The sequence below is a fragment of the Gouania willdenowi genome, chromosome 8 (genome assembly GCF_900634775.1).
Source record: "Gouania willdenowi chromosome 8, fGouWil2.1, whole genome shotgun sequence".
Taxonomy (NCBI): Eukaryota; Metazoa; Chordata; class Actinopteri; order Blenniiformes; family Gobiesocidae; genus Gouania; species Gouania willdenowi.
Window position 1 is genome coordinate 7,418,512 of NC_041051.1, and position 72,089 is coordinate 7,490,600.

The following is a 72,089-nucleotide window of genomic DNA, read 5'->3' on the forward strand; positions in this document are numbered from 1 at the left end:
ACAGCATATGGGCATTTCCCGACCCGTTGCCATTGCTGTGGGCAGCTGAAACAAGTTTAGCCTCTGTTTACAGCCAAAAGAGCACAATATGGTAGGTTTGTGTTGGGTTAATGGTGCACTAATCGCCGCGATAGTTCAGTTAAAGGTGGAATCTTTAGTAAGGGTAGTCGGCAAGTCAGATCCGTAACTTCTGGATAAGGATTAGCTCAAACAGCTGGGTCGGTCGGGCTGGGGTGCGAAGCGGGGCTGGGCCGTGGTTACAGTCTATGGGAGTGGACGGATGACCCGACGTGTGCGGGGTTGCCTGTCCACCGTCCGCCACGCTGACCCTCGGCAAAGGGGGCCGATGACAGCGACAAGGCCAGGGAGTGGGGGGAGGGCTACCGACGCAGCGAGGAGGAGTGCGGAGGGAGAGAAGGGCGGCTGCTCCTCCAGCTGTGGTGCGAGCCCAGCCCCACTTTGCACCCCAGCCCTTAGAGCCAATGCTTATCCTGAAGTTACAGGTCAACTACTGTCTACATACATAATCAAAAGACAAGGGAGGCTGGCTCGACTGACTGTTTGTTAATTCTTGCGACAGTGCTGCGGCGCTTGTGGCCACTAGGGGCGCTTGCTTGAAAGCTACAGGTCTAGCATCCCTAGTGGCCAAAAGTTACACAGTGTGCCTTTAAATATTTTTAAAAAAAATTCTGATCTTAACTTTTTTCCATTCCTGTCCCCCCCCCCCCCCCCCCCCCCCCCCATTTTCATCTGTTACTAATTTGGGACGCCTGCAAGCTCCTCCCACTCAAAACACAGGTGGAGGCAGGACTGGAAAAAATAGTTAAGACTGAAAAAAAAAAAAGGAAAAAGATAAACAATAATACAAAAAAAATTTATAATTATGAAATTAATAATAATAATAATCAAGTCTAAAAAAAAAACCATTAATTAAAATTCATACATAAAATTACAATTACAAAAATTACATGTGTGATTTACTTCCACTACTGGCACTTTTTCTTTTTCTTTCCCAGTGACCCTAATTACACATTTTCAAAACTTAAAAGAAATATATGTTGGTTAATTTAAATAATTAATGATTTTTCAGATTTGTATTTTTTAATTTGATCCTATTAATAAAATTGTAATATTTACCATATATAAATATATAAAATGGTACTGACAGTTTTGTGTTGTAGTCAGTCAAATCTCTGACAGTCCAATGTAGTGTTTGGTTCTTGTTTTATCAGCCTGCCTTTCTCTCTCCACACCTCAGTAACTGTGACATTGTGTACCTGCCTGTCACAACAGGCCAGCAGCTGCAGAGGATAAAGTGGTGTAAACTGCACGGGGCAGGACCTCGATAGCTCTAAATCGGCCCCGTTCAGTGTGAAAGTGGGACAGACATCCAATCAAAATGAAGAAGCTCATCCGTCACAGATTTGTTCTCCTCCTCCTCGAGCCGAGTAGAGTGAGCTGACTCAGCTTGATCTAAGGCCTCTCAGGAAATATATAGTGCCGTCATGGCTGGTTGGCACATTTCAATGTGATAAATGTAACATGGTGGAGTTAATTTCAGATAAGAATCCCACTGTATTGATATTTAATAATAGTATTAAAGTGTTTACTTAATGTGTGGAAGGTTTTCCTTTCAGTGAGTTCACGTCATCTCATCAGACAGTTTTTAGAGTGCCCGATTATAATGGTAGAGGTTGATGTATCCAACTTTTTTGACATGTTAGAAAAAGCATCTGTTCAGACCATTCTCAGCGCAGACCATTCCCTTTTTTAATAAATGCTGTTTGGATGTGGTGTAAATCAGTGAAGTTGTTTATAAGAGTACAATAAAACCCTGAATGTTGAAAGATGCAAACAGAAGATTTAACGTGTTTTTGACTCTAAATGTCTTTATACTTTATAAACTCTGTGTGCCGTGTTGTTCTTAGACACAGACAGGGGGATTCAGCACATTTCACGGCGGTGTGAGATGTAACTGACTATTGATAAATCTCATTTTAGCTCATTTTAGTTCAAAGGCCAAATACGGAGCAGTATGATCTCAAGTGGGCCACAGATTTTATTCAGGAAAAATTATTTCAACATTATTGTGCCCGAGTTTGCACTTCTACATATACATAAAATACAAAATATGCAAGAAACCAACAATATCCAAGCAATAAGTGATAGATACCAGTCCCAACAAGATCTACACTTTAAATGTCCGAGGTTTTGTGAACAATTTCTATTTAATATAGGGAAATATTGTGCAATAATTTGAAGAAAATTAAAGGATTTTGAGTTTTTCAACATTTTAACATTAAAAATGACTGCAATCATGCGATATAACTAGTGTTGTGTTCAAGACCACACTATCCGAGACCAAGACTTGCCAGAGACCAGAATGCACCGAGACCAAGACAAGACCAAGACTTTCGGGAGCCGAGACCGAGTCAAGACCATAAACATTTTTTTTTTTTCAATTTAAAAAAATGTATAAATAAATAAAATTATGACAAGGTTCAACAGTTAAATAACATTCTCTCTTTAATTTTAGTTTATTTTAAATACATTTGACCGACAAAAAAGGGGCCTGCAAAAAAATTAACTAAAATATTAAAACCACTACTGCTACTGATAAATTCACAATTATTCTAAATATTTGAAAACAAGATTTTTATGTCAGCTGAATGTACAGCAAGTGTTTAAAAGCATTTCTGCCAAGAAATAATGATTCTCGATTCTGATTCTTTGAGTTGTGCAGGTCAAGTCACAGATTTCATAAGATAATTTTTTAGTTTGAAAAAGCCTTTACACAGGTTATTTTTATTAATTCACTTAGTTGATATAGTTTAATTTGGTTGCTGTAATGTACCTAGGATATTCAATTAACAAAGGTTTCCAGCTGTAACTGGAAAAGTCAAACTTTCTGAAATAAAACTACAAACAAGTTGTCAGCAGTGTAAAAACAAAGCTACAGGTAGATGTGAAACTAAATAAAACAAACTCAAACCCTGGAACAGTCATGTGACAAATTAATCAATAGTTATTGTTGAGAATTATTATCATTATTCTGGATACAGTGGAAACAGAAACTATAAAAAAATAGTTATATTGTGAACCTGTTTATATTGTGGGGAACATATTATATACATAAATGTAATTAGAGTCTAAAGCCACGAAAAAACACCACTTTAAAAAGATAATAGACTAATATAAGACCTCTTTACTGTTATTTGAGTCACTCTGGGCTTGTGCGATTTGCGTTGATGACGCGCTGGTGACGACATAATCCAAGATGGTGGCGGCCCGGACTACAGCCGACACTATGTAATAAAAGCCTTAAAAGACATGGATATAATGAAAAGAGTGGATGGACAGAGGCATAAACATGCAGACTTTCACGCGGACTTATTAAACACACACGAACTTATTAAACACACACGGACCTCGGTAAACGGAACAGGCGCAACCGGCCGGCTAGCACTAGGACCCAGAGGCGGAGTAAGTGCGTCCCCTGTCCTACATGTACAGGCTGTAATATCATCAGTTTATCATTTTACCAGTTATTAGAGCTACTGTCTTTACCAGGGAAATAATATTTATTCATAGTGATTGTTTTCTGGAGTTTCACTGGGATTTTTACCGGTGATTAGTTCATATCTCCCTTGCGCTCCGTGGTCCAAACTGACACCGTAGCCACACACACGTGTGTCACACACGTCACTCAGTCACATTAAGGAAGGTTGTGGTCATTATACGAGGTGGATAAAAGAATGAATAAAGGATTGTTTTATCCCGTTCTTCTCCGTGTTATCATCACACTATAAAAAAGTTTAAAAATAGCTGGAATTAGTGCTGGTCTCGAACGGTCTTGAGGGAAAATCCCGAGTCCGGACAGCCCGAGTCCGAGACAAGACAGAGTCAAAATGCTTCAGAGTCCGAGACGAGACCGAGAGCTTTAAAACTTGGTCTCGAGACCAAGACCGGTCTCGACTACCACAACCCGAGATATAACACAATGATTCATGTTTTCGCTGTAAGTTTGACTTTCTCCTGCTCGTGCTGGATTTGGCCCCTGGGCCATGAGTTTGACATATGTACTTTAGAGGTTTGAGAATTTTCCATTACTGCAGTAATGCAGTACAGTTCTGATGGCCCTTTGTGGACATTGAAGCCAAAAAGTTCAGACATTTGCAATGAAATAAATTCATTTATTTAATTGCAATAATAAAATATGCATTGCTGTTAAAAGATTGCACTTCTTGTAGTGTTAACCTTCAACAGCATGTGCAAACAAGGTAAAAAAAAAAAAAAAAAAAAAGTTCAGACATTTTAGATACCTAAAACTGTTTGTTTAGAGTGGGAAGATATTTTCGAGTTTTAGATGCACATTCACCAAATGATGTGGCCCAAACTGTTGAATAGCAAGTAAAAGTAAAAGTACAAGTTAAAGTAAAATAATATTCTGATGACTCACTCCAGATTTAAATACCAGCACACAAAAACTGAAGTATGATAAGGAGCAGCTGATCAGTGATGATGCATGAGATGCTAAAGCCAGTCTTCTATCAGTAGTCTTATTTACCCTTTGAATTGATTGAAGCAGGATAGAGCCTATAGCATTTTTTTTTTTTTTTTGCATTAACATTATTTTATTGAACAGAATGTGCATTAACATGTATCAAACAGAGCTAAATAAACAACAAACCTCTAACAGTGAATATTAAATCATTTCTTGACTAAAGACTCTATGAGTGCCATCATTCTCTCCTCCCTTTTTCTGCTTTCATTCTCTCTGGCCTCTCCCTCCCTGGCTCTGCTATCCATCCACTCTCTCCACTCTCGTTCTCTCCTCTCCATGCATCGTCTTTCCTCTTCCCGTCTTTCTCTCTCTTCTCTGCTCTCTTTTCTTTCTGCTCCTCTCACTCCTCCATCTCCCTCAAAAAGGCCAGTAGATCCACATCCTTCTTTTCTCTTCTTTTAGAGGAGAAACCACAGCTGCCACCACTGGTGATGAGGTTTGGCGTGGCTATACTTCATCACCTCGTCCATGGCATCAAACCACTTCCAAGTGGCAGCAGTTGTCTCTCCTCCCTCTGTGCTAACCTCTGTCCTTGGTGCCTTCAGTTCCTTGTATTTTTGTATGAGGTTTTCCCATTTCTTTTTGGCCCAACCCGCCTCCACTTTGCCCTCCAGGTGGTGGTCCTTGATGAATGTCTCAAAACCTTTCTGCGCCACGTTTCTACGTCCCTTGAACAGGTATTCATTCTGAGATCGCCATAAAATGAGGCGACATGTGTCCTCTTAAGTCCATTTGTATTTATTTCCCTCTAACTGCTGGCTTGGACCGGCAAGATCCACCATCTCTTCTTCTTCTTCTTCTTCTTCTTCTTCTTCTTCTTCTTCTTCTTCTTCTTCTTCTTCTTCTTCTTCTTCTTCTTCTTCTTCTTCTTCTCCTTCTTCTTCTTCTTCTTCTTCTTCTTCTTCTTCTTCTTCTTCTTCTTCGTCTTCGTCTTCTTCTTCCTCTTCTTCTTCTTCTTCTTCTTCTTCTTCTTCTTCTTCTTCTTTCATTTTGTGGCTATATAGCCTATAGCCTTTTAATTAAACATCAGTCTAAGTTAACTTTTTGTTGTTAAGTCATCAAAAATGAGTCAGCGACAATGAGTTTGTCATCTGTATTACACCTACTGCAACACGGCTAATAGCGCGTTCACAGCAAACGCGTCAAAAGCGTCAAAGCGGCAGGTGTACATTCACAATATATGGTGGACGCGCTTCTATGGAGCATCGAAGGTCCCACACCTCGTGTGCGAAGCTTTTCACGAGGCAGATGCTTTTGACGTGTGTCTGGCACCTCCAATGCGGCCAACCCTGGAGTTGGGATTGTTGAACTTTTGGGGCATATTGCGGCGTGTCGACCAATCTGAAGCGTTCCTCAACCATGACGTATTTAGAATAATAATTTTTAAAAAAACACTAACCGGAGACAAAGACAGATGGACAGGCACTCTTCTGCTGGAATAGAGCGCCTGTAGTTGATGTCCTGGTAGGAGATGCAAGAGCTGATGCTGGTCAACAGGTCGTCAAACTGGGCACGGGAGAGACAAAAGTAGCGATTCTTGTCCGAGCGCAGCTCTGGTGATTTCAGAAATGGCGCAAATAAAGCCAAGCCACTTTCTCGATAATGTAGAGCTGATTCACGGGGGTCGGAGGGGGCGTGTTCAGCAAGGAACTCCAAACTTTATTCTCCATTCAACCACACTTCTCTATAGCCCTCTGACATCACAGTGCACACACTGAGTCACACCAAAATACATCTGACCGGAAACACAGCCTTCTCAACACAATAATGTTCCTCACCACTTCACAGTCACTGGGTGAATTATGAATATAACTGATCGTCACAATATCATCCATTGTAGGAACACCACCGGCAAGAGAGAAGCCCCTCCCCTCAACGCACTGGATGCAAGTCCCGAGCATCTTCGACACTGGTGACAAGCGTCTGTATTCAATGAGCACAAGCGTCCAACAACGCACGTGAGGCATGATTTTGACGTCCAAAATGTGTTTGGTGTGAACGTACCATCACTGGGTGAATTATGAACTTTAATGATCGCCACAATATCATCCATTGTATGAACACCACCGGCAACAGAGAAGCCCCTCCCCTCGACGCGCGTCCCGAGCATCTTCGACGTTAGTGACAAGCGTCTGTATTCAATATTTAATGAGCACAAGCGTCCAACTACACACGTGAGGCACGGTTTTGACGCCCAAAATGCATTTGGTGTGAACATATCATAAGGGTCCACTTCTGTCTATGAGTGACTGATGAAAAAGAATTAAAGTATTATTATACTGTATGCATCACTCCAAAGGAGACCATTTAGGGAGCTGTGATGGCTGCTTCTCATTCCTACTTGTGTTTCTGTGTCTGACCTTCTGAGTGCTCTATGCCTCTACATTTAATGCTGCATTAGACTGAAACATCTTCATCGCTCGAGGAATTATGAGCCTCTTTGAAAAAAAAGAAAGGGCTTCTTCAGCTTTGGAATATACGCAGTATATAGATTACATAGATTACAGCAAACAGCATCACACACACAGCACTGTAACGCCATCAGCAGCAATAGTTATAGCTCTTGTTTTAAGAGTGGTCAAATTTAAATCTAGAGCAGAAAATACACGTTAATAAGAAAGTCAAGGACACCACAGAAGGATTTTTGTGTGATAATGTACTTTTTACAAACCCTAACCCTAAAAGTTTACAGGCTGGCAGTCCATGTTTTTTTCCCTCAAAATCACTGGTTAGTACAGGGGTGTCAAACTCATTTTAGTTGGGGGCCAAATACAAACCAGTGATCTCTGGTGGGCCACACATTATAATATAGATGGGAATAAAATGAGCAATTTCAACATTTTAGTGCCCTGGTTTGCATTTAATAATATACTAGCATTAAGTTCAAGGTTCTTGCAGGACCTTGAACTTAATGCTGATATCCGGAGTTTCTTAGAAATCTATGTTAATGTATGATTCTTTTTAAATGCGAAAAAAAACCTAAGTAGTCTTTTACTATGGTCTACTGCCGGTGGTCATTCATATACATTAATGTTTATAAGTCCCTACTTTGTCCTATAGACCCCTATACCAATGGAAATGATCACAGAGGGCACCCAGCCAATAGGCTTTGACTTCCTGGAGCGAGGACTGTCAATCAAAGTGAATGCGCGTGCTGTGTAAACTGTGCACGGAAACTAGGCTGAACGTCTCAAACAAGTATCACTCTGAGCAGCATACCGTCATGGAGGAGCGCTCCGAAACTCCAAAGTTACCCATTCCATGATTGCCAATTTATAAAGCTTCTACGAAAAGACAAAAGAAAAGTCCGGGTACAAAACTACAAAACGTCTTCGTGACCGCAACAGGATTTATCTCTGAGCTGCTTTTCAAAGGGGGAGGGACTTGCTGCTTTTAAAAGGATTCCGAACAGACCAGGATTTGGCGACATTTCTCATGGAAAGGTAATAAACATATTTTAATCAAAAGTTACAGCACTCTAATAATAAATGTTGTTATTGTAGTTAAGCAAATTTGTTATGTTTTGCAATGCGCGTGCATAAACATAGAGGCGTAGCTTCTGGTAGAAGAGGCAGGGGAGGAAGTGGAGCTGTTGAGGGCGGGACATTGAGACGTTCTCTGAGAAACTCCGGACAGCAGCTTTAAAGTTCTTTGATTCAGTAATCAATTTGGGCTGAATTGGATGCTGCAAAAGGCCAGATTTGGTCCCGGGGCCCTTGAGTTCCATGAATTCCATGTCAGATTTTTGTTTTTGTTTTGTTTTTTATCAATTGTCCCTATCAATGTTCAATAGGCCCACTGTACATCTTTAGTTTGATCAAATTAATTGTTTTTGAGATATGGACCATTTAGTGAAGGGGGTATGTGTCAATGTCCATGCGTCCTTATTTTTCTTCAATTTTCAGCTTCTAATATCTCAGGAACTACATCACATAGGAAACTGAAAATTGGTAAAGTAGCATTTTTACAGCTCCACCTACTCTCCCAGAATTAACAAAAAGATCTGCTATACTTCCTATCTGGTCAACATACCAGCTCCTCAAAATTGGAAATAAGTTTGTCAGGGTTTGGGTCTGGAACATGTTTGGGCCTTCAGTAAACAACTTAGCATCTGCCTCAGCTCCCTGTAATTGAATCACCTTTGAGCTACTGTATGTACATCACATCACTAATGATTAGTCACATATATACATTGGTTCTTGGGTGACAGTCTTGAAAGTTGATAAGTATAATTCGAACTAATAAGAAGTACTATTATCATAATTTATTGGAACAACACTAAATTTATTGGAAAATACTAAATGAAATAATTAAGAACAGCAGGAAAACATCTAATTTGCCCCATTTTTTGTCAATGACAATCAAATCATAGAAAATGAAAGGGAAACTGCAAATACCCTAAATGTTTTTTTTCACTAATGTTGGACCTACATGAGCTAACAAAATTCTAGAACCCAATGTCACACAAAGATTCAATTGTAACAGTTCTAGACAAAATCCAAACTCACTTTTCATAAGAGAGGTTGAGAAAAATGAAATATAGCAATTGACAAAAAAAATCAAGACTAAAAGGTCAACTGATTGTTTTAACATTGGTATGACAATAGTAAAAGAAATTATTCATTATGTGCAAAACCATTTACATACATTTGCAATCAGTCCTTTCTCACGGGCACCTTCCCAAGAGAAATGAAAACTGCAAAAGAAGTTCCAATTCATAAAAATGGAAATGAAAATATATTTGACAATTATAGACCTATCTTGCTTCTGCCACAATTCTCCAAGGTTTTGGAAAAGTTATTTGTAATTAGGCTTGATAATTTTGTTATGTGAACATCAATAATAGATTTTCGATCAAACCGATCAACTACAACTGCAATCATGGCTCTTGTGGAAGACATGGCTACAGTAATAGACAATAGTGAATATGCAGTGGCTGCTTTTATCGATCTTAGCAAGGCCTTTGACACCATAGACCATACAAGGCTTTTAAAAAAGATTGAAGGGTTTGGTGTCAGGGAACCTGTTTATGCCTGACTGAAAAGCTATCTTAGCAACAGGTACTAATATGTACATATACACAATGTCGACTCTGAAAAAAAAACTAGTCACACATGGGGTTCCACAAGTTTCTATATTGGGTCCCAAACTGTTTATCATGTATATTAAAGATGTGTGTGATGCTTTGGAAAACTTAAAAAGTTTATTATATGCGGCCTGTACTACTCAGGAAAGGACCTGAAACAAATCCTTGCTACAGTAGAAGACAAACACACAGTCTTTAAAAAATGGTTTGATTGAAACAAACTTTCAATGAATTTGAGTAAAACAAAATACGTTGTTTTTGGAAATAGAAAAATCGGTGATCATACAATTTTAAAAATGAATGATACAGAAATTGAATGAGTTTTTGAAAATACATTTTTAGGAGTTACCATTGATGGAAAACTTGAAAATGGAAATCACATATAAGTATATTGAAAACAAAATTAGCAAAAACCATTGCTGTACTTGGCAAAATGAAAACTGTACTTGACAATAAATTACTATATAACGCCCCCATTTTTTCTTATCTAAATTATGGCTTGGAAATATGGGTAAACGACTACAAATCCACTACTCATCCTATTTTCCGACTCTCAAAAAAAAGGCAATAATAAGAATTATCACTAAAGCAGATTTCTATGCACCAACAAACCCTATATTTGTTGAGCTAAATCTATTGAAAATCCATCTTGTTGACATTAACACATTAGTAATGCTATACAAGGCACATAATAATCTTCTCCCTCCACACATCCACGAGCTTTTTGAACAAAGGAAAAGTCAGTATAACCTCAGAAGAATTGGCATTTTCAAAAAAGTAAAAGCCAGAACAAATAAAAAAAGTTGATGTAATTCTGTAAGAGATGTTAATCTGTGGAAAGACTTGAAAGATCAATTAAAACAGTCTGGAACAGTCAAAGCTTTCAAAAATATGAATAAATCTACCATAATTAAAAAAAAATATAAGCTCAGGATGAATAAAGTAAGCAACTAATGAAAAGACCTTAATAGATTCAATTCAATTCAATTCAACTTTATTTGTATAGTGCAAATTACAACAAAGTTATCTCAATGTCCTTATCAAAATATAAAATTAATAATAAGAAAGAAAAAATCTGTAACAGTTGGAATTGAGTTAAATTATGACATGATTTAGTTTAAAAATAAAATAACATGAAACAAAAATACATAAACATGTATATTGGAATATTTAAATGAATGTTAAAACAACAATTCTAAATACATGTGTATTTCTCTTCTGTTTTACACTTGAAATTGTTTATCATAAATCGTTGTGTTTTGTCTCGTGGAAGTCTGTAAACAGGGTTAGTCATAATAAGTATTAACTTCAGCCTGAATGAAATGACCAAATAAACTACTACTACTACTACTACAAAAAAAAAAAAAAATCTTAAAAAATACTTTGACCCATAACTGCATGTATGAATGTAAGAAACTAATCCGATCTTTGTTTTAATTTATTGTATAAAAATGACTCTTTCATGGGATATAAAACTATTTTTTTCCATGCGACTTATTCGTTTTTATTTTGGACCCCAACTTTGGGTTATTTCACTGCTCGTGGATATTGAAAAGCCTTTACATGAAGTCATTGTAGCTTATCTCTGTGTCATATAATCATTTATTGTTTGTTGTGACTCTCAAATCCATTCTCAATAAGTCACAATCTACTAGTGTCTGACCTCCCAAATCTACTGTTTCACACAGATTTATGAGCCGACACATTGCTCCATAAACTATGAGATGAATCAATGCCATCCTGGTGATGAACAGTTGTAACAGATGCTGTTGTTTTAGAGAGGAATAAATAAAATGGTAAATTGATAAATAAATAAATGGATGAATAGATAAATAAACATATGAATAAATAAAATGATAAATAGATTAAAAAATCGATAAATAAATAAATGGATGAATAGATAAACAAACAAATGATTAAATACACGTATAAATCGATAAATAAATAAATACATAAATAAATGGAGGAAAAGATAAATAAATAGTTAAATAAATACAAAGACAAATATGTATAACAATATAAATGAATAACTTTATTTCAACAACAATCAAGTGTCACTCAGGCTTTTCGATCTGATATTGTACTTTTTCTCTCCTACCTTTTTTCTCCCTCTCCTCTTTGGTTTGACATTACCCAGATGATGTAACATCCCCATCACCCACTCACTGCCATCTAATGCTTGTAGATTGTGCAGCTGTGAGGTGTTTTGGTCCACAGTTACTGAGTAAATGAAAAGGTTGGAGGGTCACAGTGAGGAAGGCTGCACCAAAAGACACCATTATTACACACTTAGAGAAAAGTGGCTGCGCTCACAGAAGGACGTACCCTCTGGGAGAAAAAAGCAGGTTTGCTGCAAATGTATCCAGGTGGAATGTGATAATGAACATAAATGTTTTTCAGTGCGCTTTTAAGGATGTGTGAGAAGACTTGTAATTGAAGCTAAAGTATGATATTAGTCAGTTTCTGGGTTTGTGTGAGATATCAGACTGAACGTGTTGGCTTTTGTCCACAATCAGCACACAACGCCCCAGCTTTCTGTCACTCATCCTTTTGGAGGAATTCTACTAATATGAAGTGCATCTAAACAAGCCACTGTGTGAGTGTGAGCATAACTGGGCCATATTTTCCCTAATGTGTCAAGTAGTAGTTTATTAAAAGAAACAGGTATTTCACTCGTGTATTTTAGAGAAAACGGTGAAGAAGTAGTCGTTTTTATTGTGAATGTATTGTAAAATGTGGTTGTAATCGTCTATAATATCAAAATGTAAATCAAAGGTTTCACTAACTGTAGCTTTCAAGATACAGCCTCAAAACTTTAACCCTTTCAAACTTGTCAACATGAACCAACTGTTTTTATTTCCCTGAATCTGGATAATCTCTGGCATCCGGCAGTACTTTTGTCTTAAACCCTGACAGCTGAATGGCTAAATAAGTAGATCAACTAATTCAGATGCCAACTAATGAAGGGAAAAAGTCCCCCTGGGGAGTCACCATGAGGCACACAATACCTGAAACAAGTGAGCAGACTTCAAAAGAAAGATTTTTTACATTGATCAATCCAGATGAATGAACCACAGATGTTTTTAGTATGGCAATTAAATACTCAATAGCACCGTGAAAACATACAGGATGCAGTTTGATAAGATCTTCTTTGACGATGTAGATGAAAGCTGAATCAGCAAATTTAATAACCAGAAAAGCCTCAGAGTGAAATTCTGTAAACCAGAGAATTAAAAACACGCATTATAGATACAAGCAATAGCAGAATCTTTAACACTTTACTTGAAGTTTTCTACATGACATTACGCTGTCAATATCTGTCATTAGCATGAATGAGGTGTCATGAAGACTGTCATTAAGTGTTGTTCACTAAATGATGACACTTTTGGAGCTATGTTGGCCTTTTTTGGGTTAGGTCGAGGGATTTAGTGGGGTTAGGTAGCATTAAGGTTAAGGTTAGGGTTAGGGTTCAGAATCAGTGGGGGTGAGAGGATTCCAGCCGCTGGGGGACTCGGGCATGCAGCCTCTCCATGAACACCTTCCCTTGCCTCGGAGGGGAGGGGGCGCGAGTAGTGTGCCGGTGGAGGCATAGACAACATAAAACCTTTGCTTTCCCTCTGACAGTCAGATGATATGATGACCTTGGATGGTCTGGTTCAAAAGACAGAAAGTCCATGTGGTGATGGGAGAGGGGAGGGGGAGAGGAGCAGGGACGGAACATCAGATCTGTATACATCCAAGGTTGAGATTAAGACAACCTTGAGCAGGCTGTTCTCAGGGGGGCTGATGATGAGAAGATAGTTGTTTTCAACATTTGACTACCAGCACTATTGTCCCTGGTCATTCAATAATCCAATAATGTGGCCACTTCCTTTGACCCAAACTCTCCACTCCTCCTTAAAGTTCCATGGTGGATTCCATCTGAGAGTTCTGAGAGTTCGTCCCCCTCCATTGATGACTAGCGCTTCCAATAATGCTGCCAACGTGATCCAAAATTGCGATAAATCGGAAAAACACCGGTTCCAATCGGCAGAAGTCCTGTTATCATATTTACAATCTGGTCTGGTGGACGTCTTCCACATCCTCAGGATTTATGGGCTCTCCCATTGCCAGCTCTCCTTGTTGAGAAATTCGACCAATAGAGTAGAGATCATTTTTGGTCTATTGCATTGAGACACCAGCTGATCCAATTCCATAATTTAGGTAGGATAAATACAGACAGAGGCTCCTATTAGATCCACAAGACAGAGACAGCTGGGAGAGGTAGGGAGGGAAAATGGGAGCGAAGAGGAATGCGACTGCCTCCACAGAGTAGCAGAAAAGATAGAAAAAAAGGGTTAGGGTTAAGTAGGGTTAAGGTTAAGGTTAGGGTTAGGTAAAGGAATGTGTTTTCTCGATGAGAACCCCCCGGGGGGATTCAGGGACCCCCCCAGTTTGATAGGGAATCAAAGGCAGGCACGGACCGACGCTTGTTATTCGTGTTCCTCTCTTCCTTGTGCCACTCATCAAGAAGGTTTTGTTAGTTTGTATCAGTATAGTGCGGTGTCAGTGCAGTGTTGTAAATATGGGACAAGGAACAGCGTGGGGGGGGATGGTTGCACCCTGCCCATTCTGTGTCTGTTTGGACACCCTGTCATCAATTAATGTGTCAAGTGGTGTGGTATGGTATGAGGGTTCACAGAATTGTCAGCCGAAGGACAGAAGCAGGAGCCCGTTTGGGCTTCACCACAACTGGGTCTGTATGGACCTCGTCCCAGCCTACCCTCCAATACCTGTTATAAGAAATGGGGTGGAGGTGGAAGTGTATTGGTGCATTCTGCCTGATTTTTCTTGGTTAACCTTAATTTAGGTGTTGTTTGGGTTAGGTAGGGATAGACATGTTTAAAGGCACGGGCAACAGGAACCCCTTCCCCCTCCCTATAACAGTAGATTTAAAATAGTAAAATCAAAATAAAAGAAAAAAAATAAAACCAGGAATTAAATTTTAAAAGTAAAAGTAAATTTTTGTACCCTTATTTAACCAGGAAAGTCTCATTGAGATTAAGAATCTCTTTTTCAAGAGAATCCTGGAGGCAGTTAAAGCTGATATACGGAGTTTTTGAGAGGACGTCTCGATGTCCTGCCCTCAACAGCTTCACTTCCTCCCACTGCCTCTGCAATCTACCAGAGGCCATGCCTCTACTTTTTTGCAGGAGCATCACGGAACATAACAAGATCGCATGGGGTCGCATTGATATAGGTCTATGGGTCAGGTAAGAGCCAAAATCATATTTACCTGTTTGCTGTTGTGATGCGCGGCCTTGTTTCTGTGCACAGTTCTATATTCACTTTGATTGACAGTCTGAAAAACAGGAAGTAGAAGCCTATTGGCTGGATGCCCTTGATGATCATTTCCATTTGTATAGGGGTCTATAGGACGAAGGAGGGACTTTAAAACATTAATATATGAATGACCACCAGCAGTAGACCATAGTAAAAGACTAGTTAGGTATTTTTTTCACATTTCAAAAGAATCATACATAAACATAGATTTGTCAGAAACTCCGGATATCAAATTTAAGGATTAAGGGACTTGTCAAGGTCCCACAATGATTTCGAATCAGCAACCTTTCGGATACAAGCCAGCTTCCTTAGCAGCCACCACTGGGTTAGGGTGAGGGAAAATGGGTTAGGGTTAGGTTGGGTTAGGTAGCGTTAAGGTTAAGGTTAGGGAACAACACTTCACTCATTGAGTGCCATTTATGTCTATATACGTTATTTGGTTTAGAATTCACTTCTGAAAATGTGAATTGTGTTTTGCGGCTGGGGTTGCTCGGAAACAGTGTGACAAAGGTCGCCCGTGAATATCGAGCTTGTACCATGTAGGTGGCAGCAGTGCACCTTTGGATGAGAGATCACCAGTGATGGGCAGAGCTCAGAGGAAGAGGAAAAGAGTTTTACGCAACAGAAAATGGCGCTACGAGAGTTGATACTGAAGTTCCCACCAGCTCACAGCAGCGCACACTCAGAGCAGAGCTACTACTTGGACTATTGAGAGTGTTGCGATGGTGAGAGAAAACGATCAAAAAACGGGGCAAGCGGGAGGAGGAGGAAGTTGTGAGTGTGGAGAATGACGGGGGGAGAGACTTAGAGGAATGCCAAAATACAGTAAGAAATCCATTCAACTCTGACCTATATAACAAAAATAATAATCATTTTGCCATCAAAAGCCTGGTGTCAGTGTTATTTTTGTGTTGAAGTGTTACTAAAGCAAAAAAAAAAATGTTTCAAAGTCACTAATAAGCTTTTTTTCAGAAAAAGATGTTTTTCTCAGCTTTTTGTCACAAACTGGCAATTTGTGTGAAACTTGCCTCTATTCAACTGCTGATGATGGAAGAATGAAACAAGCTAGAAATGAAATTACAGTCTAATCTTTCAGAAGTTAGTTTAAGTTTTTAGATGTCAGATTGTCATAGGACAAAATATTCTGTGGGTCTTGAAAAATATGTGAAAATCATCTAAAACGCCTGCCAATATGGGGTTGGTTGCTCTGAAAATGCCTGGCAGTGAATGAGTTAATGACAGATGTCATGACACCTTATTCATGCTAATGACAGATGATGACAGCGTAATGTCAGCCTTTATGTACAAAACTTCAAGTGAAGTGTTACCATTTGTTTTTATCATGGCAATTAAATATTCAATAGCACCATGAAAACTTACAGGATGCAGTTTGATAAGATTGTCTTTGACGCTGAACAAAGTTGAATCCTCAAATTCAGTAACCAGCAAAACTATAGTGAAATTCTGTAAACCAGAGAATTAAAAACATGCGTTACAGATACGAGCAATATCTTTTTTGTCTTGTTAATGGATGGCCTCAGCTCGTCAAGGGCAATCAGTGAGGGAGAGAGAAGGGAAGTTGAAAGTAGGGCACTGTTATCTGGCCTCTTTTTACCAAGCACCTAACATCAGAGAAAGAGAAAGAAAGAGCTTTGAACAGGAGAACAGTACAGGAGGACACCAGCAGCGACGAGAAAACACCAGAATCAGCCTCACACACGCACACACACACACGAAGAAGCAACATGTTCAAAGAGCAAGCAACCAAGGTCAAGATCACGTCCGTGGTCATCGTCGTGGGCATGTCAGGGATGTTGGCGGCAGTGGTGACCGACCATTGGGCCGTCCTAAGCCCCAGGGTTGAGAAGCTCAACACCACCTGTGAGGCGGCCCACTTTGGCCTCTGGAGGCTGTGCAAGAAGAGCATCTTCATGGTGGAAGAGGACCCACAGGGCAAAGGCTGTGGCCCTATCAGCTTACCTGGAGGTAGGGGGCGTCTCAGTGTCATCATGGGGGAGGTTTTTAGTTGATCATAAGAATAATAGCAGAAAAAACCTTGGGTAAATGTTATTATTATTTTATCTGGACGTGATGAACAGACATCTGTGTTTCTTTTGTCACTTGCGGGTAAAGTAAGAAAAACCATGCTTGAGTGATGTTTAATGATTGGAAATATTCTTTTGCAGAAAGTCAGTATTGGTGTTTTTAAAAATATGGAAAAATATGTTGCTGTAGTAATCATAATTTAATAGTAATTGATTTCAGAAAATGTACTTTGTAATTGTAATTGGTATGGAAACTCTATAAAAATGTCAATTACAATTTAAACGCAAAACTGGGGAACGATGATATGGTTCTACATATATTATATGTAGTACACAAAAAATAAAATCTAGGGGTATAGTGACAAAGTGAGAAAATATTAAAACCAATATTTTCATGGATAAAGAAGCCTAACAAGGTAACAATTAGATAATAAATAACAATATTAATGTATTTTACAGCTGATTTAGGAAGTGCGTCCAAACTGACCCATTATTATAAGAGATGCTAACAGAACGCTAACACAAGAGGAAGGTTATGTTTTATGGACTAATTTATTACAGGCTCAGTCATTTTGATTAATTGAATTTGAACTTTTATTTAGAATTGTAAGTGACATTCAGGGAAAAATAATAACTGTAATTTTAGTTATAATTGGAAAATGTAATCGACCCCAACCCTGGTTAGAGTTGGGTTTTCTTTGCATTTTTTCTTCTTTATCTACCTTCATAATGTAATACAACCCTTTATACATGATGGTGGCACATTTTTACAAACATTAGCTTGTGACTATACACATTTACACACTGCACTGTGTTTTTGTACCGAAGGTTTGATGTGTGCTTTTTGTAGAATGATCATTATCTGTCACAAAGGAAGGCTGAGCCGATTACACAGGGTCCAACAGCTGAGGGCTGCTGCATTCTTTAGCTGCCACTTTTACCATGTTGAATTAATGCATAGCCTCTTCAGGCAAAACAAATGTGAAATTAAAGTAAAAAATAAAAATGTTGTTTACCTTACAGTAAAAAGTATTTTTCAGCAATATTTTATTTGTCAGTACTTATACATAAGCTTTTGGCACTTTATCATTCATTTGTACCTTGTTATTCAGTTTACCTTACTACCTCCTTGTTTTCTGCGTGGGTGTGTATAAATATTATCAGTGTTGGGCAAGATGCTTTCAAAATGTAATATATTACATATTAGTAGTTACTGTCATTGAAAAGTAATTAGTTACATTACAATATTACTGTCTCTGAATTGTAATGCGTTACACTACTTTTGAGTTACTTTCACCAAAATAACCGCAGAAGTATGACTAGCATTCTAAAATGCTAAAATATAGTTTATTGCAGCTGATTATACAGTCCACTCCAAAAGTATTGGAACGGCAACGTCAATTCCTTTGTTTTTGTTGTGCACTGAAGACATTGGGGTTTCATATCAAAATAGTAAATGGACTTGATTTATGTAGCACTTTATCCCCACATTGAAGCAGTCGCAAAGCGCTTTACATATCAGCTCATTCACCCAATCACTCTCACATTCACACACCAGTGGGACAGGACTGCCATGCAAGGCACTAGTCAACCACTGGGAGCAACTTAGGGTTCAGTGTCTTGCCCAAGGACACTTCGACACATAGTCAGGTACTGGGATCGAACCCCCAACCTCTCGATCAGAAGACGATCCTCTACCACCTGAGCTACGGTCGCCCCAAAAACATGAATATGAGACAAAAGTTCAGAATTCCAGTTTTTATTTCATGGTATTTACATCCAGATGTGTTAAACAACTCAGAAAAGAGTACCTTTTTCTAGTTGCTCAGGTGTTTCCTTTTAGATTGATTGCTTAAACATTAAATACTTCTTGTTTTTGGCTTTGGGTTTCACCTGTGAAAACTGTATTTGCTGTTAAGCAAACATGAAGACCAGAGAGATGTCTATGGGAGAAAAACAGACAATTTTGAAGCTGAGAGAAGAGGGAAAATTGATCAGAGCTATTGCAAAAACATTGGGTATTGTCAATACAAAAATTTGGAATATCCTGAAAAAGAAACAAATCTACTGATGTATTGAGCAACAGACATGGAACAGGTCGGCCAAGGGTATCAACAGCAGTTGATGACAGAAACATTGTGAGAGCTGTGAAGAAACACCCAAAGACAACAGTCAGTGACATCACTACCAACCTCCACAGGGCAGGGGTGAAGGTATCACAATCCACTGTTTGAAGAAGACTTCAAGAGAAGAAATATAGAGACCATACCACAAGATGCAAACCACTCATCAGCAAAAAGAATCTGAAGGCCAGATTAGATTTTGCAAAGAAGTACAGAGATGAGCCATGGAAGAAATTTTATGGACTGATGAGACCAAGATGAACCTCTACCAAAGTGATGGAAAGGCCAAAGTATGGAGAAAGAAAAGATCTGCTTATGGTCCAAAACACACAAGCTCATCTGTGAAGCCCAAGTCATGGCTTGGGCTTGCATGGCTCCTACTGGAACGGACTCACTAGTCTTTATTGATAATGTAACTCATGATGGTAGCAGCAGAATGAATTCTGAAGTCTACAAAACCATTTTGTCTGATAATTTACAGAAAAATGCATCCAAACTAATCAGGAGAAGCTTCATCATGTAACAAGACAATGACCCAAAACACACTGCCAACACAACAAAGGACTTCATCAGGGGGGAAAAGTGGAAGGTCTTAGACTGGCCAAGTCAATCACCAGACCTTAACCCAATAGAGAATCATGCATTTTACCTCCTGAAGAGGAGACTGAAGGGAGAAACCCCCCAGAAACAAACAAGAACTGAAAAAGCATTTCAAATGAAGAATGCAACAGTCTGGAGAAGTCAATGGGTCACAGGCTTGATGCAGTTATTGCAAGTAAGGGTTATACCACCAAATATTAAATGTTATTCACTTTAAGTTATTTTAATAATGTCTGTTCCAATACTTTTGCTCAGGTGAAAAGTGGGTGGGTTCAAACAAAAGGTGCTCTGTCCTGAGTTGTTTTACACATCTAGATGTAAATAAAATAAAAGCTGGAATTCTGAACTTTTGTCTCATATTCATGTTTTTGATCTGAAACCCAAATGTCTTCAATATACAACAAAAACAAAGGAATTGACCTTGTCGTTCCAATACTTTTGGAGGGGACTGTATATCCAGCGGAGGATGATGTGGTATAGCATAATGACTGTGGAGCCTACTAACAACTTAATATAATATGCACAGTGAAGACTCATGGCGCAATAAGTAACAATGACCGTCAGAATCACAAAAGCAGACAAAGTTAAAGTCTGGTAAGTTATGATACAGACATCGTAAACATTTAAAGTCTAGGCCCATTCATATAAAACATATCTAGAAACAACTATAATGTAACCTATAGTCTTATCACATGACAATCTCTTTCTTTTTGTCTCTATTTTTTATTCTCTTTTAATTAAAGGTCACAGCACACAGCTGGTATGCACTGGGATTGGTAACCTTTTAAATGTCGCAAGTTAATTTACAATATCTGTCGGCTTTTTTAGTGCGCTGTTTTTTATTGCTGCAAACATGGTGACCAGTAAAATTGTAACACTATTTTATATGAGGGCTCAATACAAACAAGCCACGAGATAACATGACCACCAGTCAAAATGTAACACTATTTTCTGAGCCCTACAAACCAATCATGAAGTCTATAAATAGAAACAATAACTAAGCACAAAAATGTGTCATTTTCAACTGCCGTCAATATGGTGGTGGTGGCAGCTCCGATCAGGTCTGCTATTGTTTTTAACTGCCAGCTAGTAGCATTTCTACTGTGAATGTCTCTATAAAAACAACTTCTAAACCAAAAACTTCTACAGTGCACATTTAAAAGCAGGAATCTGATCTGCATGAACCTCAGTCTCAGCCATACTGACTTTTTGTTGCTGTTTGTAATAATAACAAGCTAGCCGCATGACCCAATGACCATACTGTACGTTATACTAGGGGGTAAAGGGTACTGAGTACCCAGAGCCCAAGGCAGTGGGGGGGGCTCAAGCTATCACTCCCTTTAAAACAGTGCAAATGGTACAACCCACATGTGCTTCTGGCAATGAGCGGGAAATAGACAGCAGCAGGAAAGGAAAACCAGGTTGTTGAAAACACAAAGAAAGAAAGAAAGTAGAGGGAGAGAAGGTGAAACGAGGGAAATCAACTGCTTACTCAATTCTTCAGAGGTGAGCTTTAAAACACATCTTTTTTAGGCAATATATTATTTTAAATGAAACCACGTGAACTCCCACGCATTTAAATGCTGTAAAATTCATTTTCCTCGTCAAATCTTGATTGTCTATGTTATTGTGAATAAAAAAGAAAGGTTATATTTAATAATGCAAGAATACTAGTATAGTGTGCATAACTTACAGGAGGGGCCCAACAAGATGGTTTGTATACAGGGCCCACATGTGGTGCTACGCCCCTGGGTACCACTCTCTAGGACAACGTTAGCTTACTTTGTCATTGCTGGCATTGGTGGGGATTTTGCCAACAAACTTTTTAAAAGCTGGTGATTCCACTGTTGACAGAAGCTGCATATCCTCCACCACATACTCCAGTCTCTTCACTCTAGTAGAACACAGGCCGAGAGAAACTTCATTTCTACTGTTTTGTCTGACTCTTTTCAGCACTTTCATCCTCTGCTCTCTCTCTCTCTCTTTGCCGCATCTGCATCTCTCTCTGTCAGCTTGGTGTTAGCGTGGCACCGGTCCAGGTGTTTCTTTAAGTTACTGCTGCTGTTTTTCACATCTCATGTTAAAATGCATTGTAACGCACGTTACTGAGATTTGTAACGGGTATAATTTTATTAGTAATGCATTACATTACTGCGTTACTCCCAACAGCGATTATTATTGTCAGTGTTGTTTTCATTTATTATTATTATTATTATTAGGGGGCCAAGCCCGCGGGGCCAGGGAACCGCGTATGTAAGCATACGCGGTTCCTAGGATCAGCGGTGCTAGCAACCCTATTGTAATCGTAAGGGTTTTTATTATTATTATTATATTTCCTTGGGTAAAAGTGGTGCTGCAGGCTAAACCGTGCAAGGTAGGGCGATGCCCTTTGGTGGTTGGGTCCAAAACCCCCAGGGGACCTTGGACGCAAAAATTCACATATGTCCGCCAGCAGGTGGCGCTATAACAAAGGTCAACGCGTTTTGGCCAATATCTCCCACACCGTTTGTTGCAAATTTAAAACCTTCATATGCACAGATTCCTTGAATAGCACTGAATCACCTGGGCTAGGCCACGCCCATTTCCGCCTAAACTTTTCTCGGAGCAAAATTGCAAAAACTGGAAAACCTTCTTTTTCGAAATCCTCCTTGGGGTTTTGTCCAATCAGCGTGAAACTTGGCACGTAGAGTCTTCAGTTGGACGTGATGTACAGTTAACTAAATGAGTTTGTCCGGGTAAATTATGCGCAAATTACTAATGAGTAAAGTTTTCTAGCTAGCAATAAAAATGCGAACTGGTGCATATTTCGGTCAAAATACATGCTAACAACACCAAATCTGAGATCCTTAGTTGCCATGTGACTGTGAAGAAATGCACCAAATTTGAATGATATAGGCCACTAGGGGGCGCTACAAATAACAAATATTTATTTCTCTTAAATGGCAGGACCAATTTTTACCAAATTTGGAGGGTATGATCTTGGGTCCCTCCTGAGGCGATATCTAAAATTTATTCGCGATTGGTCAAAGTGGGCGTGGCTCATTACATCAAAACATATAAATAAACAAACATTTATTTCAGCTGAATCATTATGTTGAGGGCTGTAAAATTTACAGGGTAGATGTAGAAGACCACACAGACCACCCATACCAAAAATTGCGCCACTAGGTGGCGCTATATTTGCAAAAACTTTTTAGCTTTTAACTTTCACAATTTAATTCACATCTTCATAAAATTCATATCCACATGTTTCCTACACAGATTCGCATCTTCTGACATAGGCCACGCCCACTCCCACAGCACATTGCTCTTTGTAAGTCACTACACATCAAAAACCTACTTTTTCAAATTCCTCCTTGGAGTTTTGTCTAATCGGCATGAAACTTGGCACGTAGAGTCTTCATTTGGACCTGATTTAAAGTTGATAAAATAATTTTATTGGCTCAAAATATTTGCGAATAATTACTGAGTAAATTTTTTTAGCTAGCTTTAAAAATGCATAACTGCTGCATATCTCGGTCAAAATAAATGCTAACAACACCAAATCTGAGATCCTTTGTTGGCATGTGACTGTAAGAATATAAGAAATTTTTTTTATAATTTATACCACTAGGGGTGATGCAAATTTGGGAAATGTATATCTCATAAATGGCAAGACCGATTTTTACCAAACTAGGTGGGTATGACCTTGGGTCACTCCTGGGACCGAATCTCGAAGTTAATCGCAATTGGTCAAAGTGGGCGTGGCTTATTACTACATAACATATAAATAAACAAACTTTTATTTCAGCAGAAGTGATATGATGAGGCCTGTGAAATTTACAGGGTATCCATAGAAGAGCACACAGATCACCCATACCAAAAAGTGCACCACTAGGTGGCGCTATAATGGGTGCAAATGCATTTTGGCCTGTAACTTTCACACTTTAAATCACATCTCCCAAAACTTCATATCCACCTGTTCACAGCGAATGGCACGTTGGCCTATGTCCTGACGCTCGCCACGAGCCCGTCATCCTTCATGACGTACTTCCACGGGCTCCGCGAAACCTGGGAGCCGAGTCGCGCGGGAAGGCTTGGCCCCTTTCATAACTGCTTGCAGTTCTAGTTAGTATTATTATTATTATTATTATTATTATTATTATTATTATTATTATTATTATTATTATTATTATTATTTCTTTAATTCTTTATATGGCGCTCTTCTAATTACTCCACAGGGAACAATAAAGTTTTTTTCTGATTTTGATTATAAACAGAAAGTAGCTAGTCCAGTAAAAAAAATTATCTTATTTAAATGATGTATATATATATAAAATTTTTATTTATATATATAATTTTTATTTATTTTTTTTTAAATTTTTAAATTTTAATTACTTTATTAATCCCTGAAGGGAAATTACATTGTACTCGGTTATTTTTAGTGACATGCTTCTCACACACATAGGTCCAAATCTCACACATGCACAAACAGGACCTGTGGACATGTATTAATGGAGAGATGTCAGAGTGGGGCTGCTTTTACAAAGAAGGGAGCGCACCAGGGCAGTGTTGGGGTTTGGTGCCTTGCTCAAGGGCACCTCGACAGTGCTCGAGAAGTGCCCTGGCACTTCTCCAGCTACCAGAACAACTTCCGTATTTTAATCCGCATTGGGACTTGAACCGGCCACCCTCCGGTTTCCAACCCATGTCTCTACGGACTGAGCCTTTGGGGTAAATCATAATTGTAATCATGTAATTGATCATTAATTACAATTATGATGTAATTATAATTGTAATTTTGAAATCTGTTGTTGTAATCGTAATTGAATTGTAATTGATTTCAGATAATTCACTTTGCAATTGTAATTGGCATTAAAATTCTATAAAATCTGTCAATTACAATTTAATTAAATGCAAACCTGCTGAACTGTGTAACAGTTCTATGCTTACACACATGTAGTTAATAATTATTAAAATATGTTTCAACTTTTCTCACCACCTGTCACTTCTCTTCAGGATCCTTTTACCATTTAAAAACATTTAAATTTAGTGGTATTAGACACAGATACGATACAATCAAATATGGAAAAAGGACTCCGACGCCCACACCAAAAATATTAATACCAACATTTTCAATAAGTAGGAGGCCTAACAAAGTAACCAAGAGATTAAAAAAAAAAAAGAAAAATTAGATGATTTTTTTTGGTGTATTTTAGATAGATAGATAGATAGATAGATAGATAGATAGATAGATAGATAGATAGATAGATAGATAGATAGATACTTTATTCATCTCCAAGAGAAATTCACAGTTCCAAGATAAAACTGTGATAAAACTTCTTTTACAGCTGATTTAAGACATCAAAGCAGACCTGTTATCATAACAGATGCTAACAGAAAGCTAACACAAGAGGAAGGTCACGTTTCATGGATTTGTTTAATAAACGCTCAGTAATTGTAATTCATTCTATTGAACTGTAGTAATTGAGAACGTAATTATAATTGACATATATATATATATATATATATATATATATATATATATATATATATATATATATATATATATATATATTTACAGTATAGACCTCCTTCCTCCATTAAATAGCTTGTCTCACAGGCTCCAGGCCGCTTGTGCGTGCTTAGCAGCCGAACTGGGAGATTTTACAGCGACTCTGTCATCGACTTATAGCCTGCGGCTCCAGCACCTCAGGATCAGTACAGGCCCTAATGAAGTGTGGCTTCCTGCTCCAGCTCATGAGTTAAAGTACACCCAGGAGGGTTGACAGAGGCTGGAGGGAGAAAACAGCCATTTACTCCATAGAACAGACAGGGATGCCTCTGTTGGGAGGTGAAGATAAAGTTGTTTGAGTAGAGAAGTAAGGAGACGCTTTCAGTGAGCTGAGATGATACTGTACAAAAGACATGGGCAACTGACGGCCTGGGGGGCCATATGTGGCCCTCAATCTAATCTTGAGTGGCCATAGAAGTAAATGCACAAAATGAGTTAAAAACACATAAAAAATTACAGAAACTAGACAACATAGATACACAAAATGACTCCAAAACCACACAATGGCAAAAAAATAAATAAATAAAAAATAAAAAACAAATGAGAAAAAATGTATAAAATTACAAATCCACAACAAAACACAGAAAACGGACACACAAAAAAGCCTCCAAAATCACAAAATGACAACAAAAATTCACAAATTGGCACATAACGCTCAAAACAACCAAAAACACACATAAAACGACAGTAAAATCAACAGAAAGTGCAAAATGAGAAATTAAATTACACAAAATGACTAAACTAAACAAAACAAAAAAATACACCAAAATCACATGAAATGACAACACAAATGTATTGTTCTTTTATGTATTAATGCTCAGAATGGTAATTATTCTAAATGTTGAATGTTGATAATGTGGCCCTCGAATCAGAAAATCACTATTTTGTGGCCCCGCTGTGAAAACAGTTGCCAACCTATGCTGTACACAGGAGTGTGACATCTCGATACGGCGATATATCGCGATTTCTTTCCGCACGATCGATTATTGATATGCCCCCTGTAAGTATCGATTTTTTTTGATTTTTTCAAAAAAAATTAAATTTTTAAAAACATTTTTTTATTTTTATTTTTTTTATTTATTTATTTAATTTATTACATTTTGTCACTGTTTGTCGAAGGAACCAATATATTTTTTACTGGAATATTGCACTATGATGGTGTCACTGGTAAGAAAGACCCTATTTTTTGTTTACAGAAAGCACTATTGGAGATACTTGTTCGTTTACATTGGTATGTTGACACTTATTTACAGAAATGTTGCACTAAAATAGTGTCACTGTTCATAGGACACTTTTTCAATTTATTGTCTTTCAGAGATGTAAAATAAAAATTGTATTTTTTCACTTAATCTCTTCTTTCTTGTTATGTCAAAGATCAATTTCTGACCAATATATCGATAATTGCAGTATCGTCATATCGTGAGATAATCATTATCGTGAGCTTTGTATCGCGTATTGTATCGCATCGTGAGGTACCCAGAGGTTTCCACCCCTGACACAGACTGTGGCCTATTGGAAAAGACATACACTTTCACATTCGTCATTTTTCTTCTTTAACCTTGAATATATGCTTTAATATTATAAAATAGAGAAAAACCAACACTTCATACTGAATTTTAAACAAATACCACTTCAATTAGATCAGTGTTTCTCAAATGGTGCTACATGTACCCCGAGGGGTACGAATGGCACTGCAGGGGGTACTTTCAGTAAAAAAAATATTATTGTGCTAAATATTACCAGTAACTCACAAAATGACAACAAAAACATGCAAAATAAGAGAAAAATATACTGATTATTAAAAAGAACAGACGAACAACAAAAAAAACACAAAATGACACACACACTAAGAGAGAAAAATACTTACTATTATTATTATTATAACACAGAGAAGTACAACAAAGAAAAATACACGAGATCGCTGCAAAATACGCAAATATAAGAGAAAAACATACAAAGCGACATAAGAAACAACTAAACAACACCAAAAACACACACACTAAGTGAAAATTATTTTAATTAAATAATAACAACACACAATAGAAATAAATCTATTCCTTTTTATTTTATTCTTAATACTCCTATTACAACTGGCAAAAATTTTTATATTTTACGGAAATTGCACATTTGAATGGCAAAATGACTCAATAGCACCCTCTTGAAAATTGTATTTGCTCCCAGCTGGGACTAATGACATCATCATTGTGGAACTTCTACAAAATTCTGTAGAATTCTGACATCATCACTGTAGAGGTAGGACTGATGACATCATCACTGTAGGACTGATGACATAATCACTGTAGAGGTAGGACTCTCACGGAATTTGTAAAGCATTTATTTATGAAATAATTTATTAATGGTATTGCAGTCCAAACAAATCTGACGTTGCACACCATTGCACCAAGCAGCAGCCATGTTGAAAGTCTCAGGTCAGTCTGATCCTGACCTTCAGAGATATTTGAGGAAAACACACACACACGTGTGAGCACACACACGCACTCACACACACGCACGCAGGCCACACTCTTTGCTTTTATAGAGAAATACGTCTTGCATCCAACACTGCACTGTTAAAGTGCTTCATTCATATTTTCATTTTAAACATACTACATATTAATAGCAGCTTTTATTTGTATGTTATGGTTTAATCCAACTGTCATTCATAGCAGTATTGGCATCATGGGGGTCACCTCCCTGCTGACCTACTGTGCCCCCCCCAGAACATTGCAGTAAAGTTTGTGATATAATGATTGAAAATAGTCAGCTATGGTCAAAACTACTTCCTGCCACACCCCAACATGCAACACACCTCAACTTACACCACGTCCCGACATGCGTGTGGTTGCGAGGGCCGGGTCAACGCTGCTTGCAGCTTTAATTATTTTTACTTTTCAAAACTGCACACGTGCCGATATATTTAGCAAACAGAAAACTTACAAAGGATTAGAAAAAAAAACACTCACACACACACACACACACACACACACGCATTTATACTTGATAAATGTTTGACTTCTGGAAGAAAACAAAGCTGAAATCTAAATTAGCTCTGAACAGAGTGACAGACTAGCTAACAACACAAACCCAGAAATGCTTCTCAGAGCAATGTGTGGAGAGTAAACACAGCACAGAGGTGTATAGAATAAAAAAACAAAGAGGTGACGGTGAGTGCAGTGAAACAGATTATGATCATCCTTCATGAACAATACAGCGAACGGAGCTGATAACAATGGATTAGCATTTTCCCTAACAGAAGAGGAGAGTAGTGCACACAAAGGTTCCACATGTACACTATGACACACTGTTTTTTGGTTTTTTGTGCACAGCTTTCATAGCAACCACAAAATTGAACAAACCCAGAGGAATTTTGAAATGAAATGAAGCGTGACAGCTTGAGTGCTGTAAAAATCAAACAAAGCCATTATGGATAACTTGGTGCAGCCCGGTTGGGAAATAAGGAGCTGAAAGCGAGAAGGCAAGGTTTATTATTATCAAAGAGGTTTTACAGACTTTGAACATCCAAAAATTTATGTGAAACTACTTTTACAGACTAGAGGCGAGAACTATTCCCAAACAAGACCTTTAGATTTACTGTCTGCTTCTTCCAACAACACTGTCTGCCTTGTTTTAAAATGTAGAGCCAACAATATCTGATGAAAATACATAGCAACAAAAAATGATTAGGACAATCAGATGACACTTTTATCAGGCAGTCGTCATAAACAGAGGTGTAAAGAGTATTGACAGATGCTACTCAACTAGAAGTACTGTTACTTGATTGAAATTGTACTCAAGTACAAGTATACAAGTAAGTCATATATAAAATACTCAATTACAAGTAAAAAGTAGTTCAATGAAATAGTACTCAAAGTAAAAGTTACTTGTTACTTTCACCACCCATTATTTTTGGTTATAAATCTTGCCACGGTTCCCTTGCATACAATAAACATCTCATGTAGGAACTTAATTTCTTTTCCACAAAGGCATCTGGATCAAATAAAGGGTTTGTCACAATGTACAATTCTTTATTAAATGAAACAACACCAATTCATCAAATCTCAGGCTCTAAGTATAGCTACATTTAAAAACTCTAAAACTACCATGCCAAATGTGCCATGTGGATAACAACATAGGTAGAAACCACAACCTGAGCCAAAGAAAGTGGCTGGGTGTTTTTGGATTGGATTGGAAAATCTTTATTGTCCCCGAGGGACAATAAAGATTTACAATTGGTTTTCAGCAGAGGTCCATGCAGGCAATACATTCATAAAAACAGCACAATGACATAGATACTGTACAAACATATAAAAGAAAACTACCATGGATATCATCATGATGGATGTGAGAGGGATGAGGGACACAAAGACCAGCTGTACATCCTAAACATGTACAGGCAACGACGCCAACAGCTTATTGAGAAACCCAACAGCTGATGAGACAAATGACCTTAAGTATCTGTTAGATTTAGACCTCCTAACATAAGTGAACCTCCTCCCTGTCGGCGGTAGTCTAAACTCTGCATGCGGGGGATGCTGAGGGTCTTCCAAGATGACCTTTGCCTTCTGAGTGGCTCTTACTTAAAAAATATGGTCGAGATCAAACAATCTTTCGGCAAAGCTTAACAATATTAGCCAGACTGTTTTTGTTAGTGATGCTGAGGTTACCGAACCAGCAAATCATTGCAAAAGTCAAAATAGACTCAATAAAAGAACAAATAAAACATTTTCAGGAGAGATTTATCAACATTAAAACTCCTCAGTTTGATTGGCCTTTCTTCAGATGGCATCGTTTGTATCTAGGGTTGGGTACCGAAACGTGGTAGCAATATGACATCATTTCCGACGTAAATAGTAGTAACCAGACCGAATAAGAATGAACATTTCGGTGCCTCATTTTGGTGCCCCGCCACCCCCCTGGTTGTTGATCGTGATGTCAGTGCTGAGTGTACTCAGCAGATTCAGCACACCCGTTGCTTATAACTGATAGCTAGAGGATAGAAGACCACATGGAGTTTACTTAAAAGCCAAACAATGCACTGTGTTTGATAACCTACGTGACCTCGAGCCAAGCACGTCAGCAACAGCAGCAGCCGGTGTCGACCTCCCCGGACAAATTGAAGCGAGTCCCACTCCCAGCGCTGCCAGTGTAGCGCACATCATCACAGATTATGACAGCAGCCTTTCCTCTTCGGGTAAAGTTTAGTCATTTAATACCAGCTAGTGGTAAGCTAGCAAACACCGTTGCTGTTCAACGTGTGACAACAACATATGAGCTATGTCTTATACTTCAACTCAGTGTCCGCTAACTTTCTGTTTAATGTTAAACTCATAACAAGTTGTGTTTGTAGACAAAATGTTGAACTTAAGCTTTAACACCAGGTTTAAATGGTACAGTTTTGTATTTACACAGGAATGCAAAATATTGGTTAGCTCAGGGTTTTACTGCAACCTGTGGCTCAGGAGCCACATGTGGCTCTTTGACTCTTTTGCAATGGCTCCCTATAGCTTTAAAATATATATATATATTGAAATAAAGATTATTATTTTTTTTTTTACAGTCTATTAATGATTATTGACAAGTATTGAATAGTTTATTACAATTTCGTTTTATTTGATATTATTTAAATGTTTTTGTTTATATTATTTCCATATGTTTCTTGTATATATATTATTTAAGACAATATTGTGTTAAATTTGGCCCCGAAAAAAGTGTATGAGGTTTCATTTATTTATTTTTTAAGTACCGGTTTTATCACCGCTTAAGCACAGAACTGTTTAAGAAATACAGAGCAAGCACCGGTACCGGATAAAACCCAACCAATACCCAACCCTAATCACATCAAAGGTCAGATTTACATCAAGGATGGTACCAAAATATTTATAGTGACTCACTGTCTCTACAGCTGAGCCGTTAATAAACTGGTGGATTTTTGCGAAAGTCAATCAGTTTCTCTTTTGCTTTACATACATTGAGATGCAGCATAGACTCATTACACCATTTTAAGAAATTGTCCAGAACAGAGCCGTGGCCCATCCCATTTTCCTGCCGGAGGCTGACTATCACAGATTCATCAGCAAATTTAACCATGAACCTGGACTGCAACTCACTCTGACAGTCATTTGTGTACAGCATGAATAACAGTGGTGACAAAACACATCCCTGTGGTGAACCTGTTGAACACATTGATGCTTCAGAGAAAGTGTCATTTGCACTTGTTCTTTGTGACCTCATTGTAAGAAAATCAACAAGCCAACAAACAGTGCCAAAGTCAAAGTCAGGTATTGCCGACAGCCTGCGAGCAAGAATACGTGGCTGCAAACAATTAAAAGCTCATGAAAAATCAACAAAGCACAAACCAGCATGCGTTTTCAGACCCTCCGGGTGACCGACAACAAGATCCAGTAATGCCGCAGTTGCATCGTCCACCCCCTTCCTTGCTTGGTCAGCGAATTGGAGTGGGTCAATTATTCTTTGAGACATGATCAGTAATCTCCTTGATCAGAAATAGCACAACTAACAACAAATGGATTGAGTACAAGTAAAATAATTGATTTATCGATATACTCAAAAAAGTATCCATAAAAGCAACTCAGTTACAGTAACGTGAGTACTTGTATTAACACCTCTGGTGATAATAAGCACATAAGTATGAAGTTGTGATTCCCAACCAGAGATAAGTGATCCCGATGGGTACATGCTTGGAAATGCATGATTAGCCATGCGCTACAGCTTTACTGAGTAGCATATATTCTACACGCTGCACTTGCTCTCCTCATAAATAAATATCTTTATATCTATGTTCCTGTGTCTGAAAGTGAGAAGCTTCACCCTCAACATTGTTTTAACCAACAAAGTGAAGTTAGATTAACGCCCCATTTAACACCTGCTGATTTCTCATGGAATACCCTGGTGTGCTGCTTTACAGTGGCTGAAAAATAAAAACACTGCTTTAAATTATAAAAATGGCCCAGGAGGAGCTCATAATGCTGAAAAAAGAGCAAAATGGGAACAAATTATAGATGTTTATGGACTCTGAGGCAAACGCGTAACAAAAAATGCTAATTGCACCACAAAACTGGGGCACTATGACCTTTATCTTCATTATTATGCACAGCTCCAATTAGCCACACAAATAAATAAAATAACTTAAAAAAAACACATTTATTCCGGAGAGTAAAGGCATATATTAAATACATTTCTATAAACAGGAACAGGCACATCTCACATGTGGGGAATGTGAGGGATGCAACACCCTCACTTTCATAAAAAACAAAAATTAATCCCCGTCACTTTTTACAGAGGGATTCATTGTTGAAAACATATTGGTAAAGTTAGATTGATTGAATAGTGTTCAAGCCAGTCACTGCCATCCATTTGAAAAATCTGTCATTCCGAGAAGGTAAACAAAGAGTTAATAGTAATAAGTAAAGTGACAAAAAAATATTAACAGGTGGCAAAAAAAGGTCCAAAAGTGGCAGAAACGAGGCAAGAAAAGAGTGAAAAGTAACTAAAATGGGCCAAAAGCAATCAAGAGTGGCAAAACAAATGATGATTCAGAGGAAACAGGTGGTATGTAATGGCAATAGGTAGATTAAATGAGGAAAATGTGGCAAAAAAATTGTGAAAAAGGGCAAAAATGTCAAACAAAAAGAGGCAAAATGTAGGAAAAAAGAAAACAAACGTTATTAATTGGGTAAAAGGTAGCTTATTAGGATGAAAAGTGGCCAAAATTGGTTAGAATCAACAAAAATTGGATTAAAGTGTCAAAAAGAACTTGACAAGAATTTTGAAAAAAGGATATTCAATGACAAACGGAAGCTAAAATCTGAAAAAACTAAAAAGTATCAAATTATTTGGAAAAGAAAATGGTAAAAAAAAAAAAGGTGTTTAAAAGTTTCCCATTTTAAGGTTTTCTGGGGGAATAATAATTCAAATTAAGATCCACATGTTGAATATCACTGACTTAATAACAGTTTTATCATGGTTTTAGTAAATTAATTTAATAAACTAAATTAGGAGTCGACGGTCCCCCTTCCTTTAGAATACCCTCACTTTTAAAATCTCTGCTCCACCCCTGAACAGGAAGACACAGAAACAGTAGATCCAAAGTACTTTAACTCAGCTGCCAGTCAGCCCAGAACATGAAACACTTGATAAAAAAAAACAAATAAATATCCAACAAATGGAGGCAGATTCTAAACAGGGTTTTAGTGATGTTGTTTTGAAAAGAAAGAAAGAAAGAAAGAAAGAAAGAAAGAAAGAGTGATCATAAATATGTATTCAAACTGTCAGCGAGGAGGAACAGCTCTGTGTTTAACGACAGGTTAGAATGGGTAGGATCAAGTACAAGAAAACACAAATTACAGAGGCACATCAAATAGGAATGACAGAGGAGTACAGCAGAGTTTAATGTGAAGAAGAAAAACTAAGATGACAGGCGGTACCTCGTTCTAATCGCTCATCGTGGAACGAAATCTCCCCATTAACCAGATGGCAAGGTCAATGATACGCATCCAGATGTTCTCTTCAGTGAATGTTTGCCATTTATAGACGTCATCAAGCAGATTAGTTTTTAACCCTGTTATGTCCTTGTCCCAGTTCTCTAGCTAACTTATTTTCCGACTGATTCTGATCAGGATCACTGTAGGGGAACAAAGGGTGTTTAATTTTCAAAAATATTAATTATTAATTTTTAATATGTTCGTTGCCAGAGGTGCCATCTTGAATTGAGTTTTAAGTGTCCTAGATCACTTTATTTTAATTCATTGTTACAGTTCCCTGTTTTTGTAGTGGGTTCTTGACATCAGAATAGAGGTTTAATAAAAGTTTAAATGTCAATAAAAACACAGTGTTTACAATATGTACATGTTTATTTTACAGTCTATTAACATGATGATAAATTAGGCAGTTTCACAGTTATTTTAACTCATTGGTATCACACAAAATGTACATTTTAACACAGATGTATGGTATATACACATTCTGAGTGTTTTAGATGTTTGTGTGAATTTGGGATTTATAGGGATTTTCTAACGCTCTGAGAAGGAAGAAGGAAAATGGAAAGTTAAAGTAATGAAATTAATAAAACTTTACCAAAATGAAAAATATGGAGGATTGCGTGTGCGTGCAGTTTTACCCTCCTTCGACAGGCGTGATGATGACAGCTCCTTCTGCGTAACCAGCAGTGTGTGGGAAAAAGCTTTTCCTGTGCTTTTCCGAAGACGTTTTCCGCTCATTCACTGTACGGGCCCTTGGGATACTGTCGGCCTGGCTGGGGTTCTGGTTCTCCTACACGGCACCACTCCTGGACGTCGATGGGTAGTTTAACTAACAAGTTCTCAAATCAAAGATGCTAAAGTTCGTTAAAGCTTACTCATGGGAGGCTATAAAAATTGATTTGCTCCAAAAATGAAAAGCTGCTTGGTTAATTTCAAAAATGGAGATAAAACTTAAAGTTAGTCATTGTGGAAGTGGCTAGGAGGACTAGACAGAAGTGAGAGCGCTGGAACTGAGCAAGAGAGGTAAGAGCAAGAGAGTGTGATAAGAGGGAGCGAGGCCTTTTATAAACATGTCAAGAGGTTATCTGATTGGTTAAAACACATCTGCAGTGTGGGAATGAGTGAAACCTGATTGGCTGGCAGAAAGAAGCGGAAGGCTTAACTTTCCTGTAAAGAAGACAAGATGGTGGGGCTATTCCACATGTGCTTGTTAAACAGAGAGTCATAAAACTAGATAGGGTGTTACCATGTTAAGGCTAAAATGGAGCATGGCTGTGTGCCGATTGTATGAACCCTTGAAAAATGACTTTCAATTGATTATCACTTAAATGACTGATTTGAATTATTTCTAGCTTTAAGCATAACAAAAGAGGACAAATACACTTTGATCAATGATCATGGAATATGAAGTTATAAACATTTCCCTTGAAAGGTGATTGCATTAGTGCTTAAATATGTCAGACGATGAGTCTCTTTCCTGGAGAGAAAAATGGTTAAAATCGAGGTCCCATGTCTGAAATTTGTTTAAATCACATTTCTGCCTTTAAAGCATCAGATGGTGTATAGGTTTTATTTTTACTTCTTCCTTTTTAATCTTCATGTTGAAAAAGATGTCTCTGGTGTAGGGTGTCAGGTTACATCCCTGTTATCTCTGTGGAATGTCTGTTCTTTGGGGAGGATGAGTGTCAGCAAAGAGTCTGCAGGAAGAAGGGCTGGGATTTGAAGAAATGTTCCTTGGTCCATTTTTCCACTGTCTGTTTTTGAGTCATAAAAGTGTAATAAAATTCCAAATGTGCGACAGTGTTTTTACCGCCTTTTGACCATCGACCAGGGTTCCTACATCACAGAGCAGTCAATCCTCCCTCATTGGGAATACAAAGCAGAAAACATCCCACGCAAGTCCCAAACTCATACAGAGACAAACATTCCCTGACACTAACGCCACATGTCCATGGTTAATTACAATCACTAATCATAGCAAAAACTACAGATAAACACTGGTTTAAACACTCATTTGGATATACTGCTATGGATGAAAATAATTTGTATGAAATGGCCGTTAGAACCAGGTTCAGAGGTGGCAACCATTTGCTTTGACTGGTTAGGGTTAGTGGACAGAAAGAGGAGAACAGAACAGGATGGAGAGATAGAACATCAGGGTGTTTCAGACTAGTTGAGCTGTGAACCATTGATCAGGAACTGTTAACTCCAGCTTCACGACACCTGAAACAGAGAAGAGAGAAAAGGGCGAGGAAAAGGCACAGACTGCAGACAAACATGACACAGCATTAGCAGGTCTGTCTGCATGGAAACACCTGGAGATAGACTATGTGTGAGTGGAATGAGAATGAGTATGGGATGGCGTGGACATCAGTGTAGATCAAGTGTCAAACTCATTTTAGTTCAGGGGACAAATATGGACGAGTTTGATCTCAAGTGGGCCGCAGATTTTAAGTGGGAAAAAGAGCAATTTTAACATCATTGTTCCATAGTTGTTAATACCACTCGGGTACAAAAATCTTGATTTTGTAACCATTTTTTGTGTAATTTAGAGGAATTTTTTGGAACAGTTTGAGAGAAGACTTGTGGTAAAATTGAGAGCTCTTTCCATGATTTGCAATTAAAAATGACTGCATTCATGTGATATAAACAAAGGAAAACTGTAAGCCCCTCAAAATATGGTCTCATTAAATTGGTGAATTTGAGATATCTACATCTGGGTTATTTGGTAATTTATATAATAATTCCTGTTTTCTGTGTCATTTTTACCCTCTTCTGCAGGCCAAATTGAATGTTCAAAAGGGTCAGATTTGGCCCCTGGGCCTTGCATTTGACACATGTGGTGTAGATGGTGTGTAAGCAGTGTGGTGGGTATACCACAGGGGTCAGGAGTGGGGGATTAATTACAGCCTCGTCACTACTGTGTCTGTTGGAGGATTATGTGTAGATGGAAGGTTATTTTTGTTATGTACATGTTCTGCACATAATGACGAATGAAAATCCTTGAATGGCAAGGACATGGACATGGACAGCTCCTGTTGGAGGACTATGTGTAGGTGTAAGGCCCCTGAATATCTCACCTATTAGAAAAAATATTGGACTAATCATCACTACTGATTACACAAAAATGGCTTGTTGCTCTCATTTGTCCAGTTTATTATGGAGATTTTTGTGTGTTTGGTAACAAGATTCATACATTTTGTAGAAACCGCACTGAGCCTTAACGCTGAATCCAAACACATGGTAATTGAGGACGGCTGATCCCCAGAGGTTAGGGCACACTGGGAGAGAAGACTAATGAAAATAATATATTTGCTGATATACGCTGCAGTGCTGTGACTCGCCCTCCAGTTTACTACACCTACACACATCCATCCTTCCCCCTCCACACACACACACACACACACACACACACACACACACACACACACACACACACACACACACACACACACACACACACACACACACACACACACACACACACACTGATTCCTTGCATCGCTCTGTAATCACTTCTGTTGGGGTAAAATACATGTATTTGCAATGATTACAATACTTTTAAACATACTTTTTAAGCCCCCTCATCCTATTTCAGCACTCAGGAGACTTGTATGGGGCGTTGATTGGAAAGTTGTGCATGCTAAAATGAACAGCATCTTTTTTGCAACATTTAGCTACAAACCACATTTAAAAAACTTTTGTGAATTTTTCTGTTACCATTGACCAGATTTACAGCAATATTTCTGAAATTTGTGATATATTTCTCGTAAAAACATGTCAATGTTAAATATTAAATCTAAATACAAATGTTAAATGTAAATCTTAATTTTAAATATGAGATCAAAATGTTAAATGTTAAATGCTAATTGTTAAATGCTAGATGTTAAATGTTAAATTTTAAATATTAGATCTAAATCTAAATGTTAAATATTAAATATTAAATATAAATCTAAATTTTAAATAATAAAGATACATCTAAATGTTAAAGATAAATATAAATGTTAAATGTAAATCTTAATTTTAAATTTCAAATCTAAATCTAAATGTTAAATGATAAATGTTAATTTATTTTGTAAAGATTTAAATGTTTAAATATTAAATATTAAATATTAAATCTAGATCTAAATTTTAAATAATAAATCTAAATCTAAATGTTGAATCTAAATGTTAAATCTAAATGATAAATATTAAATATAAATGTTATTTTGTAAAGATTTGAAATGTAAGATTTATATTTAACATTTAGATTTACAATTTAGATGTAGATTTTACCTTTAGATTTAACATTTAGATTTACAAAAATGTTTTAGTGTGTAATGTGATGTAGTGTAAATGTGATTTAAATGCATTACACTTTAAATAGATTTATTTTAAGCAATCAAGGTCACACTCACTTACAATGATGGCAAGGGTCAGGCTGTCGTTTTAGAGCAACCTAGGGATAAATAACCAGTCTTTAAGCAAGGGCTAATGAGCACTCAGGCAGAAATTTCACCACTAACCACATCCATCCTCTGCTTCCCCACTGTGCTTCCAAAAGTTTCAACATTTGCACAGAAAGGCATGCACACACACACGCTCACAAAAACCCATAATCATACACTCTCATCCACAAACAGTCCTCTTGATATGCTTTTACACGTGTAAATGGATAGGGCTAGCCAAGACCTGCAGGAGGCTGTTGCTAGGTTACCTTTTTAGTGATTCTTTCTCATCCTGACTAACAAACAGCTTCCCTGTTGCCTGGTACACGCATACACATGCATACATGCATGCATGGACACACGCACACACACACACGCGCACACACACATAATCTTGGTCAGAGCGGACGGCAAGTGGGGAAAAAAGGGATACTCCTCTCCCCCTCCATCCAGCTGCCTTTAGAAACAACAAACAGATAAATAAAATTAGCAGGAAATGACCACAGGATTATTTTTCCTCAGAAATGTAGTTCTATTGAAGATCATGGTCAAAGGACAATAGTTTAAGTGGTTTCATGTGTATGGACGACTAAAGCAGGGACAAGGCTTTGTTTTTGACTGATTTAATCCTAAATGCCAAGTGAAATAGCACTACTGTGATTCTGCAGAGGTGTTGAGAATACTGTGATTAAACAAAAAGGAAACAACTGCCATACAGACTGATTATTCAGTGAGAACGGTAAAATGCGTGGGTTATTATCATCAGTGTCGTCCTGATTCTGCTGAAAAAATCCACAGAAACGGCAGGAGTTCAAACATTTGTGAGTAAGGCATTAACCTGATTCTGGATTAAATAGTGATCTCAGGAGAAGTGGAGATTGTTTAAAAAATTCATAAGATTGGAAGCAAATTTACTTTTGAGCAATTTCAACAGGATGGAATTAATGACAGTGTCATAAAAGAGACGAGGCGAGCAAAATTAGTTTGTCAGGTTCATAAATCATAGAAGAAAAACTAGAGTCCACTGGAGTGGGATATGTTCTTCCCGTGTTTTTCTTTCTTTTAGATGAAAGGTGCAATTTCTAAACTTAAGGCATGATTTTATTTCTCAAACTTCAGGTAATATATGCAATGATTTGCTCTAGCTGTATCTTAAAGCCACACCGCACACTTTGTGACCTAAAGAGTTGATGCATATGAGTTATTTTAAATGATTCCTCAGGCCAATATACAGTGCTTGACACTATCAATGCTCCGAGCGGTGCTTCCCTCTTGAAATACCGACTAACCCGATAATTTTAGGAAGTTGTACAGCGCTCCGCTGCAGCCGTCTCGCTGTAGCGGGAGGGAGCAGGGAGGGACTGCAGCCTCCGCTCTACAGACAGTGAAAGACGGGAGAGTTGTCGCTTTTTTCAACTTTGAGCGACGAGATTGCGCTTGGCGTAGTTGCTCAAATCACGCAAGTTACGTTGCTTGGGGGGGATAACCTGAGGTCGAGTCATTTACATTGATTTGAATGTAATCTAATCGCTTCAGTCACTTCAGTTGCGTTCGGTGTGAACGCACCTTCAGGCATTTTGCGCAAGCGACAGATTCCTACTTACAAAAAACGAACTTTACTTTTCTTTAATAGTGAGTCGATGATCTCTCAACCAACAGGTCAACTACTGTCTGCATACACAATCAAAAGACAAGGGTGGCTGGCCTGACTGTTGATTTTTGCGACAGTGCTGCGGTGCTTGTGGCCACTAGGGGCACTTGATGTGAAAGTTACAGGTCTAGCGCCCCTAGTGGCCAAAAGTTACACAGTGTTGCTTTAACATAACTGACTAATCTATTACCTTTGGAGTACCTTGGAGTAAACTGATATGTTCACCTGTTGTTGCATTAACTAGGGTGACCATACGTCCTGTTTTACTGAGATATGTCTTCTTTTTTCATCTTGTCTGGACCGTCCGCCCAAATTTTATAAATAGATGAAAATTTCTCAGGGACCCTGGACGCATCTCGGGGAACACGTCAATTTAAAAGACCCCGCTAATATTTGCTCTATCGGAGAAATTCCACTGAATTACACGCAGCATAGAGAAGGGAATGACTGAAAAAGACCAAATATTGTGGATTTAATAAAAAGAAATGTCAGCAGGACAACCCTGGGTGATAAAACCTCTATGTTGGCTCTGAGAAACTCATCCTAAATTAAAGGTCAAAGTTATTTATATAGGTATATATAGATTATTTAATGTTCTGTAAGCCTTAGGTTTTTTTGGTATAGTTTTTGTCTCTAGGAGGAGTTGTTTCTCATTGTTTCAATGATTGAGAAATTGTAAGACAGGGCAAGGCAAATGTATTTGTATAGCGCATTTCATACACAAGGCAAATCAATGTGCTTTACATGGTCAAAAAGTGCAACAGAAAATATTCAACAGCTTGAAAATCAATAAGAACATTAAAATCAGCAGTAAAAGCATTAAATCAACAACATGATTTAAGAAGCTTTATATGAGATGATTATAATGCATAATAAAGGTGATTGACTTGAGTCACCAATGATTTCAGATTGTTTTTAAGTCTTTGTTAACTAGTTTGAGGAACTCACTTTTGTTCAATCCTTAGCTAGGTCAGGATAAGCTTTGTTTTCTGCACAAAACTGCTGTTGAGACAATCTTAGGCTAACATTGATTAGCTCATGAACAGAGATATATCTGTGGAGTGCTTTACTGGAATACTTTGCTTTCAATAACATCCTGGTGGTTAGTGTAGTGGTTAGCTTGTCTACCCCACTGCACGGAGGTCTAGGGTTAAACCCCTGGGTGCACAAGGACACTTGGGTAGGCTTCTGTATGAAGTTAGTGGGGAGTTAGCATGTTTTTCTGTAGGTTACTTGTGAGGGTTTTCTCTCATCATCCAAAATGATGTATGTGAGATTATATGAAGTAGAATTGAATGCATGTGCAAAAAGTGAATTGTATTGGCGTTTGTCTTTTTATAATTGTTTAATAATTAAAGGTGGGATGATATATCCTGCGACAAGATATTACACTTTTAAAACATCACAAGAATATATATACATATACTTATCCCAACTGAGTTAAAGCTGGAGTATGTAGAATTGTGAGGTGCTCCATGCTCCCCCTCCCCTCCTGAACAAAACTCTTGCATGCATGTACACACTGAGGAACTCTTTGTGAAAAAAAAAGGTCATATCCAGATTAATTATGTAAGTACATCTAGAGCATGGTTGTTATTCCAACCGAAATGTTTTGTCTTTTTGCCTTTCTAAAAGTATCGTACCGTATCATTATTGCGAGCCCATTGTCCTCCAATACATCTTAATCGCAGCATATTGTCTTACCCCTACTATTAATTACAATGTAGTAACTATCAAACCTTTGGCTCAAAGAGAGCTAAAAAATTACCATTTGTGATTCCAGCGTTAAATGGTTTCTCAAGGTTTCTCACAGACTGGACCTAATTATTTTGAAAGCAGTTCTGAAGTCATGGAAAGAGGCTGAAATGCACTATAAAATAAGAAAAAACAGCTCCAAAGAGAAGTAAAGCTACTGATTGTGTTTCACCACAAATAAAACCAAATATGTATAGAGGATGAGAGAGGACGGCTAAAATGTGCTCATAGGGGTTCTTAAGCCAATTAGATTATTTTTTTATTATTACAATTGGTCTTTAATTATGTGTATTTGTACAAAGATACTGTCATATTTACTTTTATTAGTGCAGGCTGGCAGAAGTATGTTCATAGGAATCTGTATTTATCAAACACGGCGATTTTTATAGGACACATCTACCTCAGTGTCTTCTTTCTCTCATATTCTCCGTGTGTGTTTGTCTTCACTGCAGCAGAGAACTGTTCTTATTTCAAACACTTCACATCAGAAGAGGAAGCAGAAGTTTTTGAAGTCAAGACCCAAAAAGGTGAGACCTGCACATAGCCACAGCAAGAACAATCTTACCCTTTACAATTGATGGAGCTATTTTACCTTTATCCCTTCATGTAAATCCACGATTAGTGAAACAAGTTTGGCAAACTTTCCAAATCTTTCAAACAGTTTTGGACCTAAACGTTTTCAAAGTACACACTGTGCGTTGCATGATATAAGGAAACAAATTGGTGCACTTTTTGGAAAATGTAATGTTTATGAATTATCTTGGACAAAGGACTCAGTTATCACTAATCATTCCATCACTTTTTATAAGAATCCACAACTGGTCTTTAATAAAAAGCTATAAGAATCACAAGATATCCAGAGTTTATTTTCCCAACTGCAATGTTTTTGTCTTTTTTCCTTTCCAAAAATATTGTACCTTATTCATTTTGTGAGCCCATTATCCCCCAACACATCTTGATCTCAGCGTATCGTCTTACTCCTACTATTCATTCAAATGACAAAATTACCATTGGTGATTTCAGAGTTATATGGTTTTGCAACGTTTTTCACAGACTGGAACCAGAACATATCAAAAGTACTCACTGCTTTGCATTATGGAAGCAATCAAATTGGTGCACGTTTTGGAAAATGTGATGTTTGTGAATGATCTGAATACTTGAATTGGAGTAAAATAATTTTATTGGCCATCATTTGAAGTAATTTAATGTGTTATGGTGTTTTGCGCAAAAGACAAACTTTATTACTGATCATTCCATCAGTTTTTATAAAAATTCACAAACTGATCTTCAATAAAAAGCTGTAAAATATATGTTTTTACCACTGATATAACAGAAACAGTGCTGTAAGGTGTTGAAGGAAACACACCTACACCTTCATACATCTGTACGATGAATAGACCCTGACAAACAAAAAGACCCTTGGGCGGATTCACAAAAAGTTTAGGGGTTTTAACAAGTGTGCAAACGTCACTCCACGCGTGAATAAGAAGTACAAAGTCCAAGGAATCAGGTGTGCGTTGCAGCTGCATATGAATATGCACAGTAGGTGGATCTCCCAGGGGAAGCAAAAATATGGGAGGAGGAAATGCAAATAAATTAATGCAGGGGAGCAATGCGATTCATGAAATCTGGAATTGTTTGCGATGATAGTTTTAGTACCAGAAAATAGTACTACAGAGAAGGAGGTGCAGACACACACGCAGACATCATCGCTGCCTTAAATGTGGACAGAAAACACAGCGGAGATGGAAAAAAAGGCTCCAGTATGTGTGTGAGAGAGGGAGAGAGAGAGGGAGAGAGAGAGAGAGAGAGAGAGAGAGAGAGAGAGAGAGAGAGAAAGAGGTTCGCTGTGCACAGAGATAGTATACAGTATATATGCATATACGGATATGACCATGGATCGATATCACTTCGGACTCACTACTCCACTGATCTCCTTTCAGTCAAAGCCTTTGTGGTATTGATGTCAACCCAAAATCAGCAGATCAGAGCAAAGTTACAGAGCACCCACATTAAATGAGGGGGAAAAATAGGTTTTAAAATTGTTGTTTAAAAAAAAAAAAAAAATGTTTATTTAGTTTTCTGCATTATTAAATGTTTGTGCAGCAGACAGAGAAGTCCACCTGCCTCAAATTTAACATCATCAAATGTCAGTGTGCTTGTGCGTACTGACGTCCCCACATTAAACAAGCAAAACACTCATTTAAATAGGGGCGGTCTGTACTAGTTCTGCTTGTGCACTAATCATTGCTGCAATCTTAGCGAATTCCATGCAGCAGGTGAGGAAACTGCGTCACTAAAGGATTTAGGGAAGCAACTGAACTACCACCCTTTATTTCAGATCTTTGTGAATCCGCCCCCCAGAGTATGACGCTGTTGGAGGTTATTTTACAGTGGCTGTTATTTCACAGTGAGGGTGTAGAAAGGAAAGTTCTGCTCTGAGGATCATTTCAGCCACAGCTAGAGAGCTACAGAGAAGGAAAGACTGGATCTTATTTATCTGGAAGGCAGATGAAAGGGGAAGTAGTGGGAAAAGAGCGAGACAGGCTACCATCATCATCATCATCATCATCATCATCATCATCATCATCATCATCTCTTCGTCACTCTGCAGTGATTCTGTGTTCTTGCCAGCCTGGTTACATAGCCGTTGTATATCCAAAGTGGAGCTAATTTAATATGTCCAGTGCACTCAGTCAAGTTATGACATAATTTAAACATGTGGTAAATCCTAACAACTTCTCCTTCTGTGATATATTCTCTTTCATCTCCTGCAGGCATATATTGCTTTTTTGTTTCCCTTTGTTCTTCATTATTTCCCCCTGCTTTCTCAGAGCTGTTTCTATCATTGGGAGGAGTAAAGAACAACTTAACAAATCAGACAGAATGCAGTGATATCCTTATTTTTATTGAACGACAAGAGTGTCTGTTTTATGTCAGTTATAATCTGATAATATGTCTTACATATAATAATATATGGGTTTTAGATTATTTATTTAAAGTTGTTCAAGGCGAATTATTGCATTGGTAATTTACATGATCTCCTTTACTTGTCGGTCATCGTGTGTCTTCGTAAGCGCTCGGGTGTGCGTGTCCCTTTAAATGTTATCGCCGCAAGGAATAGTGGGTCAGCATTATCTGGTCTCCTTTGGTAAAGGATGCATCAGTGTTTCCTAGGTTAAAGGAGGTTATAAAGGAAGCATTGAGCCTCTTTTCCTGAGCGTAAAGAGAACTTGGACACTCTTTATAATGACCTCCAGTTAAACACTTCCAGAGGTGAAGGAACAGTGAATAGGAAAGGAGATAGGAGGGCCTATTCGGACACAGCCTTTGAGACTTTAGGTTGGTTCTTCTTCTGTTGTGGAATTCTTCTTCACAATGTAAATGGTGAAGTTACACAAGCAGTTCATATATTGTACTGCAGCAAAAATTAAGCAAATTTTATAATGAATTTCCAACAATAAACGATGCGTCGATTCAAATTTGGTAGTCAACATTATCAATTGTTACTAATAAATTTTTGCATTATTGTTACACGCATTGTGGTTGGCGCAAATTTTGAGACGGTCTATAAATATATATATATATTTTTTCTTTCCTGCCCCCCTGTTATATATTCTCTTTCATCTACTCCATGCATATATTGATTTTTATTTCCCTCTGTTCTTCCTATTATTTTCCCTGCTTTCTCAGAGTACAACATATCAGCTGGGGCCATTGCCATCTTCAGTCTATTCTTCATGTTCCTGGGAACTCTCTGTGTCATCTTTTCTTTTGGGAAGGGACGGGACTACCTGCTCCGTCCTGCTGGGATGTTCTTTGCTTTTGCAGGTGGGTGCTTCCAGATAACGAGTAGAGAAAGGTAAATAAAACATATCGTCATTAATATTTCACTTCTAGAACAAAAACACTGATTTAACATACAGCATCAGTATTCTCTTTTATCCTGCCAGATATGTTGTACTCTAACTGGTCAGGGAAGAGTTGCTGTTTCTATGTTTGTGGTAGCCCAATGTTTGTAACATACTGGGAATCTTTGTTAACCACAGCACAACTGATTGATACACCTATATATACATGTATTTCTAAATCCTACCTGCTTTAACAAACTGACTCACAATCTCTGAGAGCGTTGAATTATCTGAAAATAGCATTATCTCTATCCCAGCATTGCTAACATAGTTACTGTACAGTGGTGTAGCTAGACTTTTATAAAAGGGTGGCCAGAGGGGGGCAAGGCTTTAACAGGGGGTCCATATAAATGAAATAAAATATTATGTTGTTCTAACCTGGTGCCTAAGGAGCATTTCTTCTTCACTAATTTCATAATCCAGATACATCTTTCTTTGTGTGTATGTCACTCACTCACCCACTCACTTTATTGTGATCATTGTGATCATCAGAAAGACATGGGTCCTCCTCTTTACTATAACAAGATGTGTCACAATGTGGAAAAGTAAAACTAAAGCGTGAAAGAGATCAATGAATGAAAATCAGTGCAGACTGTAATTAATACTACTAGTACAGTGCCCGTCAGAGGTATGTATTCATATTGACATTAACCGGAGTTCCACAGTGTGGATGGGAAAATGATAGTTGACATCCCTGATTTAGACCTACACAACAGCCAACAAGCTACATCGACATTTAAATAATCTTAGGATTCATTACAGCAGAGATGGGCAACTTCAACACGGTGAGGGCCACAAAAAGGTGATTGTCTGATCCAAGAACCACATCATCAACATTAATGTCAGCATTTAGAAGAATAAACAATCAGTACTTTGTACATTAGTACAAGGACGTCTTTATAGTCCTTCTGTGTGTTCTTTCTGTTTTTTTTTTCAAACATTTTGTTTGTTCTTTAATTAATTTTGTCTATTTTATTGTCAGTATGACACTTTTTTTTGTCTTTACTGTATATGTGCTTTTTGAGACATTGTGTCCATTTTGTTATCATTTTTGTGTTATTGTTGTCATTTTGTATAATTTTGTTGGCATTTTGTGTGTCTTTAAAGTCCTTTTATATTTGTTGTTGTTTTTGTAGTCATTTTGTGTGTTTAAGTTGATGTTTAGTGTTTCTCTGTTGTCATTTTGTGCGTTTTATTAATCATTTTTTGTATTATTTTTAACCTTTTTGTGATTTTGTTGTTACTGTGTGTACTTTCCTGACACTGTGCATTTTGCTGTTGTTTTGTGTATTATGTTGAGCATTTAACTTCCAACTTCGTGAATTACAATTTTATTTTGGGGGCCGCACAAAATTAGACCAAGGGGCCCCCGGGCCGCCAGTTGCGTATGTCTGCATTACAGTTTATTACAGTGGGTGTGCATGAATGAAGTGAGTGAGAGGAGCACACATGTAGAGGAGAAACTAGATCAATCAGTACTGTCAATCACCTGAGGCGTCCAATGAGGTTCCAGAGATGGCCAGTGCTACCCCAGCCAACCCTATGGCTCCGCCCCTGCATAGTAAACAACATTCCTGTGTAAAAAGGAATTCCTGACAGCACCAATTAAAGTAAATCATCTGCTCCCTTCTCTTCTTCTCCATCCCAAAGGTCTCTGCATCATTATCTCTGTGGAAGTGATGCGTCAGTCCGTCAAGCGAATGATCGTCAGTGATGAGACCATCTGGATCGAATACTACTACTCATGGTCCTTTAGCTGTGCCTGTGCTGCCTTCACCCTCCTCATCCTCGGCGGAGCTGCCCTGCTTCTCATCTCGATGCCCCACATGCCTCGTAACCCTTGGGAGACCTGCATGGACGCTGAGCCAGACACCTTAGATTAGCAACATACAGGGGTGGACTGGGACAAAAATCTGCCCTGGCATTTTGTGTCCAGACCAGCCCACTATATTATCAGTGACACCATGTAGAAACCGTTATTAAGTCAGTGATGCTCAACATGTGGCTCTTTTTGTCCTAATTTTAAACATTTCCCCAGAAAACCTAAAAAAAGGAAACTTTTTTAACCCCTTCTTTACCTATTTCCATTTTGCAACATGTATTGTCCAATTTTTGCCCCTTTTCAAAAAGTTCTGACACTTTTTTCAGACTTTAGCTAGCGTTTGCAAAAAAAAATCAATTTTATTGTATTTGTCCATATTTGCAAGGTTTTTTTTACACATTTGTCAAATTTTAGTCCTTTCATAGATTTTTTTTGGCCACTTTTCATCTAAATAAGCTAAATTTACCCAATAAATACCACTTGTTTCCTTTCCCCCTAAATTTAGCCTCTTTTTGTACCACATTGTTTCCCTTTCTCACTATTGTTTGCCACATTTTGCGTATTAAAGCGACCATTTGCCATTACATACCACCTGGTTTCTCTTTATTTGGCCCTTTTTTGGCCACTCTTGACTGCTTTTGGCTTATTATAGTCACTTTTCACTCTTTTCAATTTTTGGCCACCTGTTACCATGTTTGCCTCCACTCGCTCATCAAAAAAAAAAAAAGGCCCACTTTCGGTAGACGGCCCACCGGGACAATGCCTGGTATGCCAGATGGCCAGTCCACCCCTGTCAACATATATCACATTAAAGGCTTGACTGATTGAAATATGGCAAAATAGATGAAAGAAATACAGATTATAGATGTTTTTAGCCCTTTAACTACTTTGCTGAATGTATTTGTTAAGCCGCCCATGTATCTTCACAGGACGGAGAAAGATTTTTGATCCACCACAAGACCAAACCCCTGTAGTTAACATTTACGATCAAAGGACATAACACCATGCTTACATGTTGTTTAATGCAGTAATGTTGTTTTACTTTATTTATCCCTGGGGGCAATTCAGTTTCAGTTACATCCCGTCCAAGATAATATGAAAAAAAAATCACATATAACAAGGGAGTACAGGCGCAAGAGTACTGTGGGTCGCCGCAAGGCAGCGCCCTGCATTTTAGATGAAAAGTGAAAAACAGGAGGAAAGAAGAGGATAAAAAGGCAGATCCCAGACTATGCCCCGTGTGGGATCTGGAAAAAAATTGTGGGACATAGAGGCATACCAAAAAACACAATCACAACAAAATTTGAGGACATAGCACGTGTGGTCGGGGGGAGGGGACTTGTGGGGGGAGGATTGCAGCCGGCCGCTGAGGGGCGCGTAAGTACAGCGTCCCTCCAGCAGCCACTGCGTGGGAGGGAAAGGAGATGGGTACCAAGAAGGCATTAAAACATAATCCCGTTCGCTTCATTCTGTACTGATTTCTGCCCAGGTGCAGATGACCTTGAGTAGATCAGAGTTCAGAGAGGGGAGAGGAGGAGGAAGGGGACGGAGTCCAGTCGACACAACATTGTGGTGAATAGATAACCCAGCCTTCATGGCTGGCTGTGAGGGAGCGATTTGTTTGTCAGCCGGCAGCACAATTCTCTCAGCTGTAAATCCAATATGGTGGCCTTGACCCGAGTGCTGGGCAATCAACTTCTCCAAGCTCGATTCCAATCCGCGTAGACAATCCAAAGTAGCATCCTGCTAACTTCTGAGTTTGTTTATCGCATAAGTCTGAGTGTTAAGAGCCCTGCCCAATCCATCAGAAATAACTGGCAGCATTCCCAAAACAGCTGCCGACGTAATTCGGACTTTGCAATATGTCAGATAGCTGCCAGCTCCAATCAACAGCATACCTGCTATCATAATTCAATCATGTAGATGTCTTCTATGTCCTCCACGGAAAGGAAGGACAGACACACAATACTCCAGTCTTCCCACGAGTCAATCACGTATCCCGCCACAAACGTTGTACTAGTACAGGCGGGCTCACCTCTGCCCGTTCTCCTTGTCCAAAAAATTTGATTGATTGCATTGAGAGTGTCAGTTTTCTATTTAGTATGATTGCCCAAGATTCCCAAGATGCATTTGGAGCTTACAACAACAAAAACCAGAAGCACACTGAGGCTAAATATCTCTGTTAATTCTCCACCTTCGAAAGTTCTGAAAACATTTTAAGTGACCAAGTAGAATATCAACATGTGCTCATTCGATTCACAAAACTCAGATATACAGTGACAAAATTTCCGGTTAACTTCAAAACAAGAGCCCTATTTACAAAAAGGTTAAAAAAACTAATGAAAGACAAGAAGAGATGCTTTTATTTTTAAACGGGGATGTTTGAGTTTTAGCTTGAGGCCAATCCCAGGACGATTTTACATTCCGCTCGCAATGCATCATGGGATGGTTGAGTATGACTAGTATGCCCACCGTGCATACTTCAAAAATGTCCCCATAAAGTATACATTCAGGTAGTTCTTGCATACTTAATATTTCCATAATGTCTAATTGGAACACACTACATACTCATTTTGAGGTCAGATATGTATGAGTATAGTACGTTAGTATATGTGATTTTTAATACAGACAGACTGAGTAATTAAACAGAAGGGACATACACTCACACAGACCAGGGAACTGAACACATCCAACTTGACAAAAAGGGAACTAAATTTCTAAAAGAAGACTAACTAAACAAATAAAAGTTAATCTAAAAACGAACCCAGTCAAAATTTAAACTGAATCGTAAACTCTTGCCACAAACAACTGAAAATCATTAGTGGTAAAAACCCAACACCCATGCACATAATCCTAGACTGTGATATGTTCCCTTACTACAGCAAAATGAAGCTTCTGTTAATATTTATTACAAACAAGTATTAAAGGCATTTAAATGTTACTAACCTAAATTTTTTTTTTTTTCACTTTTCATGTCCTCTAGGTATCAGCGTGTGTTATAGAAAATAAGCAACCTCAGCTTTCTAATTGTGTCAGCCTTATCTAAAAGTGAAAGTACAATATGTGTTGAAAACTTTGCTTATAGACTGTTTTGGTGTAAAAAAAAATGAAAAAAAATAAAATGCTTATAATTAGTTTAGGAGGTGTAGGGGAACAAATGGTAATTAATATCCAAAAATATTAATTATTAATTTTAATATGTTCGTTGCCAGAGGTGCCATCTTGAATTGAGTTTTAAGTGTCCTAGATCACTTTATTTTAATTCATTGTTACAGTTCCCTGTTTTTGTAGTGGGTTCTTGACGTCAGAATAGAGGTTTAATAAAAGTTTAAATGTCAATAAAAACACAGTGTTTACAATATGTACATGTTTATTTTACAGGCTATTAACGTGATGATAAATTAGGCAGTTTCACAATTATTCAGTTATTTTGACTCATTGGTATCACACAAAATGTACATTTTAAACACAGATGTATGGTATATACACATTCTGTGTTGTAGATGTTCGTGTGAATTTGGGATTTATAGGGGTTTTCTAACTCTCTGAGGAGGAGTAGTAATGAAATTAATAAAACTTTACCCAAATGAAAATTATGGACTATGAATCTAGAAATTTTTGATTGAGAGAATTTGTTACGTTATAAACCACCTTTCTGCCAGAATTGTGTGTGCGTGCAGTTATACCCTATACTTCAACAGGCGTGATGACGGCGGTTCCTTCTGCGTAACCAGCAGTGTGTGGGAAAAAGCTTTTCCTGTGCTTTTCCGCGGACGTTTTTGGCTCATTCACTGTACGAGCCCGTGGGATACTGTTGGTCTGGCTGGGGTTCTGGTTCCCCTACACGGCACCACTCCTGGACGTCGATGGGTAGTTTAACTAACAAGTTCTCAAATCAAAGATGCTAGAGTTTGTTAAAGGTTACTCATGGGAAGCTATACATTTTTTACCGCCTTTTGACTAACGACCAGGGTTCCTACAGAGGAAATAAATACATAGATTTTTTTGACTGGATGTGCATTAGAGTTTTGCTACATGATGCTTATGAAATAAAATACATTTTTCTGGAAATTTAGTGTGATTCTGTATTTTAAAGAAGAAAAAAGAAAAAAAATTCAATTTGATATAATTTTTTTTACTTATTATTATTGATTTTGTAGGTTAAGGTGAGGTCAACGGTTGGAGAGGCTTTCACACATTTTGCATATTGCACAACAGAGCTGTAAATATACTAACATGTAAAATACACTTTACGATGACATTTTGGGATTTAGCGGCTCAAGGGGGAACATATCGCATCCAGGCAACTATCCATTAGTCTTTATTGAGCTGCCTGTGCAGATCAGGGTTAATGGGGGTTGCTGACCGACACACACTGACAACCAGACTGACTGACTATTTTTAACCTGACAGACACATTTCCAATAAATGAGAACAAACCAGAGAACCTGGAGAGAAACAAAGCAGGCTTGGTGAGAACAAGTAGTTTCCACTGATAAAGAACAGGGCCGATCTGAAGACGTGGATGGAAGATATAAACCTTGCATCTTTATTGCACTGTGTGAATAAATGGATCTATATTCAATATGTACAATATACTTTTAGGGAAAATTAACCCTCCTATTATCCTTGGGATCAATTTGACCCCATTTAATGCTTTTTTTTTTTTTGCTTCATATTACTTGACTTTCCTAATTTAATGGGTACAATTGATTAAGCATAAAATCATCATGATTATATTTTTTCAATGTGCTGAACACATAATGCACTCATTGGTGTTCCTCTGGGGTCAATTTGACCCAAGGCTGTTTTAGCTGAGAAAAACTTGTCTGTGTGTGAACCATGTGTGACCTTCCATCCCCACACCTGCAGTTAATACTTTTGAGTTGATACATGACATGGGTTGGTGGGGGAAGAGCTCTTTCACAGTCAAAGTGACATAGAGGAGGATGTCTCTGAGACAGAGGACTTTATTTATTTATGGTGAATAACCACAAATACTGGAAGTTACCAAAAAGAGATTAAAAAAAAGTGCTAACACATTAGGTGGAGTTTTATACATAAGACTGACATTGCTCTGTCATTATCTGTTACTAGCATGAATAGGTTATCATGATCGCTGTCATCAAGTGCCATTCACTAAATTGAGACACCTTATGCTAAATTAGGACACCTTTGGAGCTATGTTGCCATTTTTGGGTTTGGTGGAGGGATCTAGTTGGGTTAGGGTAACAAACGGTTAGGGTTCCATATGTTTCTGCTGGCAAGTGTTAATTCAATTCAACTTTATTTGTATAGCGCAATTTACAGCAAAGTCATCTCAATGCGCTTATCAAAATATAAAATTCATAATAAGAAAGAAAAAACCCAACAAGTTCCACATGAACAAGCATTTAGCCATCTCACAGAATCAACATTGTAAAACACAATTAAAGAAACATAAACAATTATTTAATATAGCCTCCATACTCTCCCAACAGGATATATCTCATGACACGGCAGCGCATCCGTTGTTTGTGTTGGAAACACAGAAACACAAAGAAAATGACAACAATAACTCAGGCGCATCCACAAAGCCAATTTTGTGTGGAAAATACAAACAATGTTCTGACCTTACCTTTGCTGAAGGCCTGGTAGCTGAGGTGGTGGTCTCCCATCTTTTAAAAGCTGTTGTTTTTCATCAAAAGAAAGTTTCTTTATCGTCTCTAGTTCTGTCATCCTGTCTTTAGTGTTATCCCACTTCTAGCTAGAGAACGTAGCAGCAGCTGCCACGTGACATCAATTCACTAATGCACTGTGAACTTACGTATAGCATTCAGCATAGCACGGTTATGTCCAAAGGCATTTAGGTAAATGGCTTTTTATGTGTTTGCACATGCGCAAATGCATAAAAACACGCTATGAGAATAGAGGCAGAGCAGCAAGGTGCTTTTGGGAGGGGTGTGGCCTCCTCCTGCCTTACAGCGGAGTGAGACTGTGCAGCCATACACGGAAATAGCGATGTTTAGCAATTTGGGCTATGAAACACACAAAATGCTGACACTTTCAAAGTTATAGGTATTGTAGGCTATCAGAATTAGAAAAATAAATAATTTATAATTATATTATAATTAAAACAAATAATCAAAATATCAATTCACCCTTGGGTAGGCAATGTAGGCATTGCCCACCCAAGGGTGAATTGATATTTTGATTATTTGTTTGAATGCTTGACTGCACGTCACTGCAAATGACACTTAACCCTTGTGCAGTCCTTTAAATTTTCATACACTTGTACTCTTTGTAAATGCACTCCATTATTATTTTTTTTTAACTTCCACTGCATAAGATCTCTTCAACTCCTTCAGACCTATCCATAGATATAAATATATTTATAATTTTCAAACTATTTATATGTTTGTATGGACTTTTTGTCATGAGAACCCCTGATTTTTTAAACAGCAAAAACGCAAAATATGCAGTATCTCCAAAAATAAAATGGTAAAGTGAATTATTTTTGATGAGGATCATACAGCCTTGACCATGACAATAATCAGTAGCAAAATTATTTTAATGCCTTATTATTTTTGGCACAAGGAGAGTTTTAAAATTAACTTACACTCTTTATGTGTACCTCAAGCAGTCCATCTCATAGAAGTGCAATACAAATATAACAATATTTTTTCCTTCTCTTTGGTACATAGGACACAGTGGTCTTATTGTGTGTGTGAACACAGAGGAAAGCACCTCCCTGTGTCTGCTGCAGGGACAACTCAGGTATGTTGGACCTCAGTGTCCAGACCAGGGCCATCCTCCTCTTCTGCAGCTCATCAGCCAGAGGAAAAGATGTAAAAAAAAAAAAGTTGTTTGTGGGGACATGATGGCCCTCTTGCTCTTCCGTCAACTCCAGTACAATGTGCATGTCCTGGTTGGGCTCAAATGATGCTGAGGCAGACCTCTCCAAATAAAGTTGGAGCCTTCATACATAGGAGGTCTGAATGTTACCTAGAGCCCAAATGTCCATGCCATACTTACCTGGTTTGGAGGGCATGTATTACCTGAATGAACAGCAGCTGTTCATCAATACAGATGTCCCTTCCCAGTTTGAAAATGTCAATGTCAGCTTTATATAGCACATTAAAACCACCATCAGCGTTCCAAAGTGCTTTACAGTGGAGAGAATAAATATATAACACTATTAAACAAAAGACATTAAACAACAATAAGACACTACTAGTAAAACAATAAAAGATTTAAGGAACTGTTTAAGAGACTCTTTAAAGGTCCCATGTCATGCTATTTTTCACCCATCTTAGAACCCCAAAAACATAGTATTTAAGGTTTATTTTCCCAAACTCGCCTGTTTTCCAGGGTTTTAGCCTCTGAAAAGTCACTTTCTGATTTGCGGCCTACTTATGCATATTCAGTAGTGGGCGTGTCTATAGATGGAACACTGACTTCCTCCTCCCCTCACGGTGACATAGGGCCAGAGGACGGCCCGCCCTCCTCCCACCCATTCTCTAGCTGAGCTCATGCTGCTTTATAAACACAAGACAGAAAGTGCGGGTTGGGCGTTCGCCGGTACATACATAGACTGTAGGAAATAGCACTGCGCGAATGATGCTGAAACGTGTCATTAAATTGGAGTGAGGTGTTTGGGCTCGCCCTGCAGTAAGAAAGGAGCAAATCACCCTGTAACTAACGATTGAGGGAATCAATGAAAAAACACGTTGGCCATGTGTATGAAGCCCAAATAGCACTTTAATGATGTTTAAAACACAGAAAAGTCAATTTAGCTTAACATGAGCCCTTTAAGCTCCGCCAAAGGCTAGGGAAAACAAGTGGGTTTTGAGCTTAGTTTTAATAGAGGACAGGCTGTCGGCAGTCCGCACAGCTAGCGGTAGTGCATTCCAGATGGTGGGAGCTGCCACAGAAAAAGAACTGTCACCTCTGGATTTTAAAACAGAATGAGGGACGTCTAAAACCATCTGGTTGGCTGACCTCAGAGCTCTGTGAACACTGAGCTGTGACTTGAACAAACCAGCTATAATCACCAGCCCCTGGTGGGCACACAGCTCTGGTTCACTTAGGTTTCTCCAGTCATCCACTGACCTCCTCCCCTGCAGGTTGGTCAAATGCAGGATAAGCTGCAGGAAAAAAAGACCAAAGGCCCATTCAGGACTTCTGATCCTGACCAGAGTGTAGTGAGTTGGTCGTGGGGTCAAAATGTTAGGCTGAAAAAATAATGTCATGCTTAAGTTTATTTACCAGGATCCTTGTTAGCCACAGCGAAAGTTGCTGCTATTCTGGCTGGGGTCCATGGAAAAATACAAAATATACAATTATAGAAAGATAAACAAAGTCCTGGATTTTAATTTTATTTTGGTAAAGCGTCTAAGGAGTTTTAGTGACAGAAACAGATCTGAACAAATACAATAATGAATATAGAAGTCTATCCTGTACCAATAACCAGTTTAGTTCCTGATGCATTAATTTAGTTCTGGTGTAACAGTCACAATGAAGTACTGATGGTACTGCTCGATTTCGTATGACTTGTAATTTTCTGATATTGTCAGCGGTGGTATTTGACCATACAATGGGACAATAGTCAAGGTTGGATAATATTAGAGCCTGTACAATCACTTTTATGGCTTTGCCTATCAAAAAATGTGCATATATCTTAATCATAGTGATCACTCTTCCCATTTTGACACACTGTATTTTAAGATGTAATAAAGGATTCGAGTTGATAGAATAGTTTGAACCCATTACAGCGTGTCTTTAATATATTTAAAATGAGTTTTTTTTTTATTGATCCATTCAGCAACAGCTTTTAACTCTGACTGCAAGACAGTATCCAGCACTTCTACAGTGGAAGCTGATGTATACATTGTTGAGTCGTCTGCATATATGACCATTTTGGTTTTTGGAAGAGCTAGTGAGAGATCATTAGTAAAGATATTATATAATAAAGGACAAAGAACACTACCCTGTGGTACTCCGCCAAACTTCCAATGCTGGAATAACAATCATTGAGAATCAAATCCATAAGCAATTCATTTCTTGATGAGTATTCTATGGTCTGTTATATTGACAGCGGCAGAAAATTCTAGCATTAGGCTGCCCACTAACTTACTCTTTTCTTCAATGTCTGTCAGCCAGTCATCAGTCATTGTGGTCAGAGCTGCTACAGTTGAATGCCCCTTTCTGTAAGCATGCTGATTAGGAATGAACAATATTTTCCATGATTTTACCAATTGCTGTGAGTAAACTTATTGGATGACTATTTTGACCAGAAAAGAGTTACTTCTTGTAATTTTGGCTTTTTCCAGTCTTGTGGACAAACACCTGTAGTTAAGCTTAGATTTATTAAGTGACAAATGGCTGATGCCACAAAATCTGCTGCCACCTTCAGGAGAGAGAGAGAGAGACCACAGGATTTCTCATTTGGTGACCTCCATTGAGAGGTGTCATATATACGCCACTGCCTCTTCTTCTTCCTCCTCCTGCTTTTTTTTCCCCTCAAGTTGCAGGCTCCCTCTCTGTCTGGCAAGTATTCCTCCCCTGAATCCTCCATTGCTCCAAGATGAATCCTCACTGCTCATATTCTGCTCAGAAACATGCTCCTCACTCCCCTCAGGTGACTGCACACATGCATGCTCCAATCTGAGATAGTGCTTCGTGGTTGTCCTCTGGAGAAATGACCAGCCAAGTTGTGACTAAAGTTAACATTTTTGTGATCAAAAGTAAGCCTCTGCACACCTATTGGTTGTGAAGAATTGCATGTTTTTGCAGGTGTGTGTAAGGGGTAGACAAGGAGTAATAAGAATAAAATAGTATATATTAGTAATATTACATTAATTTGCCATAGGATGCAATCCAAGATTGAGTTTACAGTGCCTTAGATCACTAGTTAATAATAGTTATTTATGCCTTGTTATTCAGGGTGTGAATTCTTGTCAAACTGTCTACTCTCCAATAACAAACCATATTATATTGCAGTATTGCACAAACCACAGACAAATAGTAAAAATATAAACATTTATTAATCAAACAAGTTAAACCTATTTACACAATAACTAAAAGAGCACTACACTCACTAAGCTAAGAATAAATGTTCAAGTATATACAATTTAAAAGTAAAAAGAAAGAAAGAAAGAAAGAAAGAAAGAAAGAAAGAAAGAAAGAAAGAAATGAAACAGCGCATGATTTCAGTGTGTGTGTGTGTGTGTGTGTGTGTGTGTGTGTGTGTGTGTGTGTGTGTGTGTGTGTGTGTGTGTGTGTGTGTGTGTGTGGAGCGAATGTCTCGCCGACACGGTGTCTGTTCGACCTGAAACTTTTCTAACAGCTTCCATATAGCCCGAGTGTGTGCATCTGTAATTTTGGACTTATTTGGTGTTGCAAAACATTTTTGTTTTGTTTTTTTTCCCGGACGGCACATTCATGTTTACCCAGAAGTAAAACATATTCAGCTTGACCTCTTTGTGAGGGGAAGCTAGCGCACCAATCTGTTTACTTAAAACCACTAATAATCAGTAGAAAAAGACCACATGGCCCCATGGTGTGCATCCATTATTTTGGACTTTGGTGTTGCAAAACATTTATTTTTTACTTTGGTACTTCCAGGTCCATTTTTCTCTCTCTCAAGTCTCACGCATTGGGTGTGAGACACGCATTTCAACAACCTGTGATGGAGTATGTACATGCACGCGGCTGATGTGCATGCACAAAATAGAACAAAAAACTAAACATTATTTATACAAAAAGTACTCAAAATGACAACAGAAATGTACAAAAAGGCTCAAAAAACACACAAAAAGGCTCCAAAAGCACACAAAATGACTTCAAAAAACATACAAAAAGGCTCCAAAAAACATACATTACAGAAAAATACACCAAACAACAAAAAAAATATGAAAATGACTAAAAATACACAAAAGTAAATATTTTTAGAAAAAATACACAAAACTGAATATTTTTACAAAAAATACACAAAATGACAACAAAAATGCACAAAACTACACCAAAAAGATACAAAAATATACAAAATGATTCCAGAATCACACGACAATGGCAACAAAAAACAATAATAGTACAAAAAATGCACAAAAGATAACAGAAAGATACAAAAATACACATAATGACACCAAAACACATACATTACAGAAAAATACACCAAACAAAAAATATATAAAAATGAGTACAAATTTATCATGTGCATGTTCCATAGAATTAAACCAGGGGAATTGCACCTGCTATTTTACTTTGCACCCGCAAATAAACCCCTTTTTAACACTACAGAGTACAGAGTATGTACACCTCTTTGTACATCCAACCTTCAAACACATATTCATTTGGCCACAATTAACAACTCTACTGAAGCTCCCATTATATGAATACATACTTCTGACAGTCATTGTACTAATTAAGTATTAATTGAAAAAGCATTATAATATGTCATGATTACAGTTACTAAGTGTTAGTATGATGCACATCGCCTTTTCTATCTACTTCAATACACGGGACTTCAGAATTAAGCAAATAAACATAAAAAAACAATTGTGGAAAAATTTCAAACAGTTAGCCTTTAAAATGACCGTAATATTGGTGGCAAAAAAATAAAAGCACCAAAAATGTCACAAAAGGGGCGGTGTGTAGCTCAGTGGGTTGAGCGCCCGCCCCATGTACAGAGGCTGTAGTTCCTCACCTGCAGCGGGTCCAGGTTCGATTCCCGGCCTGGGACCCTTTGCTGCGTGTCATTCCCTGCTCTCTCTCACCCCCTTTCTGTCAAGCAACTGTCATATAAAGGCCACTAGAGCCAAAAAAATCCTAAAAAAAAAAAAAAAAAAAAAAATGTCACAAAAGAGTGCACAAGGGTTAATGACAGCCTTTATGACATCTTATTCATGCTAATTACAGGTGTCATGTCATAAGAATGACAGCGTAATGTCAGACTTTAACTATATAACTTCAAGTATAATGTTAACAAATAGGACTGGCGCCCTGTCCAGGGTGTAATTCAGTTACTAACTCAGTTACTTTTTGGAACAAGTAGTGAGTAACTATAACTAATTGCTTTTTTTAAAGTAACGTTCCCAACACTGCATATCATCACCACAACCAATAGGGTTCATAGTCTTGTGGTCATTAATGTTGTCAGTAAATTTGAGAAGGTTTGGATGAAAACAATTCAAGATCAAATTTAAAGGTTTGTCCTGATGGTGGCGCTAGAGAACAGTTCAAGGTTTCATTATCAAGGGCTTATTTATGTGTTCAACAAATAAACAAAATGCTTGACACAAAAACTCTATGGGGTCAGACTGACCCCAAGGGTAAAAGGTGTTTGTAATATTTGAGGATAATAGGAGGGTTAAGTATTTCACACTTAAATATATCTGTGTTTACCTCTGAAGAGAAAGTGATGTTGCTCATTTCTTCAATAATCTAAATGTCATGTCATTTGGTAAACAGACATGATTTGTAGAGCACCTTATCCCCACCAATGTAGTTTCAAAGCACTCACCCATTTAATTTCAGACTATTTTATACTATTACAAGCATTCACCCCACCACTCCCATTTATGTGTTTCACACTTACAATCTCCAGGAAACCTATGGCTGACTTAATAGAACAATCATTCATCAAACTTATTGCATCATTCATGAGACTTTACCTTGGAGCAATAAGTCGTCAAAGCAAACACCAACACACGCCTGCCAATGTTTAATGTGTGGAAGTCACATACAGTTTGGTTTTACTTTAATCCATCCTTGTGTTTATAGCACATAATGTACCTGTGTGGTGCATTTAATAGTTTGTATTGTAAGTAGTTGAAAATGCAAGTCAGACTCAGTGAAAAGTGTTGTTCTTGTATTGGAAAAATATGATTCAATCATTAAACCACAGGCCGTTACGATCTGTACTTTAAAAAAGGGTCAAAGAAATTTACTTCCCACGCTTCCTTCTAATTACATCACAACCTCACGGTGTACATTTGTTGTGTTTTTACATGCATAATACTATAATAGAATAATTGTCTTTGATACTGTCAGGGCAAAATTGTTAGTTATGTTTATTAACATATTTACTCATAGACCTTATTCTTTTTAAGGCTTTAAGTTGAGACTTTTCATTTCTGCTGTCTCATGTTTTCTGCTCTCTTCTCGAGGTCAGCTTCCCAAAACACATCTTATCCCTCAGAACAGAGGCATGACACACTCACATGCCTACACACACTCACATAGTCACACATACAGACCCAACACACATCCATTCATACACACAAACACCATACACGCACACACCTCCAACACTCACGACAATCAGGAGATACCAGAGAACTGGTTGTTTTGACCTAAAGAAGAAACTGTCTCTTTTCACCCTCTTCTTTCACCTCCACCCTGTCCTCTTTATCTCCTGGGGGGAGGAGGGAGGGGGACTGAGGGGGAATATACGTGATGAGTTAGAACTGTGCCACTCTGTCATCGGACGTCCGCCCGGGGCGGTCACTAATTTTGTCCATCTTTGTACTCCTTTTTATTTAGTTTTATAATAAACCTTTTTTATAAAATCATCAATGCCTCGCCTGGACTCCATCATTCAACCAGAGCAATAAATCATGTCTCCAAATGAGGTCAACCGCAAATTTGCCGTGACAATACTTTATTCTGAGCTGCATTAAATAAATATTTTCCATTGAATGAAAATATATGATGTGTAAATGGAGGAATAAGATGACACTAATTGTTTGAGTGATTGTATAAAACTTACCTTTATCCTAATGATTACCTCTCACCAGGAATGTTTCACAGCATAGTGGGATCGCGTGGCGCACAAGCAAGAACATTTTGAAATGTATAACTTTGAGGGCCAAAGTTAGTGAAGTATAGCTAAAGATTTGTTTGTTGTGGGTTTTTTTTTTTTTCCAGCCTTACTTTAAAGCTAAAAGTTATTTGTTGAGGTGATGATGAATGTGGTTATAGAGTTACTCAACATTGGAATAGTTCCTCCTCTAATAATTACTCACACACACAATGGAGACAAGAAATTACATTTGATTTAAAAGACTGATTCCAAGATGTGCTTTTCAAATTTAAATGAGGTATTACGTGGGATCTGCAGTAATATTACAACAAACACAAACACAGGCGATGACACACGCGCACACACACGGAGGACGCACACATTAAAGCTTCAATCGGGCCGAAAAAAGAAGACCAGGCCCTGGATTAGGAAAATGGCAATTTATTTATTTATATATTCATAAAAAAGGCACCAAATGTGGTTCTATCTTCAACTTTGAACTTCAGCCATTCGGATTTCAACCATTCAACTTTTAAAATATTCAGCTGTCTGATGGCTAATGCTAGAGCTAGGTTAATGTTAAGTTAATGCTAATGGATAATGCTAATACTAATGCTAGGCTAATGCTATCAAATGCTAATGATAGGTTAATGCTAAGCTAATGCTAGGCTATTGTTAATACTAGGCTAATGCTAATGCTAATGGATAATGCTAATGCTAGGTTAATGCTAATGCTAGGTTAATGCTATCAAATGAAAATGCTAATTAGAGATGTAACGATTAATTGTAAGGCAGTTAAAAATCGATTCATAGGTACCACGGTTCACATCGATGCTCTGAAAATTGAATCGCAGTACTTTTTTTAACCAGCAGAGGGCGCTATATATTAATCCTTCCAGAAGCGGACGTGACGGGCGGAAATCTGCTACTATTTTCTTTCTGGCCGCCATTTACTGTTAAACATGCTCATAAATGATTCTTTACCCCTTTAGCACCGAAAGAATATCTGTAATATTACGTGAATATCTGTAAAAGTCAGGTTTTTCTATTAACTCTGTCTGCTAGCATAGCTTCTCTTCTTCACTGGTGGAATAACTGCATGCCAACCGACCACTGGGTTCCCAGCGCCCTCTGCTGGTCTAAACAAATATCTGACGTAAATACAGTAAAATGACTGTTTTTTTAAAAGTCCAATTGTTAAGGCACAAAATACATTTTCAGTTGCACTTTTAAAAAGAAAAAGAACTATTATGCAGTTTTGAATTGTTTATTATAGAACCAGAATTTAAATTAATAGGCTTCTTCATTTGTATTATTCCTTTATTTATTTCATTCAAGATTTATTTTTAGTTAAATTGCATCATTTTGAATAGTTTATCAAGGGATTCTTTTGACAATGAAAAATAAAAGGAAAATAGTACAGTATTTTCCCCAAAAAAATAAAGGAATATTTTTCAGTCATTTGTCAACATTCCCATTTTGTAAAATAAATCGTGAGAAAATCGTATCGTGAACCCAGTATCGTGAATCGAATCGTATCGGGAGTTGAGTGAATCGTTACATCCCTAATGCTAATGATTGGCTAATGCTAATGTTAGCAAATGCTAATGATTGGCTAATGCTAATGTTAGCAAATGCTAGGATAATGTCAGACTAAAGCTAATATTAATGCTAGGCTAATATTAATGCAGTGTTCAATTACAGCATCTGCATCCTTACTTATATTTTCTTCAAATGCAAATATTCTTGTTATAATTGAAATTGAGTCATTGAGAACATAATTACAATTTACTATCAGGGGAAAAATAATAATTTGAATTTGAATGGTAATTGGAAAAGATGCCAGTCACTCTAATCATAACTGAGTTGTAATTGAACATGGATAATTAAAGACGCAATTGTAATTTTAAAATGTAATTGAACCCAACCCTGGATGCATTTGAAATGTCTCTGGCAGGTCGGTCACACCATGGTGTTGTGGTACAAATAAAGGTAAAGACCGCTGGTTCTACTCGTCCTTCTGAGTCACTGTTGTGGACTGTCAGTCCGTTTCCTGACCCCTGACCGAGTGATGTCAGAGCTGTCAGTATTCTTTACCCATCCTTGTACTGTACAATGATTCCCACCACCACACCCACTCAGGAACTACCAACTGGAAAAGAAGGAGAATGGTGTTATTATACTTGGTTGGATTTGCTGTGTATTTGTAGCCAATTCTAGATAACAAATGAACAATTTGACCCTTTTATAGAGATTCAAAGCTCTAAATGATTCCCATCTAGTGTACAGGTCTGATACAGCTTGCAGCCTCTGGCAAGACAAGCCAACAGTTTAAATATGAATATGCCTTAAAAAACTAAAAATACAGAAAAGCATGAACATGTGTTCTGTTGAAAACAAACTGTTTTGATAATAGTCTAAAATAATTGCATCATTATCGTTGTTTGGCATAAACTGTTATTCCAGCCAGCAGCACAGTCACATTGGTGTAATCATGGTGTGAATGACACATTTTTAAAGCAGCTTTTCTTTAAAAAAAAAAACAAAAAAAAAAACACTATTTGGACATTCATTTTACTTCAGTGGACCATTATGGTGCCTAAATTAGAATGATGTTATTAAGAAGAATAGCTGTAAAGAAACAAAGCAATGTAGGACAAGATATGTGTTAGATATGTATGTATTTATTTTATACATGTTATGTATAATAAAAAATAAAAAAAAACTGATTGATATATAATCGGTTCTATCTACTGTACATGCAATATCATTTTTATTCATTTATTTCCTTGTTCTTTCTTTTTTTTTACATTTGCACTGTGTTACATGCAATGATTTTGTCAATTTAATCAATTTATCACATTTGTAGATACCTTTTTATTTTGCAAATTCAAGTTTAAAAATAATAATAATAATAATTTTTAAATTTAATTTAAATTAAAAAAAATTCCCACCACAGGTTTTCCTGACTTTTTCACATTCCGTCCTTGTGGGTTACGATAGCGCGATGTGAGCCAGCCCCCTCTTTGTCTACATGTGTTTACCCTTTGAGTAGGCTATATGTGTGCCACAGGCACGTTCAATTTTTTATTCGCACTATGCTGAGATGGTAAGGAAAGTGATTATTATTTTTTTTAATTTTAATGTTATGTGTTATACAATATGTAGTTATCTGATTTCTTAATCAGAAAATTTATTTATTATTTATTTATTCATTCAGGGGGGAATGATAAGTGACACAACATCAGAAATAAGCTACAATAGCATATGTAAACAAATAGATGAGGGTCTCAGAGAAAATCACACCCAAAATGAAGTAATCAGACATGTTGACCATCAAAGATGATCTCACAGTCACAGAGCATAAAAGTTTCCTTCAGTCTCACTTAGGTGAAAAGAGTAGCACAGGACTCTTCCAAGATTTGATGTGTGCCAAACAACATGACAACGAGACACCTCAACAGTTTTTATACAGAATGATTGGACTTAAACAAAAGATCCTGTTCTCACTCAGGCAACCCGATTCAGTCGTTAAATATGATACATCGACAATCCAATGCATCTTTCTTAACACTATCTGTCAGGGCATCGGGGAGAAATATGACAGTGTTCGCCGCGACCTGAAAACACTCCTGAGCGACCCCACTGTTAGTGATGAGGCACTGCTTCGCCAAGTAATAAAAACTACAACAGAGGAAAGTGAAAGAAAGCGCAGATTCGGTCGTGGTGCTGTTCCAAAAGTGGCTCAAGCACATGCAACTAGCACAGAACAAAACAAGGAGAAGAACAAGGACAATTTAAATGTGAATCAGAAAGATAGAGACTTAACACTGCAAAGACTTAGTGCTCAAGTTGAAGCACTCACTCAAGCCATGGAAAGTTTAAAATCAACGACTTTAGTCCCAACTGCGGAAAAGAAAGAGACAAAGTTTAGCATGCCCAAAGTCCAACCTGAGAGAAAAATGCAAAGACCTAAGAACTGTCAACAATGTGCTGCACAGGACAACCCCAACTGCAGCCATTGCTTTGTCTGTGGAGAAGAAGGGCATCGTGCTGTTGGGTGCCTGAAGAGAATCAAGCCATCGGGAAACTGGAGACGATCAGGGCAGAGGGACCACCTCTGATCGACAACACTCAGCTGTCCCAAATAAAGAAAAAGTCGAAAAATAAGTCAGAAAGAGAAATAAGTAATACTGGTCCACAAGAGACTGTTGACATTGAAAAGCCAGGTGGTCTAGTAGCTCCACTCGTAGGTCGCCAATCTCTCCTCAAATGCATGATGGCTGGTTACCTAGTTACTGCAGTACTAGACACAGGGGCAGGGGTGAGTCTTTTAGACCATGCGTGGTTAAACAGATACTTACCAGGTCAACAGATCAGATCTTTAAGTGAACTGATGGATGATGATCTCAATGTGAGGGCAGTCACAGGTGATTCCATACCTTACGATGGATGGGTAGAGGTAGTAGTCAATCTGGAGGGCAACAATGACCCAGACCTATTGATACGAGTACCTTTCCTGGTGAGCCACCTCAAGATTGAAAGACCCATAATAGGCTTTAATGTCATACAGGAGTTTGTTAAGGAAAGTGGTGGGAACAACAAGTTCATAGAACTTATCGGTAGGGCTATGGGGATTGAGGTTTCTGCTGTAAATGCTTTTGTAAGCTTCATTCAGACTCAGGAAAATCTTGTAGATGAGTCGGCAACTGTAAAGGTAGGCTTTAAAGAAGTTACTATTCACCCCAGTCAAATAGCTTACATTAAATGCAGGGTCCCAGAGGTTATGAACTCGACAGAGTCACATGTATTGTTTGAGTCGATACTTGACAATAGCCACCTCGAACAACTTAGTGTTGGAGCAGGACTTTTAGAAATCCAAAAAACAGAAAGGCCGTATGTTAGACTACCTCTGTTAAATTATTTAAAGCAAAGTGTGACTCTGCCCAGTTCAACCGTTTTGGGGTCTATTGAGCCTATCGCTAAAATAGTTGAAACGGACAACCCCAAAGACACTTTTGAATCTTTACCAGACTCCAGCCGAGATCAGGAATCTCCAAACACAGCCCGCTGGCACCCTCCCGTGGACATTTGCCATTTAACACCAGCGCAACAGAGTAAAGTGAAACAAATGTTATTTGAGGAGTCAGGTGCTTTTGCTCGAGATGATGGTGACATCGGCAATATTCCCAGTTTACAAATGACTCTTGATCTCAAAGATAACATTCCAGTGCAACGAACATACACGGCAATTCCTAAACCATTGTACAAAGAGGTCAAGGAATATATCCAAGACCTGCTTGCAAAAGGCTGGATAGTAAAATCAAAATCACCTTTTTCTGCGCCTGTTGTATGTGTGCGAAAACGAGATGGCACATTAAGACTTTGCATTGATTATAGACTGTTAAATCAAAAAACAGTGCCAGATCGCCACCAGCTTCCACGTATTGAAGACCTTTTAGACACTCTAGGCGGCCACAGTTGGTTTAGCATTCTTGATCAAGGAAAAGCGTACCACCAGGGGTACATGGCTGAGGGTTCCCGTCAGATGACCGCATTCATCTCACCTTGGGGACTGTATGAGTGGGTGAGGATCCCCTTCGGTCTCAGTAACGCACCTGCTGCCTTCCAACGCAGTATGGAATAAATGTTGAACACTCTGCGTGATGACTGTTGCATACCCTACTTGGATGATATCCTTTGCTACTCCAAAAGTTTTGCTGAACACATCGAAGCCGTGCGCAAAGTCCTCAGAGCTCTGCAGCAACATGGAGTCAAGCTACGCCTGGCAAAGTGTGAACTGTTTAAAGCGGAGGTCAGATATGTGGGTAGGCTAGTCTCAGAAAATGGAGTCAGGATTGATCCAAAAGACATTGATGCAGTTAGATCACTCAGCCAAAAGAAACCAACAAATGTGGGCGAGTTAAGAAAGCTCCTTGGCTTTTTAAGCTATTACCGTGTCTACATTCAAGACTTTTCCAGAATCGCAAAACCATTATACAGCCTGCTTCAAGTAAAAGGGTGTTCTGATAGTGTGCCAGTGAAAACCAAGAAACATACAGGTGCCCAGCTACCATCCAAAACGCCTATCAACTGGACAGGTGAGCATGACCACACCCTGAAACAGCTCATTGACACTTTAGCAAATCCACCAGTCTTCGCCTATCCCAACTTTGAACTGCCTTTTGTCTTGCATACTGACGCCTGTGAAAAGGGGCTAGGGGCCGTGTTATATCAAAGACAGAGTAGTAAACTGAAAGTCATTGCATATGGCTCACGAACTTTGACCTCAGCGGAGAAAAAATATTGTCTGCATTCTGGCAAGCTGGAGTTTTTAGCCCTTAAATGGGCTGTTTGTGAAAAATTCAGGGACTATCTGTTTCATGCTCCAGACTTCACCATATATACAGACAATAATCCCCTGACTTATGTCATGAGCACCGCAAAGTTAAATGCCACAGGACATAGGTGGGTGGGTGAACTTGCAGATTTCAGATTTAACATCAAATACAGGCCTGGTAAAGTTAATGTGGATGCGGACACTCTGTCGCGCCTCCCCCTGGACATTGACAGTTATGTTGGGGAGTGCACAGAGGAGCTTAGCAGAGACATTGTTTGTGCCACTTGGGAAGGTACTGAGGCAGCCAAGAAAAATGACATTGCCTATGTAGCTGCCTTGAATCTGACCCAAAATCCTGAACCAGACAAATCAATGGTGCCAAGCATTAGCCACGAAGAACTAGTGAAAGCACAAAGACAAGATGCTACAATAAATGAGCTAATCAAACTCAAAGAGACAAAGACAACACTAAATGAGAGAGACAAACAAAATGCTGATGGACTTGTGAAAAAAATGTTGCGTGAGTGGGGAAAACTGTTCATGCAGAACAAATTGTTATACAGGGAGGCTGGGGGTAGGCAACAGCTCATACTACCTGCAGAGTTCAAGCCCCTGGTGTTAAAACATCTTCACAATGACATGGGTCACCTCGGGGCCGAACGAGTCATCAACTTAGCCCGAGACCACTTTTATTGGCCCTTTATGAAAAAGGACATTGAGATCTATGTTACCAGGAAGTGTCCTTGTATAAAGCAGAAGAAGCCTGCTACTCATGTAAGAGCTCCAATGGGTAGCATCAGTACTAGTGCCCCCTTGGAGTTGGTGTCTATTGATTACATGCACTTGGAAAGGAGCAGAGGAGGATATGAATATATCCTTGTAGCAGTCGATCACTTCACACGCTTTGCTCAAGTGTACCCAACAAGAAACAAATCTGCCAAAACTGCCGCAGAAAAACTGTTTAACGATTTTATCCCTCGGTTTGGTTACCCCTCTAGGCTGCACCATGACCAGGGCCGTGAGTTTGAGAATGCATTGTTCAGGGGCCTTCAACAGTTGTCAGGTGTCAGTCACTCCCGTACAACGCCATATCATCCACAGGGGAATCCAGCCGAATGATTTAATCGGACATTGCTGCAAATAATGAGAACACTAGAGGAAAAGGAAAAGGGCAACTGGAAAGACTTTTTGCCACAAGTCGTCCATGCATATAATTGCACAAAACATGAAGCCACAGGGTTTTCACCGCACTTCCTAATGTTTGGCCGTCACCCTCGCTTGCCAGTGGACCTCTTGTTTGGCCTTGGAACTGAAAAAGAGAGACAGACACACCAAGGATACGTGCAAACATGGGCAAAGAGAATGAAAGAAGCTTATCACATTGCTTCCACCAACAGTCAACAGTCCGGTGCCCATGGTAAGAAGTACTATGACCAACATGTGAAAGGAGTTATTTTGGAACCTGGCGACAGATTCTTGGTACGCAACTTAAGGGAAAAAGGAGGACCTGGAAAACTCAGGTCATACTGGGAGCAAACTGTGTACATTGTCAAAGAACGAATTAATGACAGTCCCATTTACAAAGTATTTCCTGAGAACAATGAGAATAAAACTAGAGTGCTTCATAGTGTGGCCGGTTGGTAGATTTAAAGGAGTTAATAATTGTTAGCAATTGCCGACAACGCCACCTAGTGTAAGCACTAGGACTTAATTTATATAAGGCAGGTTCGTTTTTACAGGGAATGAGCAGTGGAACCAGAGATCAATAACGTGATTAATTTATTATAACAAAACATTAAATTACATGGCCTAATTCTAAAAAGAGTCTAAAGAGATAACAGATTAAAAATAAAGGCTGAGCCTGGACGGGAGGCGCAGCCGCCACTGCGCTGCTCTGGGTGTCGAGTCTCCGGCCCTCGGCCCCGCTTCCCCGTTGGGCTGGCCCTGGTGTCCAGTCCTGGCGCTGCTCGCTCACTCGGTTACCGCGTCAGCTCCTCGCCGCCAACCCTGGTTCCGCCGTTCCCTCCTCACGCTTCGCTGTCGCTCGGTTCGGCCCTAGCGGACACAACACAGCTGCCAGTGGGAGAGAAGTGATCCTGGCTCCGCGTGCCTCCCCCCCAGGTGTGCGACTCACCGCGTCTGGGCGGCGCTCAAATGCAACCGCCCAGTATAGAGTAAACAGGCCTTGAATGTCACACTCCACCGCGTCTCCGCGTTCCACGTCCTGGCGCTGCTCACTCGCTCTGCCTCCGTCACCGCGCCCGTTCCTCGTCCTGGCGCTGCTCACTCGCTCTCCCTCCGTCACCGCGTCCGTTCCTCGCCTCCGACCCAGGTTCCGCCGTTCCCTCCTCACGCTTCGCTGGCGCTCGGTCCGGTCCTAGTAGACCTGCCGATGGCTGTTGCTGCCACCACTCACACACTCATTGTCTCTCTGCCGATGTCCTTTTAATCCCTCATATGAGGGCCAGTTACGGCCCTGCACAGCTGCGCTGATTACCAGCAGCTGTCCAAAAGGTAGTGGGTTGGCCTATGCTGATTAACAAAAAAAAGTTTAACAAAAACACAGCAAACACACAACACAACTGCAAATAAGGAGCTAAAACAAATCAAAATACATTATAATGGCCACATGCCCACACCCCCCCGCACTTTAATGGTGCCAGTCCCTGGACCAACAACTTAGTTCCTATAACGAGCGGGGCATTGTCCTCTGGTGGTGCGAGTGGATTGACGGGATAATTGTTCAGGTTCGACATTAACTGTAGGATAATACAACATGATTGGCAGCTGAGGTATTTCAGTCTCAGTTCGTGGTGGCTCAATAGGCAAATCGTTGGTCGGAGCAATGCAAGGTTTAAGTGCATTTCTGTGCAAGGTTCTTTCTTTACCCCCTTTTTCTGGTTTAACACGGTAAACTAAACCTGAATCGCCGACAAGGTCAACAATCACGTGGGGCTGACGCTTCCACCAACTGTGGAGTTTACCATGGTCTTGCCTGTCCCTATCTCGTACCCACACACGTTCACCGGGAAGAAGGGCATTTGCTTTGGCTCTTTGGTCATAGTATTTTTTCTCATCTCTCGCTGCATCGGTCATTTTCTTACGGGCCAAATCGTAAGCATGCAAGAGCTTTTTGTGATGTTCGGAAACCCATCCCTGTAAGTCATGACGTGGGTGGTCATCTAAAACTCCTAGGTTAACATCCACAGGCAGCCTAAGGTGGCGACCGAACATCAGATACGATGGGGTAAACCCAGTGGCACTGTGGACCACATTGTTGTAAGCATGTAATAGCTCGGGAAGGTGCTCTGGCCACCTACTCTGTTTCTCAACCTCAAGAGTACGGAGCATATTCAGCAGAGTTTGATTCATTCTCTCAGCGCGGCCATTACCCGCAGGGTGGTAAGGAGTAGTGCGACTTTTGGAGATGCCATACATACTACATAACTGTTTCATGAGCTCTGATTCAAAATTTGGTCCCTGATCAGAATGAAAACGTGATGGGCAGCCAAATGGTTGAATTATGGTAGACCAAATTACACGGACTGTAGTCTTGGCAGTTTGATCACGAGTGGCAACAGCCCATGAGTAGCGCGTGAACATGTCAGTCATAACCAATATGTTCTGATATAGATCATTGGGACGACGCAACGAGAGAAAATCTAGGGCAACAACCTCAAGAGGATACGATACCTCTATCGGCTTTAATGGGGCCCTAGGTTCAGCTCTGTCTTTTTGAAGGTTACACACGACACACCCTATTTGAAAACTTTGTACCTCTTTTTCCATGCCCGGCCAGAAGAAATGGCGCCTTATGTGAGCAAGAGTCCGTTCCGTGCCCGCATGAGCTGTAGCTTCATGGCATTTCTTCCATACGTCCTGGTGGCTTAGATCTGGACAGACAATTTGATAACGGGGCTCACACGCATGAGAGTCAAACAGTTTTCTGCAAAGGACCCCCTGGTACAGGCAAAGTCTCTTTCGGTGTTGCAGCAACTGCTTAGCAGTGGCTGGTAGCGCTTCCCTTTCAAGCTTGCTGGGATTTGTGTCTTTTTCCACATACCTTCGTACAGTCTGAATGTTTGTGTCTACCTCCTGCAGGGCTTTCCAGTCCTCTCCGAGCGCTGATTCAGATGCACCCTCCTGGTCAGAGGCCGTTGTGACAGCGACAACAGTTGCAACGTGGGTAGGGCCACTTTTCCACTGCGTAGAAACTGTGGGGAACCTGGACAGTGCATCTGCATTCACATTTTCACGGCCGGCTCGGTACTTTACTTCAAAATCAAACGATGCCATCTGGGCAACCCACCGCTGTTCTACAGCCCCAAGCTTAGCAGTCTGTAAGTGGGCTACAGGATTATTGTCAGTGAATACCATAAATTTAGCTCCAGTGAGATAGTCCTTAAATTTTTCAGTGATTGCCCATTTTAGTGCCAATAGCTCAAGTTTGAATGAGCTGTAATTAGAGTCATTTTTCTCTGCGGGGTGTAAACTACGACTCGCATAAGCAATAACGCGCTCCTTTCCATCCTGAGTTTGGGCTAACACTGCACCAAGCCCGCTGTGGCTTGCATCCGTGTACAAACTGAAGGGCTTTGTGTAGTCCGC

At 38.7% G+C, this 72,089-nt stretch overlaps 2 protein-coding genes across 2 annotated transcripts in view; both read left to right on the plus strand.

Moving 5' to 3' along the window:
• Nucleotides 1-703, plus strand: part of LOC114468267 (voltage-dependent calcium channel gamma-4 subunit-like) — a 37,820-nt gene extending 37,117 nt beyond the window's left edge. The window contains exon 4 of the mRNA XM_028455055.1: nt 1-703. This exon is cut by the window's left edge and continues 2,784 nt beyond it. The gene's annotated coding sequence lies outside the window, so the exon portion shown is untranslated.
• A 15,932-nt stretch (nt 704-16,635) lies between these two features.
• Nucleotides 16,636-47,633, plus strand: LOC114468616 (voltage-dependent calcium channel gamma-1 subunit-like). The gene is made up of 4 exons (XM_028455616.1): nt 16,636-16,958; nt 42,078-42,152; nt 45,319-45,456; nt 47,187-47,633. The coding sequence occupies exons 1-4, from the start codon at nt 16,718-16,720 to the stop codon at nt 47,417-47,419; spliced, it is 687 nt and encodes a 228-aa protein (XP_028311417.1). The 5' UTR covers nt 16,636-16,717; the 3' UTR covers nt 47,420-47,633.
• Nucleotides 47,634-72,089: the final 24,456 nt, after the last annotated feature.

Bases quoted from the DNA above. Each gene is read 5' to 3' on its own strand.
- LOC114468616 (XM_028455616.1), top strand. From the start codon at position 16,718: ATGTTCAAAGAGCAAGCAACCAAGGTCAAGATCACGTCCGTGGTCATC. The intron at 16,959-42,077 runs GTAGGGGGCGTC...TCTTCACTGCAG, and splicing joins CCCTATCAGCTTACCTGGAG to CAGAGAACTGTTCTTATTTC. The intron at 42,153-45,318 runs GTGAGACCTGCA...CTGCTTTCTCAG, and splicing joins TGAAGTCAAGACCCAAAAAG to AGTACAACATATCAGCTGGG.